The sequence below is a fragment of the Leiobunum rupestre genome, chromosome 4 (assembly GCF_980474605.1).
Source record: "Leiobunum rupestre chromosome 4, qqLeiRupe1.1.hap1, whole genome shotgun sequence".
Taxonomy (NCBI): Eukaryota; Metazoa; Arthropoda; class Arachnida; order Opiliones; family Sclerosomatidae; genus Leiobunum; species Leiobunum rupestre.
The window spans coordinates 70888446-70959471 of record NC_143387.1 but is presented as its reverse complement, the minus strand read 5'-3'; the positions used below and the strand labels follow the sequence as shown (position 1 = coordinate 70959471).

The 71026-nt window shown below is 38.6% G+C and overlaps 5 protein-coding genes across 7 annotated transcripts; 2 read left to right on the top strand and 3 right to left on the bottom strand.

The window, feature by feature from the left end:
- The first annotated feature begins 9617 nt into the window (after window positions 1–9617).
- LOC149948924 (bis(5'-adenosyl)-triphosphatase enpp4-like) lies at window positions 9618–12642 on the top strand. The gene is made up of 5 exons (XM_090174117.1): window positions 9618–10140; window positions 10198–10657; window positions 10716–10904; window positions 11575–11814; window positions 11877–12642. The coding sequence occupies exons 1-5, from the start codon at window positions 9742–9744 to the stop codon at window positions 12065–12067; spliced, it is 1479 nt and encodes a 492-aa protein (XP_090030243.1). The 5' UTR covers window positions 9618–9741; the 3' UTR covers window positions 12068–12642.
- LOC149948923 (AN1-type zinc finger protein 2A-like) lies at window positions 12352–14389 on the bottom strand. Its single transcript, XM_090174118.1, has 8 exons — window positions 14200–14389; window positions 14086–14128; window positions 13796–14024; window positions 13302–13420; window positions 13079–13235; window positions 12931–13004; window positions 12788–12860; window positions 12352–12714 (listed from the first exon to the last, which is right to left on the bottom strand). The coding sequence occupies exons 1-8, from the start codon at window positions 14252–14254 to the stop codon at window positions 12673–12675; spliced, it is 792 nt and encodes a 263-aa protein (XP_090030244.1). The 5' UTR covers window positions 14255–14389; the 3' UTR covers window positions 12352–12672.
- Window positions 14390–45786: 31397 nt separating this feature from the next.
- On the bottom strand, window positions 45787–50195 carry Sec15 (exocyst complex component Sec15). The gene is made up of 17 exons (XM_090174116.1): window positions 50112–50195; window positions 49915–50038; window positions 49547–49712; window positions 49292–49476; window positions 49023–49227; window positions 48741–48956; window positions 48582–48665; window positions 48350–48514; window positions 48213–48284; window positions 47948–48151; window positions 47660–47884; window positions 47469–47603; window positions 47324–47396; window positions 46869–46975; window positions 46671–46812; window positions 46398–46602; window positions 45787–46338 (listed from the first exon to the last, which is right to left on the bottom strand). The coding sequence occupies exons 2-17, from the start codon at window positions 50019–50021 to the stop codon at window positions 46182–46184; spliced, it is 2448 nt and encodes an 815-aa protein (XP_090030242.1). The 5' UTR covers window positions 50022–50038; window positions 50112–50195; the 3' UTR covers window positions 45787–46181.
- A 1310-nt stretch (window positions 50196–51505) lies between these two features.
- eEF1gamma (elongation factor 1-gamma) lies at window positions 51506–54036 on the top strand. The gene is made up of 8 exons (XM_090174115.1): window positions 51506–51666; window positions 51785–51946; window positions 52177–52240; window positions 52507–52649; window positions 52776–53049; window positions 53114–53330; window positions 53402–53696; window positions 53762–54036. The coding sequence occupies exons 1-8, from the start codon at window positions 51652–51654 to the stop codon at window positions 53912–53914; spliced, it is 1323 nt and encodes a 440-aa protein (XP_090030241.1). The 5' UTR covers window positions 51506–51651; the 3' UTR covers window positions 53915–54036.
- Window positions 54037–54667: 631 nt separating this feature from the next.
- On the bottom strand, window positions 54668–57660 carry LOC149948920 (nucleosome assembly protein 1-like 1-B). Of its 3 annotated transcripts, none has more exons than XM_090174112.1 (14): window positions 57545–57660; window positions 57067–57106; window positions 56923–57005; window positions 56759–56861; window positions 56547–56688; window positions 56401–56481; window positions 56202–56339; window positions 55934–56142; window positions 55714–55859; window positions 55620–55642; window positions 55433–55552; window positions 55333–55375; window positions 55227–55276; window positions 54668–55041 (listed from the first exon to the last, which is right to left on the bottom strand). In XM_090174112.1, the coding sequence occupies exons 2-14, from the start codon at window positions 57081–57083 to the stop codon at window positions 54985–54987; spliced, it is 1212 nt and encodes a 403-aa protein (XP_090030238.1). In that variant the 5' UTR covers window positions 57084–57106; window positions 57545–57660; the 3' UTR covers window positions 54668–54984. The 3 variants fall into 3 exon arrangements, with proteins under 3 accessions (XP_090030238.1, XP_090030240.1, XP_090030237.1); XM_090174114.1 differs by having other exon boundaries at window positions 55227–55264; XM_090174111.1 differs by having other exon boundaries at window positions 55225–55276; window positions 57490–57586.
- Between the last annotated feature and the right edge of the window lie 13366 nt (window positions 57661–71026).

Below are 71026 nucleotides of genomic sequence, written 5' to 3'. Positions count from 1 at the left end.
TGCGGTTTTTCTGCATACTTGAGTCACATCTGCGCGATGGTGAGTCACCTCCTTGTCAAGACAATTTGCACTGGTATGGTGTGAATCGTCAAGGTAAAGACAAAAAGGGCGGGGGTGTTGGAGTGCTGCTTGCGGCTTCAGAGCGTCTGTTGAGGTTCAAGGCATGTAGGGAACATTTTTGGTTTACCTTGGCTAGCCTACCGCGGGTCAGTTTTGTTGTGGTTTACTGCGCTACTGGAGAAGGTGTTCGGGTCTTAAATTGGAACAAGGAACTATATGATTGCCTCCAATGAAGAAGTGTCTACAGGAAATAGGGTGTGTATGGTAGGCGATTTCAATGGTCACATTGCGGAGTTCGGAGTGGAGAATGCGCGAGGTAAACAAATGAAGAAATTTGCCGAGAGAAATGTCTTGACTATAGCGAACTTGTCCGATAAGTGTCAGGGTCAATCTACCTGGCGTGGCCCGCGTTCCATATCTACTTTTGACTTTGTTCTACTCTCTGAGGACATCCTAGATAACTTCATTCGGATGGATGTTGACGAGTGCAATATGAAAGGTGTTAGTAGTGACCATAATGCTGTATTTTTGGAATTTGACTTTACTAAATCTTCGGCTAATAAGCCTGTGAAAATGCAGCCAGGCCCAGTGGAGCGGAAATTATTCTGGAATTTTGATGATGATATTGGTCTAGAAAATTTCACTAAAGCATTGGAAGTGAGGGCGGAGAGAGGTTTGCACACCTACGAGGAGTTTGTTTTGGCTGTTAATGAGGTGATGGAAATGACTATCTCAAAGAAAACAACGGCCATTTTTTTAAAGAATGGCTTTACTCCTAAACGCTGGTGGGACGATGAGGTAGCGAGGGTGATCTCTGATCGTAGGGAAGCTATTAAGTGGCATTGGCTATCCATCCGTGATAAGGAAGACGTTGTTATTGTTAAACAAAAGTGGTTGGCTTACCAGGAAGCTAAATTGAAAGCTAAAACGGTGATTGCCACGAAAATCAAAAACCATCACTCAAAAGTAGAGAAAGAAATTGAACGAGCAGCAAAACATAAGGGTCGTAAGTTTTGGAAGTACTTAAAGAAACTGAGACTGGCTGGAAAGCATGAAATCAAACGTCCCACGCGTATCTCTTCGAAATCTGGGGTTCTTCTGGACGTAAAATCTGCGATAGCGAGCCGAATAGTTGAATATATGCGTGATATAGAGGAAGAACTAACTGCCTCCATAGTAACAGACTGTGGTGACCATAGATATAGGAAACGTATATAAAGGTCTAGATAAAATATTTCAAAGGGAGTGAATACGGAGGTGACAGCTAGCAGAAACGCGTAATTTCTGCAGGCTATCCTTATAAGGCGCTATCTATCGGTAAGAAAGCTCGTGCTATCGTCGCGAGAGCCATTGTCTCCTGCTTAAAAATTATACTAAAAGTCACCAACAGATGGTGTCTAAAAACTAGGGCCTGCGGAAAGGTCAACCACTTAGTACTAAAATGCTAAGAAAGCTCGCGCTCTTGGTCACGTGCCTTCCTCGGTGTCTGCTAGGTGTCAATTCCGTATTTTATGTTAGGCTTAGACGCCCCGAAATTTATCTAGACCTTTATATACATTTCTTATTGGACGGTTACGCATTTGCGGTACCTGGTGATATGAGGTCTGACAAGTGCGCGGCTCCTAATGAACATGGTGGGGGAACTGCAACTCAAGTTTCAGCTACTGTTAGTGTGCTATCCGAGTTTTTCTACAAAGATGTGACCGACCTCATAGCTCGTTTGAAAACTGGACAATCTGCTGGCCTTGACGGGTTGTATGCTGAGGTTCTGAAGCGTCTTGGTCCAACTGCTAAAACGGCTCTCTGTAACATTTTCAACGCCATTCGGACTGATCAAGATATTCCGTGTGCGTGGCAAACGACTAGAGTCACCCTTCTGTATTAAGGCAAAGGAAAGAATGAACTGGAACTCGACTCTTTCCACCCAATTGCGGTGGCCTCAGTGATGTACAAGTTGCTCAAGGACATGCTTAGCGTATATGTCGAGGATTGCGGTCTTCTTAATGAGGAACAAGCAGGCTTTCGTCGGGATAGGAGGATAGCGGATCACCTTTTCGTTGTAACAAGTTTGATAGAGTTGTCGTTTAAGATCAATACACCCTTGGAAGTGTCATTTTTGGACTTAAAAAGGCGTATGACAACGTTGATAGGTCACTCCTTTGGAAAAGTCTGTTATCAAAAGGTCTCCCAGCTGAAATAGTGCGTGACATCTCTATATTGTATACCCACTGCAACTATACCTACAGAATGGACGGTATTACCACAGGAAGGGTCGAGAGTAATTTGGGCTTACGCCAGGGCTGCCCGCTCTCGCCTATGCTGTTTGTTCTTTATCTGGATGATCTTGCCATTGAAATCCGACAAGCGAACGTTGGAGCGGAAATTCATGGTCCTCACTCGAACTTTAAGCTGGGATGCTTACTCTACGCCGACGACGTGGTGCTTTTTGCGAATAATCATGCGGACATGTGCAGGCTACTGGACATTTGTTCAAGTTTTGCTTCCCGACGTGGCTTGACCTTTAGTATCGACAAGTCCAACTTTTTGAGTACAAGCCTGAAGTCCACCATCTCACCGGGATATCAGTTACAGGGCAAGCCTATGCAAAGAGTTACTAAATATACTTACCTCGGAGTTACTTTGATGGCCCAGGAAGCCTACCTTGCCCAAATGGAAAAAGACAAAATCGGGAAGTGTAATAAGCTACGTTGGATGGTAAGGAATTTGGCGGAATCGTCGTACAATAAATGTTCTGTTGGACGGACTCTTTGGAAGAGCGTGGCAGTCCCAGTGATTACATATGCCAACGAGGTCATTTGTTACTCCAAGCCAACTAATAAGATCTTTGAGTGCGTGCAGCGTGAGGTGGGGCGCACTGCACTCAATACAGGGCCAATGGCAGCAAACGTTGCGGTTCAGGGTGAAATGGGCTGGAGTTCTATGGAACAGAGGGAGGCCAAAAGCAAGCTGAAGTTCTTGGGACGGTTAAAGTTTATGCCAGAAGATCGAATCGCAAAAAGAATGATAGACTTTATCAGGTCCAACGGTTATACAACTAATGGACGTTGAGAGTGGCACAACTCGACGGCATTGGGACCCATCAGGGTACTGCTACCACGTATGACGAGTGGGTTACGACAGTTGTGAGGGAAGTCACTGCTGCGGGGCAGCAAAATTGGCGTGCTCTTGTTAAAGGAAAGAAAAGTCTGTCGGTGTACGCCTTAAAGAAACAGAAGCCAGTGAAGGAATCATGCTACGACGGTAGTTTCAGCGGTGGTTTGCTCTTCCAGGCACGTACAGGGTTGATTCTCGTTGGAACGAGGAGATATGAATTGGACGGTTCTTCCTCCGCTTGCCTCCTAGGTGGACATCCCAGTACTACCAGGTACTACCCAAGATGGATTATTTGAGGAGTGGAGGACGAAGAATCAGGCCCATAGCCTGGGGGTCGAGTTGGGGCTGGAGACCGGGAACTGGTGTCCCAGAGCGGTACAATCTATCCTGTCCTGTTGGAAGTCACAGACGTTAAAAGTTAAGAAGGAAGTTATCGATTCTACCAGTGCTTTCTCTTACTTGAGTTTGGTCCGATGATTACTATGATTTGTTCAGTGTGTTATTGTTGCATTCTAATTACTTGCTGTGCTTCATTTGGAGCCGCCCTGATTCTAAGGGGTGTACTCTGGTACGGCTTAAATAAACCTCTAAACCTCTATTACGTGGCGCCATCGACGGGTGGGGAAATGAAAGACATTATGCCTTTTTGAAAATCAACTGTCATTTGATGTAAACAAAGGAAGGATAGATGGCGTTGCAAATTCTGCCCATCTCCGCTTACATACATGCGCGGGGGGGGGGGGGTGAATTTTCCCGGTCAAAAACCGGGGTGCCTTAACGCGGTAATCTTCCCTCTATTTCTTTTCTATCTCTATGGTTTCTACCTAGGGCTGTGCGAACTTGGAGAATAGAACTTATATAAGTTGCGTATGATTTAGTAGGTTTTACCATAAGTAAAATAATAACAATAAGTATGACAATTATCTAGATTTACAACCAAACTGATTTTCATAGTTATTGCCTAATCAAGCTGTTTTTTCAGAACAGAGTCCTCTAGTGTCTAAAATATGCGAGACTTTCACTAAGCCGAAATATCTGGTTTCCGATAGATAGGCGGAATATTAGGCTAAAATGTTACAATTTATTATGTTACTTATGGCGTTACCAATAAAACACCTCGATTTTTCCCCACAAATAACCACACGACAGTAGCAGCTTACCTAGTACTCTAGTATCTACCAAAGATAATTTAAACCCGTACCCTAGATTCGAAATCAGTGTCTCGCGCGTTGCCGATAGCGTTTACCCACTTACCACTGGAACTCAGAAAAAATTCGCTCCATGGTTTGCGCCTTACCGCAACCGATGGAGCCGATTTTTCTGAGGTCACGTGCCGAAAAAGGGTAAACGCTTCGTAACAAAATCATCAATGGGAAAGCTCTCAGTATTCGAATCTAGGGTACGAGTTTAAATTATCTTTGTATCTACCAACTACCTAGTAGTAGCTGCCGTTTGAACTTTCTTCCCAAAATAGAACATTTATCTACATATATCCAGTAAAGAAAGAGGCTCACCCACCTCACCACAGTGTTCCAGAGAGCCCAAATTTTGGAATAAATTCCAGGAAAGATAATGTGGAAATATTTTTACATATTCTGGTTCAGTAAACTATACGATTTAATAAAATATAAGAACCGAAGCGCTGCGACCCCTGGCGGCGGAACTAGCTTCCGTGAAGGAGTATCGAAAAACCGCCAACGGAAATGGATAGTACACCATCAAATTAGTCAAATATAAAAATTTCAGCGTCGTAGGTATATTCAAACTCTCTCCGCAGACGAAACAGGACTGAAAAAACCCATTTTCGGCCATGTTCAGAGGGGTATTTCTAAAAAACGCGCAAGTGTCCATGGGAAATTTCTTCGAGAGTCCATAGAAAAAAACCCCAAATTTTAATTCCAATTACTAAAATTTGTTGATCTACACGCAAAATTAAAATATAGCTATTTAAAAACAGTAAAATGACTCTTAAAAACTCCCGCAAAACAAACAAATTTTGGGCTAGAAGTAGCAGAACCGCGCAGCTTTATTTTGGATATACTAGCTGGCATTTATTGGAAAACTATCACACTGTGAGAAAAACTCATTTATAGCCAGAAATATTACGAGATAAAGGTTACCGAGAAATAATGTAAATAGAGAGATTAATCAAACGCTCTAGAAGTTCCAACAAAACGTCTAGAGCCACGTGAAAAATTTGTGTTGCTTTTCTTTTAAGTTGTTCTCAGCGGTTAGTTAATATTTAAACCTCAAATATGAACTATACGCTAAAAATAAACGTGAAAGATAAATGTCAAAAATTTTCATGTGGCTCTTGACGTTTGTTTGGAACTTTTAGAGCGTTTGCTTAATCTCTCTATTATTAAAAATAAATAATATATTTTACAACCAATTCCGAAGAAAAATATTGTTTATCAAATTAATTTTGTTATATATGTCCTCGTTTAAGAAATCGGCCCGCTTTTGGATTCGCTTCGATTTTATCTTCGAACACCTATTAAATCGCTCTGATTATAGCTTTGTAGTTCAATAATTTGTTAGGTGTCAGGTTTTTCTTTCCTCGTTATTGTTGGCCTTTCTTCATTATACCGTGTTTTTATTACTTGAAAAGAGTTATTTTGACAGATGAATAGCGTCAATGAAGGTAGACGATTTGTTTCATTTAAAAAGTCTAAATTACAAGTTATTTTTCAAGATAACAAGACTGTCGATGCCTGTGTGGTTGCAGTTAGGAATTTGTTTGGAAACCAAATATTATCAAACCTCTCAGAATCGCAATTAAAACGGCTAAGGCAAAGGGTCGCCAAAAAAAATGTAATTATGTCCGTTGGTGGAAAGCCGCTGGTAGAAAGAAAGATAGATTTGAAAAACTTCACGGTGGTTGGCTAAAGTCGTCTTTTATTCTTTCCGGTGATTTTTTGGCAACTTCCAAACCTTCAACTTCCAAACCTTCAACTTCCGAACCTTCAACTTCCGAACCTTCAACTTCCGTACCTTCAACGTCCGAGCCTTCAACGTCCGAGCCTTCAACCTCTGAACTATTAACTTCCAAACTATTAACTTCCAAACCTTTAACTTCGGAACCTTCATCCTCCAAATGGCCAACTTACAAGCATTCAACGTCCAAATCGTCAACTTCCGAAACACCAATTACGGAAACAGCAACTTCTGAACTGACAACCTTAAAAAAAACCACTTCAATTTGCCTAGGAAGACCTCCGATGGAATTTTCGAACGCAAAGGAACGCTGTAAACGTAAACAAATAAATCGATTGGCCAATGATATAGATGGAGAACCTTTAACCAAATTGATCAAGTCTACGGAAGTGGTTGCGAAAAGGCGTGGTCATATAGATTTGGCTGTTGTGTTGGCAGAATTAATAAAAAGTTCGAACCGACCTTCTCTGATTAGGTCAAATATTTCCAGGGAAAAACCAACCACTTGCTCCGAAGAAGAAGCCTTGGCACTAATTATTGATTGCAACTTATCCGTCAACGCGTATAAAATGATTAGACAAACTTCAATATCCCATGGCGCTTACACATATCCATCGTACAATAAGGTCATTGAATCTAAAGAACTATGTAGACTTTTGGCAATCAACGTAACAGAAAGTATGGCGTTCGTGCCATTACAAAATCTGCTAGACCACACAGCAGGAAGAATAGTGAAATTGCAAAATGATTGTCTAATCACATACGCCCAGAAAGTAAATTTAAGTACGCTTCCAGTTATATTATCAGCTTCTTGGGGCTTCGATGGAAGCACAGGCCAGTCGCAATTTAAGCAACATTTTGATAATACTTGCGAAGCCACTGACGCGGCATTGTTTGTAACAACCGTTATTCCTCTTAATTTGCGATCGGATATTGGCCACACACTTTGGAATAATCTAGCCCCACAGTCAGTTCGTTTCTGTAGGCCATTACGATTGCAATTTGTAAAAGAATCTAAGGAAATAATTTTAGGTGGAAAGTCATGGGTGGACAATCAAATAAAAACATTGAAACCATTTACAATGGTAATTTCCGAAGTGACGATTTCCGTAACCTATCGTCTCCATTTGACGGTTATCGATGGCAAGGTTCTCAGTATTATTTCTGGAGCATCTTCTCAACAGTGTTGTCCTATATGCGGAGCTACACCGACACAGTTTAATGATATTGCACGACAAAACTTTCAACCAAAAGACGAAAGCACGTTGGAACACGGTGTGAGCCCCTTACACGCCTGGATACGTTTCCTAGAGTTCTGTCTCCATTTGGGTTATCGCAATGTAGACGGACTAAGAACGTGGAGAATAAAAGGAGGGGTTAAAAATCCAATTTTTATTGAACGAAAAAGGAAAATTCAAAGTTTACTGTGGGAGAAATTGGTTTTACGGGTTGATTTCCCTAATCCCGGTGGAGCAGGAACGAGTAACGATGGCAATACCGCGAGAAGATCGTTTTCGTTAAAAAATCAGTCTGTGTTCGCTGAAATTCTTGGCATTGAGAAATGGTTAATCGAAGGCCTACACATTATTTTGTGTCTAATTTCTTCAAGTCTGCCAATTGATTCTGAAAAGTTTGGGGTTTACTGCAAGAGTCTAGCCGAAAAATATATCGCTGAATACCATTAGTTTTATTTGCCGGTTACTATTCATAAAATTCTATTTCATGGCCACGAAATTATACGTAAGTCGACTTTACCCATGGGCATGCTGAGTGAGCAAGCGGGTGAGTCTCGAAATAAAATCTATCGCCGAGATCGAAAAATGCACGCGAGGAAATCTTCGAGGACTCACAATTTAACAGACATTTTCTGTAGAGCAATGGATTCCTCAGATCCGATTGTCTCTGACCTTTCGTTAAATAAGAGGTTAGAAAAAAGAAACACTCGTCCTTTACCTAAATCTGCCCTTGACCTTCTTAACGAGCCGGAAGAACCAACATTTCCAAACAGTTTTGACGACAATTATAATGATCTTCAAGACGACCGAAGAAACACCATTGAACACAACGAAAACATATCCATATTAAATAATCTATGTTTAGAAGTTATTTCGGAACCAGAAAATTAATATTATTAAAACCAAACTACTTTTGTAACAGCATAACAATAAAATTGGAATGAATTCGAGTTATGATTAAATAAAATAATTTTGCCATTTAGTGTAGCCCGAATATTTTTCTTCAAGCTTTTAATTTTATTCTACCCTTTTTAGCCACAATAGTGCGGTTCGGGCTATTATTTTTAAATTGTTCATAAGTTTTAAAATAAACTTTTTAAGAATATGCGTGTAGATCAACAAATTTTAGTAATTGGAATTAAAATTTGGGGTTTTTTCTATGGACTCTTGAAGAAATTTCCCATGGACACTTGCGCGTTTTTTAGAAATACCCCTCTGAACATGGCCGAAAATGGGTTTTTTCAGTCCTATTTCGTCTGCGGAGAGAGTTTGAATATACCTACGACGCTGAAATTTTTATATTTGACTAATTTGATGGTGTACTATCCATTTCCGTTGGCGGTTTTTCGATACTCCTTCACGGAAGCTAGTTCCGCCGCCAGGGGTCGCAGCGCTTCGGTTCTTATATTTTATTAAATCGTATAGTTTACTGAACCAGAATATGTAAAAATATTTCCAGATTATCTTTCCTGGAATTTATTCCAAAATTTGGGCTCTCTGGAACACTGTGGCAGCTCACTGGTCTAAATGCTGTATAATTATCTTGAGTTCCAACTAGTCTAGGTATTATGGAATCAACCCTCCCAAAATGGTTTCTTCCATTCTATAGTATACATCTACTTCATAGTTATCTTGTGCCCATATACCTATTTGCAAGTTTAAATTTTGTTTGCTTCGTCACTCGTGACCTTCGGTTTCGTCGCGCAGAAAAGAACGCTAGGTTTTTTGTTTACTAACTAAGTGCCCTCTGGTGGTAGAAATTTGATGCAAATACTAAATAATTTGATAAATTTGAATTGAAATCGACAAAATCAAATTAATTGTTTTCTAAATAGAAAAATCGGTTTTTCAAAGTTCACTATTTGGTATTCTAGAATTTTAAAAACTAGAATTCCATTTGTCTGTGCGTATACACTCTTTTTCGCGGTCTTTTCGACCCCTATTTTCGGCCACCCGCTAGTCGGCCATTACCTGGAACCACCGGTGGGGGGTCTAGGCTCGGGTCTTTGGTCCCAGGATATGGAGAATGGGGGTTAAGGGGGGTAAACTCAACATGGACGGGCCCAGTAAAAGTCCAAAAAAAAAGATTCTATAGTTTGGGCTAAAAATGACGAAATAATTTGGTCAAATCGAATAATGACGAATACTTTGCACAGCTCTATTTCTACCTCTTTGGTTTCGCGCTGAACGCATCCCTGGTGAAGGTTTCTATGGAAACTGGTTTTAACGTCACGGTCACGTGAAATTTTTCAGATGATGGCTGCTAGCTTCTTACGCCATGGCTATACAGTTTTTTAAACATTTATAAATGTTTATTATAAAATAATCAATTTTTTTTAATAAATAGTAGTTAAGTAGGAATGTTACGGAAAGTTAATTACCTACACTGGTTCCAATGTCACCCTCAAATTTCTTTTTTTTTTGGTTATTCTACTTCTCTATCCTGTATTTTGATTTAATTAGCGTAAGCAGCAATGCTTTAGGTTCGAAATCTGAATTACCAATCGTTATAATTATTTCATTTGACGGATTTCGGTATGACTATTTGGAAAAAGTCGGAAGACCCACACCTAACTTTGACAAATTCTTAAAAAATGGGGTACGAGCCAAATGGATGAAAAATGTTTTTGTGACAAAAACTTTTCCCAACCATTTTTCTATTGCAACTGGCTTATACGAAGAAACGCATGGAATTGTTGGCAATTACATGTTTGATCCAGTATTGAATGAAACGTTTTACATGAACAATTCCAGTCCTCGTTGGTGGGATAATGGTTTCAACATTCCAATATGGGTAAAACTATTAATAACATATATATCAGAGTTAGGTTTCAACTTTGATATTTCTTAGATTGCCAATGAATTGCAAGGAAATAATCGTCATAGTGGATCTGTGATGTGGACAGGCAGCAACGTCTCTTACAGGAACCACACTGCTTCCTACCACCTGAATTACAATTCATCTATGAGTTGGACTGCCAGGGTGGACAAAGCCATTGAATGGCTTACTTTGGAAAAAAACCCTGCAAACTTAGTTCTCATATACATAGAAGAACCAGACAGTGTAGGACACAAATACGGTCCTGAATCTGATCAAGTTAAAGATAAAATTATCGAGGCTGATACTCTAGTTGGACACTTAATGGCCGAATTGGATAAACAACACTTATCAGAGAAAGCCAATGTTATTATTTTAAGTGATCATGGAATGGCAGAAATTAAGGAAGAGATAGAAATGGATCTAATCTTAAACAGGAGTTCATATACTGTATACGGACGTACCCCAGTTTGGAATATTTTAGCCGCAAAAGGTAGTCTTAGACTTGTCTTAATGAGATGCATTATTTTAACTCGCATATATGATATTAGGAATGGAGGACTACGTGTATACCAAATTATTAGAAGGAAGCAAAATATATTCTTACACTCTCTACAAAAAAGAAAACATTCCGGAGGAATATCATTTTAAAAAGAACCGGAGAGTTTTAAACTTTTTGGTTGTGGCTAAAGAATCATACGATCTCGTCTTCACTAAAACAACGCATTTAAAAACAGTTTGTAAGGTTCATAATTAAACCAATCTGATAAGTAGCCTAATATATTAATAGCCATAAGTCTGACACTAAAGTTAATTTTTCATCTACTGCTTTTCAACAAAAGAAAAATATTGAAATAGCCCCACCCAGTATATACTTTGTTAATTATAGAGTAGAAGCACTCCGTAGCTTTGGCCATGGCCACCATTCTGGGCGCGAATTTTTTATGAATATGAAAAAGCATGGGTGACGTCGTGTGATGTTGCACTGCCATTACTCTATAATTCTGGGAATATAAACATCCTGATTCCCTTATTTATCATTTGAGTCTGGGACTTTTAAATTGAAAACAAACACTTTGCCAAAATAATGAATCGGAATGTAAAATTTATTATTACAAACGCACACTAAATAGTAATTGCCGAGAAGTTACATTTTTCAAATTTGAGGTTTGGATGGGTTTTGTGAGTTTATCAATGTCAACCTACTTTTTCTTGGGTATTCGGATTAGCTGCATTTGAATTTGGCTAACCCAGAGTATTTAATACGATTAAAATTACGAATTTTGTTAATCCTTCTACTAAGTTTTCTGTGGAGTAACATCAAAAACGAATGGGCAAGACTATAAGTGTCACACTCGTATGGTTATGTTACTTACAATCTGATGAAATAATACAAAATTATATCACCAGGGGGAAATCATGGCTACAACAACAGTTTCCCAACTATGCACCCGATATTCCTAGCAAAAGGACCTCTCTTCAAGAAAGGATTTGTGGCAGAACCATTCTCAAATTTGGATGTTTACCCACTCGTTTGTAACATATTAGGTATTAAAGCACCACCGAACAATGGATCATTTGAAAACATCAAACACATTCTGGAACCGCTTGGCTTTGTTGAAAATGTTTTCACTGGTTCCTGGGTTGTTGGTAAATATTCTTCAAAATTTATTAAGTTATTACAAAGAAAATTAACAATTTATTAATTCCAGGTTTTGTGTTCCTAATGTGCGTTTCTGTAAGTGTTGCTTTAGTTACGTCGATGATATCTACATTTTGCAAAACTAAGCCCCCAACTGTGGCTTACGTCACGTTGAGGCGGCAACAATTAAGTAAGGAGCGAGAGCTGTGTTCCATGGACGAGAAAGAACAATTGCTCGTGGAAGATGCCGCCATGGATTAAATTTGGTTAAAAAATTATTTTTTACTTGGACTTTAGCTAGTCAAACCTTTCTGGATACAATAGAGACCTACAGTGGCATTTTGTAGAAAATTTTTAATCTTTGAAATCACTTATTTCATTAAACAATTCAAACGCTGAATCAAACTATTTTTTTCAACTACCTGATTTCTTTTCACTTAAAGTTTTAAATACACCCTAAGCATCCGTAAAAAACCAGCCACTGAAGATCTCTAGCTAATCCAGAAATGTCAATTATGATATTTAAGAAACTGTGTGATCTGATGTTAAAAAGAAATTATGAAATATAATTTTTAAATTATTTTAAAAAAAAACCTATTTTAGTATTTTTCCAATTATTATTTTTAACTTACAATGTTAGTTTAGTGCCAAAACTTGATAAATTAAATACGAAAGGAATTATTTTATATGAACATATGTTTTATAAATATTAAACAGTTTAACAAAGTTAAAATTTAAAACAAAAGAAAAATGACTTAACAAGCTTTTTAAATGTGATAAAGTATTTCCATGGACAAAAACCGAAGGCACTCTAGGGATTTGGGGTAAGAGAAAAACACCTTCAAATAGCAGTTTCGTGTACAATGTTAAGAAATTGCACAATTATTTCCTGATCTTGGACGTTGGTTCTGAAAAATAATATACTATTATATAGTTTGTTGGTTTATGGTTCATTAATAAACTACTGGCATTAAAAAATACCTGATTTCTTTGAGCTCGTTCACTTTCAGCGAGAGCAAGCGCCAGTTGGCGATCTTCTTCTTCTTGTGTCAAACTGATAGGATAAAGGTCATTTAAAGCTTTTACTTTTTTGAGATTTGTTGAATTTAAAACAAGTAATATACCTTCCGGGTGAAATTGGTCTATTTGGTTCTGATAAAGATTTTTGAAGAGCCAAGGCTAACGCTTCATCTTCACTCTAAAAGATTAAAATATTTTCAAGAGCTTATTCAGACTCAACCAAAAAAAAATGATTTGAAACATTTGAATTACCAAATTCCCTTGAACTGAAGATACGATAGGTCTTGAAGGGGGAATAACAGGTCTGGAACAGGATACCCTGTTGCTTGAGGAATTGGAATTACTACTAGTTTTCTGACTTTTAGGGAATGATCCTCCCGTACTTTGTAATCTCGATAGAGCTGCCACGCTATATACCACGCCATACATTGATTTACACAAATGTGATGAATGAAAAGCTAATTTTTATTATTACCCAGCTTGGCTAATTGTCGGTTTTCCACCACTTTGGTTAGATTGACAGTTGTGATCCTGGGGATAACGATGTTTCAGACAAAAGTTTCTTCCACATTGAGAACAAGCAATTTTTATCATCTGTGAAAATTCAATAACTTTTGTTTAGCAAAATCTGTAAAAAATCTTATAGCGTTTTCCATTGGGAACCTCCGAGCACTCCCGGAGTGCTCCAAAATCAAAATCGTATTCCATTGGGAAAAAAGGGGCAACTCCGAGAGGGAGGATCGTCTTCCATTGACCAAGGTACTCCCTCCCGGATTACTCCCAGCTGCCCCATCTCAAGAGTCGGAGGGAACCAAAAAAGTGCTCCGAAAAAGTTTCGTATTTCATTGGGAGTTACCAGGGCGAATCCTCTGAGCGCCTCCTACAGAGAGCAGTGACGTCATTCAACAAATCCGGATCACACTCGGAGGTTCCCAATGGATAACGCTATTAAACCATAGGAATATTTACATCTTTGTGTTTGCATCCCTTTTGGTTACATTTATTAGTGTAGACTTTCCTTTTAGCTAAGGCTGGATCCGATTGGCAGTCTCTATCAATGTGTTCCCCAACTCTAATATCAGGAGCTTCTCCCCTTTTGCTAGGCACAGGTTGGTTACAAAGGGGGCATACAGGCACTTGAACATCACGCTGATATGAATTCGGACACTGATGAGCCAAGTACTGGAAATGATCTTTGCTAAATAAGAAGCAAATTTCATTAATACCACTCAATTATTTCCCAAGAAACATTAAAATACCAAAAAATCAGTTCGCACGCGTCACATTTCATAGGTAGAAAATCTGCAGAAACACAACATTAATTCAAATTAGTCCATGAATTAAGAAATTATAGGCCAAATCAAAAAGCTCACCTAATCTGTTGCAAGTTGAAGCAGAACATTGTTTCCCTAAGTCAGGAAATTCCATGTTTACAAATTTACGGAATATTTAAAAATTTAATATAATTTTGATAAAAAAGTTAAATAGGGTAATTATTTGATGTTCTGATTTTTGGGCAAGAGCTGAGCTTCTACCTAAAAACTAAGGCTTAATCACTAATCCAATATCTTAGATTTAATAGTCATCTGTACAGTAAGAAAAAAAATATTTTGTGTTTGTCTTTACGGACTACCTTGCTATTAAAGAAAACATTGTTCTTTCACGAATAATCTAGAATTTAATCAAAACAGCAAAGTCACTATGATAAGTAACAAATGGGGATGTCTGATTACTTTCTAATGAAAGGAACTTGGGTTATTGCGTCAATCTGACCCGTTGGGTAATTTGTTTTTTTTTGACATCCACACATCGGTGTCGACCCAAAGCCTTAAACACCAGCGCACAATAACTGATTAATCAGGGTGAGATATGTGTAACGGCCACGCCAACGGGGGGATACGTGGGGACACCCGTGGCGGAAGTATTCCGACCACCCGTTGGGGGATTGGTGGTCGTCCTCACACGGCCATCCACAAACTCTGCCTCCCGGACGCCTGGGATTACAGGAGTGAGCCATTACTCCCGGCCCCGTTGAGTAATTTAAGTTGAGAATATATAACTAGAGATACATATACGGCTTCCGAAATCACGGGACAAATTCTTCCCTGGTTGTAATCTTTATCATTCGGTGGTGGAGTCTTCTATCTTACCAAAAACTATCACGGCAGCTTTGACCAAGGACATTGTGGCGACTCACTCTACCCCATAGAAATCTTATACTCCTACCTAGAATGCTCCGGTCTACGGGAGAACCTGACGCCAGGACATTTTGTAGCAACGACTAATAATTATATAGTCTTTGTTTAAGCTTCAGCCAATCAGCGGCCATTCATGGATTACGGCAAGCAGCTAGCGCCATAACATGGCGGTTAAGAAATACTACATACGCCAGCATGGTGTCAACACGAGCTGGACCAGACGAATAGCTCGACTAGACCGTGAAAATGGTATCGGTACATCTAGGGGCCAGGCCACGACCTATAAGGAATGGAAACAAGTTGTGACAACTGAAGCGAATGATAAGGCTATCTCTAATGGACGCTATTTCCGGTCGGTCGGTTAAACGGTTAGAATGGCTAGCCAAAAAGTCAAATTTAAGCCGTGGAGACGCGTTTTTGCCCTCATGAGAATTTTGCGTCAGATAAGAAACGCGTCGGCAGAGTTCGGCTCACGCGTATAAGGAACATTTTAATGTTAATTTTCGATAATATATTTTAAGGTAAAATATATAATGTTACTAAAACTAAGTATAAGAAGATAATAATATTATTATTATCCTCTAATGGTATAAATAATTAAAATTATATGTAATATTTTTATAATACCAGGCAATTTTAAGAGTTCTCATGGAGGCATAGTTAATTCATTTAGTAAAAAATTATCTTTTGGAAAAAGATGAAAACTCATTCCTTTAGAACTAAACAAGTGTTTCCTTTTAACCAGGTAACTTTTTTGGCATATTAAGGCTTAGCAAAAAACCGATGATATACGTTCGAGAAAGTTTCCAGCTTTCTAATATTTCAACAAGCACTATATAAATAATAACTTATGAGTCCTGACTGTCGGAAATATTACTTCTTGGCAATTTCTGGGAAGATGTTTTATTTAAGCGCCTATTGGACGCTTCAATAAAAGATACTCGGTTTCTACTCCCCTCTCCAAATTCATCTGGGAAGGAGCTATTTCCGGTCGGTCGTTAAACGGTTAGAATGGCTAGCCAAAAAGCCAATTTAAGCCAATTGGAGACGCGTTTTTGCCCTCATGAGAATTTTGCGTCAGATAAGAAACGCGTCGGCTGAGTTCGGCTCACGCGTATAAGGAACATATTAATGTTAATTTTCTATAATATATTTTAAGGTAAAATATATAATGTTACTAAAACTAAGTATAAGAAGATAATAATATTATTATTATCCTCTAATGGTATAAATAATTAAAATTATATGTAATATTTTTATAATACCAGGCAATTTTAAGAGTTCTCATGGAGGCAGAGTTAATCTGGAGCCACGGCCTCGGCTCCAAGTGTTTTAAACCGGCTCCTGAGCCGGCTCCAATACTTTTATGGTAATTTCTTATGTCTAAGCTTTGGGAGCGTCCATAAATTACGTGAGGCATTTAGGGGAGGGAGGGCATCGAGCTGAATCTCACCCAATCTCACGTGGAGGAGAGGGGGGTTTCGGCAAATATCACGTAATTTTTTCTGCAAGAAACAGTGTAAAATTGCGATAAAACTGGGTTAAATTAAGTAATTCATCTCTTGCACACCTTCATCAGCATGCCCTATGACCTCTATTGCCCAAGTGTACGTGGTGTTCAGAAAAAGAGATGGTGCAATACATGGGGTATCTACTTTTCATCCCTCACAAGAGCTGCAGAGCACCAGCGTCCGGTCCACAGAGCACCACCTGCACCATCGCGCAAAGTGTGACCTTCACGGATTGTCAAGTAAAAATTTAAAAACCATTGAAATATATTTATTTTGATTACTTGTCAACATTCATATCTTGATAAAAATACATTTAAGTAGTCCGTTTTGCTAACCTTCTTATACGGTATAAATACTTAATTTCCATACAGTAGTTTGTTCTTTTTAACTCATTTTAAAATTATCTCGGGTATAAATGCATTCATGAATAAATATGTTAAAATTTGAACCATGCACTCACAAAAAAATGTCATCTTTCACTATTCTGATACATATTTGTTAATCTTTTTGATTTCCAGTGTACACGGAAAAATCAAGGGCTTTCAAAAGTTGTATAATAGGCACATGTGTTATTATGAATCGCTAAAGTTTTAAATAACTGAGCTCTTTTGCCCTCATCGAGAGATCTACGGTTTATTGGTCTTGGGTCGTACCGAATCTTGAGCGAGTTCTTTACTTTTGTAGGTTTTCTTGGCACACGTTTAGTTATAATTAAGTCTTTTATTGACTTGGGGTATGAAACTCTGTTCCCTCCAGGGTTTATCCATTTACAGAGCCTCCCAGTACAAGTTACGTCCTCAGGCAACTCCTTTAAGCTCATGTACTCTCTTAACGCATAGAAGGTGGCAACCGCATGATGGAATTTGCCTGTAATGTTGTAATAAATTTTGATTAATTTTAGTCTCACAAATTTAAGAAATGTTGTAATTGTCTTACCCCGCAGGACATTCGCAGTAGCTATGCAGCATTTGCCCTTTTGGCTTGGACAATCCGATTACAATATTGTAGTTGCCCTTCATCATTGACGGAAAGCAATTTAAACGAATTGCACATACCCTATTACTTTCTTTAAGAGGCTGGTCATTGTACTAGAGTTTTTGAATATAGCCTACTTCAAAGAACCTAAGCCCTTTAGCTTTTCTGTTTACATCGAATAATTTGCTAAAAGAATCTTCACAAGTTCCAGCAAAACGAGGAGGGAAACCGTTTAAAGGGAATATAACCTCAGGTATTTGGTGTGGAACACCAACGCTTGCAGCTCTGGCCGCTCTTGCCTTCGGCTTTAAAAATGTTTGGTGCCACTGTACAGGGACATTTGAAAAATTGAAGGGGTCTTCCGTAAAGATTGCTTTGCAGGTTATATTCCCTTTAAACATTTAACCCACGATTTATTCTTTTTATAATTGAAACCTGAAGTCCTCCATTTATTTGTGTCTAATACACAATCTGTAAAACTGGTACTCGCCATAGAAAAATAGGTTTAAACGAAACTTTAATTTCTTTAAATAACTAAGCCTTGGTCAAATTAAATTTTCTGAATTACTCTAGAGAGCAACACGCACAAATGATTGAAAAAATTTAATAGCAAATTCCCGTACTATAGCTTCACTTTATAGGTTATAGATGGCGCTCGTGTATTTTGCGCATGCGCAGAAGATATTTCCGAGTCGGTGTATTGTCAGTAGGTTTATTTTTTCAGATACGCTTTTTTACACACAATCCTAAGGATTTGTGTGTATTAGTATCACGTACTGTGTAGCCGTTGCCGCCGTGTCACGCATACCTCTTCAACGGTTATAACTAGAAGAGTCAATGATATCTCGTTCAAAAGTACATATATTACCATTGATAGCCTTTCATAAAGTTTTCAAATCGGAGCCCAAGAAGTTGGGAATTTGCCCAATTTACTATTTTCGGTGATTTCCTTTATGTGGTAGATATTTTGTTTAAAATTAAGTCCGATAACGTTAAAAAAAATATTATTGGATAGGTTAGGATTTAGCGGACCTACAACTTCGGTCATATCAGTAAATATTAAATTTAAGTATAGTTTTCAGGGTAATTTACGGGACCCCAATTTTCGTGGTTTTAAATTTCCGCCTAAAAATCTACATATTTAAGTCCGATTTTCATGAAAGTTATATTTTTGAATAGCTGTGGTTTACATATAACCTCGAATTGTAAAAACATTCCTTAAATTTAATTCTAAGTAAGGTTTTTGGGCAGCGTATACGGACCCCCGCAATTTCCAACATTGTAAATCCGCGTGTTTATAAAGGTCTACGCGCCCGTTTCCCTCTGGCGTTTTTCAAGGCCGTTCAGAGTGGGCCGCGCTTTCAACGTATGACCAGAAGTAACAATTAAGTATGACACTGATCTACCTAGTCTTCGGCGTATGACCAGAAGTAATAAGTGTGACACTCAACGTAACAAATAAGTGTGATCAGAAGTAACAAATAAGTATGAAACTAATCGAACTAGTCTTTGTCGTATAACCAGAAGAAATAAGTGTGACACTCAACGGCTGACTAGTAGTAACAAATAAGTGTTATCAGAAGTAAAAAATAAGAGTTACACTGATCGAAGGAATCTTCGATGCTTTCAAAGTATGACTAGAAGTAACAAATAGGTGTAAATTTGTATATATGTGTGACCGTGGATATATTTTGGTTGTGATAACGGCGCTGCAGGTTGCTGTGAATAGCTCAAACAAACTTAACACATTAGGAGGATTGTGTGTATTCTGACCGTCGTACGTCTTGTTTAATATAATATGTATCTGGGTTTTAGGCCAAGGAAGGGTCGTATGTTATTTTTACTGATCGAGATAATGTTGTTTTGGTCTATTCTTTGATCTTATATTTTTATCTAAATTTTTTTAGCTTATTTTTTTTCCCACGAAAACGTCCAGTTTTGGAGGAAACTTTATAGTGTGTACGTCGTGTTCTTTAGCTTATCCGGTTTCATTATAATAACGTCGAAATTTTTTGTTTGTTAATGGTAAGGTGTCGTACTTCTTGCTATAATTATATTTTCTATTGTTTGGTTTCTAAATTTTTGAAGGAATTGGTTGCTTGATTGCGTTATATTTTTTGTAATTTATTTCGTTTTTTCAGTCGTATATTTTTATCTATACATAGTTTGCATCCCTACGTCATCAATGACGCAGTTCGAAGTATAGATATAAGAACCAAGAATAAATATTTAATTTGAGCAAGAATGAACGATTCTTTGCCGCCCCTCAATTCGGTGCAAACTATGAATAGTGTGTTTAGCGTATTGGTTCATATGTTGGTCTGGTTTTTAACTGGGTCGTCATTACTTCGTAATTTATTTTAAACGTTTTCTCGACTGATTAAGATGTTTAATGCAGTTCATCAATTAAGTTCGTTTGTTTTTAATTATAAAAAGCCCTAACTATTCCGTCTACGTCTTTTATTGATATACGAGCTGTCGTTTCGTCAAGTGGCTTTTTGTGCTTTGTGATTGGTAAGTTTTTCGCTTCTTGTTTATACATTTTTTATTGGTGTGGATATTTGGATATCTACGATTCCCAGTGGCGTCGCCAGAATTTCCGTTTTGGGGGCGCTTAAGCGCCTGCTCAAGGGCTCACCAAACCGATGACTTTTTTAGAAATAATTTTTATCAAGAAAACTTCGGTAAAATTCAGATAACGTTGGAAAAGTTAGAGCTTCTCTGTCCTCTCCTCCCTTCACTCTCCCGAAACCAACCACCTAAATTAAAAGTATATAACGAAACGTTTTAAGAAAATAAACCATTTTATTTCCGAAATTGTCATAGAAACCCTTTTATTTCCCAAATTGTAATAGAACCCCTTTTATGAGTTTCATCAAAACAATGAAATCAATTTCGGGAATTTTAGGAGGCGCTTCAGAAAATTTTCAGGTGGCTCAAGCGCTACCTAAAACAGCCTAGCGACGCCACTGACGATTCCTAATGCAGTCATTGATTTCCTGGGTGTGCGAGTCATTATATGATATTGGAAATTGGACGGTATTGGTCTTTTTCACGCGGTATGTGTCACAACGTCAACAGGAAGTCTACGAGTCGTCCACTACCAGATGTCGAATATAGCTATTCTACGGTATCTTCATCAATGGCGAGTGTTGAAATAAAATGAGCGTTAAAGATTCGGCAAGTATTTCGTAAGCGACAAAAATACAAATAGCCTCTGTAAATATTTCTTTCATTAAAATTTGCTTCGTATTATATTTAACTGATAAACTTGTTCTGTAAATAGGGTTAAATTCAATTGTGCATTGTTTTAGTATGTCTAACTCGCTGTTGTAACTACTTAATTTATATTATTCTGAATAAACTGTTTCGTCTCAATTATTTTAATTAAAATTAAAATTCTATACCGGGCGGGATTTGTTTTTAATATAATATAATAATAATATATATTTTATTAAGAAAATCAATTGTTTCATTTACATTATAATGGCCAAGTCGAAAAACGACTTTTAGGCCGCCGCGCTGACAGAGTTATTCTAATTTAAATATTATACAAAGGTTTATTTTCACGTATTTATACATTATCTACTTGGTGGGACTCCTCTTGCGGGGCCAAAGCCAAGACTGTCCAAGCCGCTCGTAGAAAGGCCCAGCGTTCCGGGTTCTCTTTTGATCAGATTTCCTTCAAGAAAGAACGAGCTCTTTTTAAACGCCTCATCAAGGATAAAAAAAGGACAGTTGGAGACAGTACTGTGCCAGGCTTCACGCTCACACTCCTCCTTCACACTGGCGCTGACTTCCTTACGGACCAGAAGGAAGTCACGGAGTTTTTGGCTTTGACTGCCTGCTCTGACATTCATCCTCCTCCGGCGCTTTGTCCTGACCAGGAGTATGTCTCGGCTTCTTTCCTGGCTAGCCCACCTACTAGTTACAATGCTCCTTTCTTCGGAGAAGAACTCTATGGCGTTCTCTCCGGTCTACACAACACTTCCCCAGGGGTGGACAATGTATCTAATCTGATCATAAAAACTCTACTCCGGCCTATCGCGTGGCACTCTTGGCGCTCTACAACCGCGTCTGGGATGAAGGGGTGATGCCTTCGAGGTGGGAACACGCTATCTTACACCCGATCTTGAAGCCGGGGGAATCCGCTACGGACGCTACCTCTTACAGGGACATTGCTCTTCTCCCAAATATGGGGAAAATCTACCAGAAACTGGTACTTGGTCGGCTAGTCTGGTATCTAGAGCTCAACAAGGTGCTCCCTCCGGAACAATCGGGTTTCCGAAAAGGTCGTCGTGCCACTGACAATTCGTCTCACTTCTGCGGCCAGCTGCGCTCTGGCCTCCAATAAGCATTGCCTAGCGGTGTTCCTGGATGTCAAAGACGCATTCGGGAGTGTCCACCATCGCGCGCTCCTCTACAAACTCCAAAGTTTTGTCCTGGAGGGCAACCTGCTGCGGTGGGTTGAAAACTGCGTGGCGGGTCGCACTTCTCAAGTTCGCGTCAACGGTGAATTTTCGGCCACTTTCTCGGTCCAGAGAGGACTTCCTCAGGGCAGCGTCATTAGCCCTATCCTGTTCAGTGTCATGCTGGATGGGATTCCTCCGCTCTGCCCCAAGGCGGTCGATCATGGGGAGCACGCGGATGACATCGCCGTCTGGATCAGCGGTTTTGACTGGGGGAATCTTTTCAGGACTATGCAAGTCGCTCTTAACAGGATCACCGACTACGGCGCAAACTGGGGACTAAACTTTCAACCTCTCAAGTGCAATTTTATGACCTTCTCTCGCGACACCGACTTTCCGGTGGCCCTCACTCTCAAACTGGGCCATCAGCCCCTCACTAAGGTATCTGTAATATTCCGTACTTTTAATTCTCTGTTCTAATATACGTTTAAGCTTAATCTATTGAAAATTAAGGGAGAACGTGCACGAGTCCGCGCTAAAAAGAGAGGCACGTGTAAAAAGGCAGTTAGGAAACGGAACATTGGACGGAGTGGTGGATAATAAATTTCTTATACCTAAAACTTGCATAAATTATAAAACCAATAAGTTTAACTAGTATCAAATCCATATTGAAAAACGGAAGACACGATAGTATCCACCTACAGGTACCTAGGTGGCCTTTTCGATGACCGTCTCTCTTGGATTCCCCATATCGAGGACCTTTCCTCCTCTTCGATGAAGAGACTAAACCTCCTGCGAGCGGTTTCGGGTACCCAGTGGGGTGCAGGTCGTAAGGTTTTGCGGCTTCTGTATACACACCTGGTACGCTCCAGACTGGTCCCCTTTACACGTCGGCGCCCGCTTGTGCCCTCAAGAAACTAGATAAAATTCAAAATGCGGCCCTTCGAGTCATCCTCGGGACTCCACCGTCTTCTCCTATCAGTTTAATGGAGGCCATTCCACCCTTAAGCAACAGGAGAGACTATATGGATCTAATCACTCTTGCTCCATGTGGGGCGGCGGACACTCCGGACTTCTACCGCACTCTCCTGCGCCGGGACTTTGCTTCCTTGGAGATTTTGGAGCATCGCTTCCCAAAGAACAGGCCCCCTTTTCTACTTAGAGCTTGGCGCCTGGCTCAGGCCTACAATCTTGATTGGCTTTTCCACGTTACTAGTCGACACCTCGTCACTGCGGCGACCCCACCATGGACCCCTCCATCGGCGACCATCATCTCGCGTTGGCTCACCAGACCTAAGGATGACAATAACTCTTAGCAGTTACGGCATCTGTTTTTCGCAACTCTCGAACCTCACGCGGAGGACGCGATGGTTTTCTACATGGACGGTTCGGCTTCCCCCGATTCAGGGGTCGCGGGTGCTGCCTTCGCAATTCCCTCCCTCAACGTTGGTGCGGTTAATTTAGTGGAGTCCGGTCATCCAATTAATCGGGTTGAGCTATTTGCCATCCAGATGGCTCTCTCCTACGCGTCCACACATCGGCGTTCGCCGGTAGTTGTCTGTTCCGACTCTAAAAGCGCACTCACCCAACTGCTAAGTCGGTCTATGGATCCGGTGGCCATCTGTATCCAGGAGCTTTGAGATAAGTACCCGTATCCGGTTTCTCTTATCTGGTGTCCAGCACACGTGGGAGTTCCCGGAAACGAGACGGCCGATCGTCTCGCCTCGGTCACTGGGCTCCAGCGCCCTTCTAGAGTGGACTTCCTCCTCCCGTCTACTCTTGTAGAAATAAAGAGTGCGTGTCGTCGGGCTCTCTCAGCTGAGTGGAGTACGGACTGGCAGACCAGTAGGGTAGTGCGGCCTCTTCGTGAGGCTAAACCCTTTCCCGGCTCTAGTGCTATACTTAACTTGAAACTCTCGCGCAAGGGCGATACCCTTCTCTCGCGACTAGGATGTGGTCGCCTTCCCACAAACGCGACCCTACACCGGTTCAGCCTCAGTGTGACAGCCGCTTGCACTCACTGCGGAGCTATCGACGATGCTTACCACATCTTATTCACCTGCCCCTATCACACTGGGCATCGCCCAGCGCTGGCTTCAGCGCTCCAGAAGTGCAATCTTCCGAACACTCTCGTGGGGGTTCTTAAAGCAGTACATGGAGGTCATATGGACATTATTATTGCCACCTGTGCTATTCTGCGACGTGCGGTGCATTGACATTCTGATCAGTTTCCTTATTTTGTTTTCCCTTGTTTTTGGTCTAATTCTTCCATTTGTACAGTGTTCTTCGGGCTTTTTATTGTTTTTCTTTTTTGTTTTGTTTGTTTTTAAATTGCGCGCCTGGTGTGAAGGCCCCCGCTATATACACCAAAAACTTTTAAAACTTTATTCCGACCCCCCGTGTTTGTAATCTTTTACGTACCCGGCTGTAAGAGGTTAGCATCACCATTTTTTTCTATTTCACTTTCAAGATGACGTAATTTCTTTACATTAAATAAAAAAATATTTAGACTATTTTTACTGGTTTTAATTTTATGGAAACAAAACCTGTCTTGGAATGGCTTTTTGGGTGAGCCACCTTTTGCCTTTTACAATTTGTATATCCCGTTCTAAAAAGTTGATCACTACAAATGAAATCATGATTTAGAGGTGTCCAGTTTTCGCGGTTTACCGCAATTATCCATTGATAAAGTATTGAAGGTTTAGATAAGGGAAAGCTATAGTTATATAAAGATTTTAAATAAAAATGAATATTTATCTAAATAATATTATAATTTAATCTTACTTATGGAATGAAACATTTTCCGATATTGTTTTACTTGTTGAAAAGCTATTGCAATGCGTAAAAGCACAAATTTTAACCATTTTCACCAAATTTATTTATTTATTTATTTGCAATAAAAAACCACGAAGCTAGGATAGCTTAGTAGGTAGAAAATGCCGATTGAAAAACAGAGTGGCGCGTGGTGGCGCAGAGGGGCGCAGAGGGGCGCAGAGGTGGCGCAAAAGGTGGTGAAGCGTATCTAAAACAGTGGAGTAAGGACAGGGGACTGAACCCAATTGTTTACGTTATTCCATAAGAAGATAGAATTAATTATAATTTAAGAAATCAAGTACATTTTAAAATGTTAGTCAAATTAAAATATGAGCCCTTGATTGCCCCAATATTAGTTAATCAGATCCGGAAATTGAAAGTTCCGACCAACGTTAGCAGTTTAGAATATTGAATAGATATATTTAATCGGAAACCCCAATTTCCGTCCGTTTTTCTGCCCGAATCCCTTGGTTATCATTAGTGTCATAACGTCATTCAGTATGGCAATCCCGTCAGCGTTAGGAGTTAAATGGGGGCTATAAGAGATAAAAAATAAACAATATATATATATATATATATATATATATATATATATATTTTGTTTACCCTTTAAATTCTTACTCAAAATCCATGTGCTCGGAGACAATCCTACACATTGCGTTCGGTAATACCCGAAATCGTGGCCACGGGTCCAAAAAGCGCGTAATTTTCGTGTTATGTACCTTCCATCGCAGTTCTTGGTAGCCGTATATTGTTCTTCTACATCATCACCGCTAACGAAGATAGTAAATTCTATGAATAAAATTCAATAAATTAAAAATTAATAATAGTTATTAAAAAAGTAAATAAAAATTAATAATAGTTATTTAAAAAGTAAATAAAATTAATAATAGTTATTTAAAAAGTAAATAAAAAGTAAATAAAAATTAATAATAGTTATTTAAAAAGTAAATAAAAAGTAAATAAAAATTAATAATAGTTATTAAAAAAGTAAATTATAAGTAAATAAAAATTAATAATAGTGTTCTGGTAGCTACTATAGTAAGAAATACTCTTTCGGAAACAAGTATCTGTAACTTCTATAATAGTAAATTTATTCGGAAACAAGCAGTGGTAACTACTATAGTTGGAAATATTCAATCGGAAACAAGAACCGACATATTGATATTCCGCCGGATACAAACGGAAACGAGCTTCCGTCTATCCTATCTATATAAGGAGAAGACGATTGTCAACTTAGAGTATTCACTCTCCGAGTCTCCTCCGTTACCATGTTCGTTTGCAACGTTTGTTCTTCATCTTACACCAACCAATGGGGCCTTAATCGTCATTTCCAGCCCAAGCACGGTAATAATTCTTTTAAATGCTCAGTGTGTGACAAGTCTTTTACGCGAAAGGATAAATTAACCCGACATAAACGGACACATGTCCCCTCTGTATCACTACCACCCACGGTTATTCAAAGTCGACCCGCTGTTGCCGACCCATCGGGGAACTCACCCGTCGCTGATGCCAACCCATCGGGGATCACGCCCGTCGCGGATGCCGGTCTATCGAAGGATGTGCCAGGAATCAGTCATCCTACAGTTTTATCTAGGGTAACCAGCCAGCATCCTTCTGGTCAAGACGAACCTTTAGACCTCACTGTACGTCTCAAAAGATCAGCCTCTCCAATTCCTAATGAACCAAAAAGACTTCGTGCAAGTAAGATTTCTAAAATTTGATTTCTAGGATTTCGTAAGATTTTAATTAAATTAAAAAATATATATATTTGTAGACGGTGCTACTCGATGCGGCGAAGTCCCCGAGCTTCTTAGCGAAGATGACGAGGGAATATCCGACTATATGAAGACTCTAGAATTCACCGACCTCCAACAACTTATTCCAGTTCAACAACAACAACCCGTGTTACCTCAACAACCTGAACCAGACCAAGCGCAACCCATCGAAGGTGATAATCCGGGGGTACCACCTGAACCCGTAGACGAAGCGCAGCTCGAAGAAATACAAGCTCTAGGAGACGCTATCTCAGCTGTCCGAATTACAGCGCCTGATGGTGTTACGGATCCTACGTTATTCATTAACCAGCACCGTACAGACTTGGAAAACTTCCTCCGCAATAAACTGACGCAAAAAGCGGGCATAAAATGGTATTTGACCATTCAAGCGAGATACACTCGTCAACTGGCTAACTCTGTCACAGAAGTTGAATCTACCCCGTATTTTAGAGGGTAGACCCACGCTACTCTGATAGCTGACGTTATTCCCGGTCAAATAGATTTCAGTATAAATAAAATTGCCGAATCTATGGCCGAATATGAAAAAAGAGGTAGCGGCTGGATTTTAGATAGAATCCTGTATCTTCAAGTCAACATTATTCAGTACCTTCCCCTCGTGGGTGGAGCCATTTTATTCCTGTTGCCATACGGACTTGAAAAGAAAAGAGCTCTTGTGAACGTCCAGTCAACAGACAGTAAGTGTTTTTTATGGTCAATATTAGCCCGTCTACATCCTGTTAAAAATAATCCACAGCGTGTGAGACATTATTTAGAATTCGAGAGCGAAATTAACGTTTCGGGAATAACTTTTCCGTCTGAATTAAACTCCCACAAACTTAAAAGGTTTGAGGAGGTGAACAATTTATCGTTAAACGTATTCGCTTATGAAAAAGAAGTGTTCCCACGTTATGTGAGTGAGAATAGAGTACCAAAAGAACGCGAAATAGACTTGTTGTTGGTTACTAACGGGCGTGAAAAACATTACTGCTTGATCAACAGTTTAAGTCGCCTTCTAAGCAGTTTTTCAAAAGACGGACACAAATTTTTACTGTCGATACTGACTTCATCGATTTTCAGGAAAAAATGCGGAGAAAAATCATGCGGAGCATGTAAAAGAGTGTAGCAACCATGGTCCACAACGTATAGAAATGCCATTGGATGAACCTATATTATCGTTCAAGAAGTTTGGATGGCATCAAAAGGTATTTATTTAACATTTTTAGCCTGAATATATATTAAAATTTACGATTTTAGTGTCCCTACGTCAGGTTTCAACATGTCTACCCGATTAATCTTTATCTTTGTCCACCACACTCGCTTTACACGTCACTTGTGGATATTCCTACGTCGTCGTGGGTCCAACCGGTACGTTCACCCTCATTATGTATTTATGTTTTTAATAACTTTCTCTAATGTAGGGATTGCCGAGAAACCCGTAACGTACAGGGGGAAAGGGGCGGCATTGAAATTGCTTAGCGACCTCCAGATAGAGGAACAAAAAATAAAGGACAAACTTAAGGAAAGCCAGGAAATGATTTTGTCAGCCGCGGAGGAGGCAGCGTTTCGTGCCGCTACAAAATGTTACGTTTGCTCGGAACCGTTCTCCGCGGAAGACTATAAAGTGCGAGATCATTGCCACTATACGGGCACGTATAGGGGTCCGTGCCATAACTCATGTAACCTCAAGTTAAAACCACCAAAATATATTCCAGTTATTTTTCATAACCTCTCAAGGTAAAAGAAAATGTATTTAAATATTTAATCTTTTTACTAAACTCATTATGCATATAGGTACGATGCGCATTTGATGATGCAGACCATTGGAGTCATTAAAAACCAGGAGATTAAATGTATCCCGTCTAACGAAGAGACCTACATATCGTTCTCTCTAGGGAGCCTCCGATTCATTGACAGCGTTCGCTTCATGCCCGCTTCTTTGGAAACTCTCGTGACAAATCTGGCGAAAGGAGGACCTCAAATGTTCCCGTGTTTAAACTCTGTTTTCCAACCGAATTAAGTAAAGCTTTTGCTCCGCAAAGGCGTTTACTGTTACGATTACATCGACAGTGCAGACAAGTTTAAGGAGACGCGGCTTCCACTTAAAAGCGCCTTTCTCAACGTTATATATCGGACGCAGATTACAAACATGCTCAAAATGTTTGGCAAACATTCCAGATGCAAAACCTCGGTAAGACGTTTACAAATTTTTAATTTTTAAAAATGCTAGTACTAATTCGTTCTATTAAAGGGAACTACCTCGACATCTATGTTGAGTCGGATACACTTTTACTAGCCGATGTCTTTGAGAATTTTAGGACAATGTGCTTAAATTATTACAAACTAGACTGCGTGCATGCTTTCACGGGACCCGGTTTTGCGTGGGAATCCGCCTTATGCATGACCAAGGTCAAACTCGAGTTACTTCTAGATGTTGACATGCATCTTTTCATTGAAAAGGGGATCAGAGGAGGGGTTTCCATGATCAGTCATTGGTTTGCACGAGCGAATAATAAGTACCTGGAATCGTATGATACTTCAAAACCCAACAGTTACATTTGTTACCTGGGTAAGATTTGTTTTAATTATTTAATTATTTTTTTAATTATTAATTTTAATTATATTCAAGACATGAATAATTTATATGGTACAGTAATGTGCGATGCGTTACCGATGTCGAACTTCAGATGGATGAAACCGTGCGAAGATTTCGTTGAAAACATCATTCTGTGCCACCCCGATGACGAATCGGAAGGATTTATTCTCGAAGTCGACTTGGAATATCCGCAGACACTCCACGACGAGCATAACTGTTATCCTCTAGCGCCGGAGAAAATGTCCATCAAACCGGAAGACTTATCGGAGTTCTCCAAGGGACAGTTACAAAAGCTGAAAATCCCTATCAAGGGGAGTTTACCGAAACTCGTACCCAATTTGCGCAACAAAGAGAGATACGTAGTCCACTACAGAAACCTGAAATTTTACGTATCTAAAGGACTTAAAATCACCAAAGTCCACTGAATTTTACGGTTTGACCAAGGTCCTTGGTTGAAACCGTATATTGACTTCAATACAGAAAAGCGTAAAATGGCGTCGAATAGCTTTGAACGAGACTATATCAAATTAATGAACAACTCAGTTTTCGGTAAGTTCTTAAATTTAATGAAAATTAAATTAAATTTAATTAAATTAATTAATGTAGGAAAAACGATGGAGAACCTAAGACTCCGCATCGACTTTCACTTGGTTCAAACCCCTGAAAAGGCCGTAAAGAAAGCCAGTTCACCCGCTTTTGAGAGGATTACTGTTTTCGATAAGGATCTTGTTGGAATCCACATGTTGAAGAAAAAGCTGTTGTTAAACAGACCAATATACACAGGGTTTTCGATATTAGACTTCTCAAAGCTTCTAATGTACGAATTCCATTACGATGTGATTCAAACACAGTACAATGAAAAAGCTAAACTTCTTTTTACGGACACTGGTAAGACATTTAAAAAAAACACACACATTTTACGTTTAAACTAATATTTTTGTTAGCTCAACAAACTCAACGATTGAAAGAGCAGGTTTCTTCGTTGTTAAACGGAATCGTGACGTCACAGCACACGGGAAGGCTAGCTGCGGACGGAACAGCAGACGATATTTTATAAAAATTACAACAATCCTAAAAAAGCGTTCAGCAAAAGTCTCAACGGAATCAACGCAAACGTAAAACGGTATAAGACCGTTAAGCTTCACTGAACGTAGCCTTTGACAGAGCATTAATGTCTCGGGGACTTGCATGCGCGCGCAGTCTGGCGCGAGACGAGAATGCATTGTAGAAGGTAAATGATCTGGGAGGCAGAGTTTGTGGATGGCCGTGTGAGGACGACTACCAATCCCCCAACGGGTGGTCGGAATACTTCCGCCACGGGTGTCCCCACCCTGTCCCCACGTATCCCCCCGTTGGCGTGGCCGTTACACATATCTCGCCCTGATTAATCAGGTGGACGAGCGGACTGAATTTGTCCCACCCGTTACAATCCCGAATAAAAAAAAAGAAGGTAAATGATAAAGTTCCTTGATTTTCAGTTCCGTTGCCTCTAATGGTCTAGGGCTCTATATTATTATCAACTCAATTATACAATGAGGACAAACATAATTAAGAATAGGGAAAAAAGAAGAAACGTTGCAAAATAGGACAAAATAATATCAATTTACAATAAGGAAAATACCGTTAGACATTAAGGATAAAAATAAATGTAGAAAAAAAGAAGAAATGTTACAGGTTAAAAGAACCGAACGGGTTGATTACGTAAGAACTCATTAACATGTTTTCTGAAGATGAAGCGCGTGACACAGTCAAAGGCAGCCGAGGACAGCGAGTTCCATTGCTCGATGGCGTGTAACGCAAGGTGCCAACGGCGTACATTGTTTTGGAGCAGTGGCCTTGAGTCTTGCGGAGGCTAGGAAACAGGGGCAATAGCGGAATTCCCGGACCACATGTTCCAGATTTAAATTATGTCATTGACAGTATTTTCGTAACAAGCGGGCATGGATACCGAAACGTTTTTTCCGTTCCTCAGGGTAGGGTGTCGAGACCACTAGTCAGCTTAGTGAAACGGTTGTGATCCTTGGTTAGACGCGTTTTATCGCCAATCATCGACGGTGGGCTCCAGACCTCAGAGGCGGCGTTGATGTGTGGAAGCACCAAGGAATTGTACAGAGTACGAATGAGTTTCTGAGACCGAAAGAACAACATATCCTCGTCAAGCCAGTGATCGAATTAATCTTTTTAACCATTTAACAACTTTTGTTGTATGTTCACTAAAATTTAGGGAAGAATCGATCCATTTATACAAATCGCGAATGGGGACATCTGCAGACTTTGGGAGAGGGGAATTGTCGATGTGATAACACTCGCGAAGGTTGTTGGAGCCGACCTGGTTCACACCACTTTTCTTAACATTAAAGGATATACTGTGGGAAATCGGCCACGCCGACACGGCAGCAAGGTCTTTCTTCAACTAGGACCTCTCCAAGTCAGAAGCCACCGAATTCGCGAGCTTTGAGTCGTCGGCAAAGAGATAAATGCGCGAGAGTTTGACAACTCTTGGTAAAGAATTGATTAAAATAGAAAAAATAATTTGCCCCAGCACGCTACTCTGCGCCATTGAGAGGCGTAAGTGGAGGTGAGACTTGGCGTAATGCCTTGCTAAAGTCGAGGCAAATCACGACATGGCAAGTGTTGGAAATGGGCCTGAAGTTATTAGGATCGTTGCAGGCTCCCCCCTTGTGGATAGGGGTGATGAGAGCTTGCTTCCAGTCTCGTGGTATTATGCCAGACTCGAAACTTTTGGATATGATCATTGAAAGAGGGGATGCCAGAGTTGCCGCCAGGTGCTTGATCATGTAGCGGTGTAACCCATCCGGACCAGGAACTTGGAAGTGGTTCACGGCGAGGAGTTGCTTTAGGACTAGACTTGGGGTAGAGTGGAATTCCAACAAGGACGCACGTGAGCTGTCTTGAGATGGGGTGGGGGTTGGTGGTAGGGCTGCGTGTGCTGACAGGGCAACAAAGTGATGATTTAGGACAGCGGCCATATCAGTTAAGTTAAGGAGTCAACGTGAATTTGAATTTTTGGAAATTCTTAGTATGACTATTAGGGATGCAACGGTTAAACTTTTTTGGACTATCTAGGTTCCGGATCCGGTTTCGGTTCCTAAATTTTTGCTTTATCGGTTCCGGTTCCGGTTCTTAAAATTTTAATTTATCGGTTCCGGATCTCAAAATTTAGAACCGATCGGTTCCGGTTCCTAAACGGTTCCTATACGGTTCCAGTGTGTTTAGTATTAATTAAAGTTAAATACACAAGCAATTCAAATGAAGTTAAAGAGAAATAAAATCAACCACATTTATTAATTTAGAATATAAAATTTGTTTTTGATAAATTATATTTTAAAAATAGTAGCTTTCTCAGTGACGTAGCTATGGGTTCGGGGTCCTCCCGCGAAACTGTTTTTTGGGTCCCTTATAATCATTAAGGCCGAGTCGCGATGATTGCCATGTTGAGTTAGGGCTAACATGTATCGCCTTCTACAATTAGATTTACCACGTACTTGCATGTTAAATATATAAAACGCTTGAAAATGGCTTTAAGTCCTAAGTTAAACGATTGAGATAAATCACGGCAATCAGCATTAAAAACAAAGGTTCTGGTAGAACTTGGAAGTCTGGAGTTCAGACTCCCAAGTCCGACCAGAATCACGATCTAGATGACTTAATGTAAAAAAAAAAAAAAATTATTGCTACTATTCTCTCGTAGGGAACTCGTGTAAGCGCGTTATTTGCTTATTCAATAAAGTAGGGTAAAAATGAAATCTTCTGATTGAAAATTCCCACGGTTTCATCGTTTCAAGATGGAAGGGGGGGGGGGAATGATGTATTTTCAAGTTTTGGGGAGACATTTCCTTCCCTTCCGCTCCTCATTTCAGGGGCGTAGGAACGTTTTAGAAGTTGGAGGGGGCAAAGAGAAACGAAACGGGGGTTTAGGAGCTTAGCCCCCGTTGTTGAGTGAGTAATCGGTCGCGAATGTCATGAAAGGAGAACTGTCACCAAAACCAAAATTTACGAGGTTTTTTAACAGAAAGATAGAATTTCAGAAATCTCGGTTGAACCTACGTGCAGCGCCAAAAGAATGAAGCGGCAAAAATTTGAGAAAGGGCGGGGTGTAAGGCATATTAAAAACACGATTAACTACAATCTACCAATATAACTAGGTAAAAAAGCCAAGGAGAATGTCGTAGCCGACGACAGTTCCAACCGAAAAACGATAAAACCGAGGAAAATAATATTTCGTTCACGAGATGGCGCTGCAGGTAGGTTCAACCAAGTGGTTCTGAGATTCTCGAGTCGGGGGGGGGGGGGATAAAACACGAAATTTGGTTGCTTATAATAAATCAAATACTGGCAATATTAACATGAAATTTTTTGTATAACCATTTTCGGACGTCCTCTATCCATTTAAAAGGTTTTTAACCAATTTAAGGGTGGTGACAGTTCTCATTTAAGGCGTTAACAGTAACAACAGTTATCATACGAAGTGTATTTTAGTCTTAAGAGTCGTTTATGAATTTAAGATGCACAAATCCACAATAATCAAATGAGAATGTTTTTGAATTTTTAAAGGAGTGTAGCTTCACCGAATGCATGTTTTACTGTTTGACTACTATGTAAATTGGCGGGAAAAGACACAGTTGAGCTTCTATAAGATTTATATGCTTTTAAATTGAGAATTTGAGCTTTTGAAGATTTCAACTGACTTAAAAGTTGAAGGGGCAATAACATTAGTTGCCCCTCCCAGCAAAATTCTAGGGAGGGGCATTGCCCCCCTGGTTCCTACACCCCTGCCTCATTTCATTGAAAATTATAAAGACGGGATTTCTATGACTCGTTTTTTTTTCAGTTGAGTATCGTTCTAAATGGAGTCCATATTATTTCGTTCAATAAGCATTGCCATTTGTGAAATAAGCAAATGCGTAAGTTGAAATTTTAGATTTTCTAGACAAAAACTACCCAGGCCAGCGATTATATTACGCAAACGAATTAGCCTTACCTTAAAAACTTTAAATTCAGAAACACAACTTAGTTATTACTTTACAAGGTTTAACGATCTGCTATAAAACACGTGACTCGATACTTTTCAAACTTCAGTGTGTTACTTTCATTATGTACGTTGTTTGTATATTTATGCGACGGTTATTGTGGTTCTATTTATAAAGTTTTGGGCGCGCCTGTTGAAACATAAAGAAATATTTGAAGCAAGTAAAACCTTAACTTGAGCTGACAAGAGAAAAAACTAGAAGAGGCCTCGCGCGGTTGGACTGTACACAGTCCCATAGGCCATTTGGGGGCCCCTCGATGGAAGCCCCCTTCTGCATTGCCGGGGCGTTATTTACGCCACTGGCTTTTCCGCTGTTTCTCCTCTAGTCGGTTGCGAAGGGGATCAAAAATTACGCTTGCCCATTGCCAGGCTCCCCGCCAGCAATAGGCACAAGTAGGCACGTGCCTACGTTGAAAAAGTGTAGGCCTACTTTGGGGGCCTCTAAATTTTTGAAACGGAGCCTATTATAACCCTCAATATTTTATTTACTAGTTTGTAAAATAAGATTTGATATTTCCATTTTTAGCCTACTGAGAGTAATATAACAGATTGGAAACGAAGAAAATCGAAAGTTAATTTTATCGAAATGTACTATAATTAGAGTACGGTTGGCAACGCTGTCCGTGATTATAGATTTTCCCCTTGAAAAAACTTTTTCTTTTGAATTGACTGATAAGAGATGGTGACGCCGGGAGGGGGAAATACGTCATGCTAGGCCGCAAAGTGCAGGGACACCTGTCTTTTTGCCTCGGTGTCAGTGAGAAGCTACAATACACGCAACAAAGACATTTAGTTTCTTGGAATTTGACGACGTCAGTGAAGAGGACCGGAGGGGGGGATTGCCAAAACTGGATTTCTCTCTTTCTCGTCCCAGCAGAGGTAAAGCCCAAGCCTATTGCTTTGATAGGAAGGGGTTATTCTTTCAAATATTGAGGAATTTGGGTTTCCCCTTTTTCCCTCTTTTGCGAAGTCACGTGATTTCAGTGACCATCGAACGGGGTCCGTCAGTGATTAGGGCCTCGCGTTTCGTCAATCGTCATTTCGTTTTCGTCTCCTGAGCAAGATAGTTCTCAATTTCGAGTCTCTTTTGGCCAGAATTTAACTAGATTTAATAGTTGATTTTTCAACAGCCTTTTTCAAGGCTAATAAGCTATTGTAGCTTAATTTTCCAAACAGCCTTTTTCAAGGCTAATAAGCTATTTGTAGCTTAATTTTCCAAACAGCCTTTTTCAAGGCTAATAAGCTATTTGTAGCTTAATTTTCCAAACAGCCTTTTTCAAGGCTAATAAGCTATTTGTAGCTTAATTTTCCAAACAGCCTTTTTCAAGGCTAATAAGCTATTGTAGCTTAATTTTCCAAACAGCCTTTTTCAAGGCTAATAAGCTATTTTAGCTTAATTTTCCAAACAGCCTTTTTCAAGGCTAATAAGCTATTTGTAGCTGATTTTCCCACTGCCTTTTTGAAACCTAATTAGCTATTATATTTACATATACTATAGCTCGGCTTTATCCAAACAGTCTTTTCGAGACTACTAAGCTATTACAAGCTTCGATTAGAATAGGTTTTAAATTAAGTTTTAAAATATGAGCACCCGAAAGTTTTTATCTGGGGCCCAAAAACGCCAGAAGCGCAAGAGATAAGATGGTGTTGTTAGTAGTCAGAAAGGCGCAATGGAACGTTTTTTGAAATCGTCAGGTAAGAGTCATAATGATAGTCCCGGGGAATGCTTGGGAAATAAAGAGGGTTTAGAATTCGAAGGTGGTAATATTTCTGAGGTTCTTCCAAACGTCAGTTCTGCTTTAGACATTGCAGTAAGTAATGAAGCCGAAATTATTAGAAACCCTACTATATCTGCCGATGTTCAAGATTTAACTAATTTAACAGAAGTGCGCTTACACGAATTGGATATTAGTTTAGATAAAGATTGCCTTCCAGTTCAGCCTAAACTCAATCCTTTTCCTAAAACTTTAATGGGTGGTAAAAATCGTGGTTTCATTTCTTCTTGGTACGACAAACATCGAATGCTTGAGTATTCAGTTGCAAAAAATGCAGTTTACTGCTTTTGTTGCCGTCATTTTCTAGGCAGTAGAAATTCTGGATTTGTGAACGGATTTTCGGATTGGAAAAATATGGCGAAAAAATTCGAAGAACATTTCACTTCGAATAAATCTTCCCACCAACTAGCCTATAGCAGCGGTTCCCAAAAGGTGTTCCGCGGAACCCTGGGGTTCCGTAAAAGGGTCACAAGGGTTCCGAGAATTCGCAGCGTGGCCATCTTTGTTTGTGTCAAGAGTTTAAGATGAGTTAAAAAAATGAGTTGGGGTTCCGCCAGAATTAGGTGGATAATTTAGGGTTCCATAGCAAAAAAAATTGGGAACCGCTGGCCTATAGAATGTATTTAGACTACACTGAATTAAAATCTCGTGGATCAATAGCGTGTCAGGTTAATGGCCACCATAGACTTGACGTAATTAGAAATAGAGAGGTATTATCTGCACACGTGGAAGTCATAATTTTATGTTCTCAACAAGATTTAGCACTCCAGGGGAATACATCTGCCGATAAAATTGGAAACAGAGGAAATTTTATTGAAATTTTAGAACTTCTGAAAAGAAAATGTCCTGATTTGAAAGCCAAATGCGAGAGTATGCCCAATAATGCAAAATATATTCACAGCACTGTACAAAATGAAATAATTGACATTTGTGCAAATTTAGTAAGGAAACTGATTGTCGAAGAGGTCATCGAATCCGGTGGGTTTTACTTTGTAATTGCTGATGAAACCCGAGACAATGCAGGGGTGGAGCAGCTAAGCGTTTGTATTCGATATACTAGAATAGAAATAGGTGTCGTAGAAAGATTTCTAGGTTTCACTGATTTACATAAGTTCGATTCTGAGAATATCAGCTTGGCAATTATAAATCTTTTGACAGAGGGTGGTTTAAAACTGGAGAATTGCGTTGGACAGACATATGACGGGGCTAGTGTAATGAGCGGACACGTAAAAGGAGTGAGGGTGAAAGTAGAAGAGGCAGTAGGCGGACATTGTCCGTACGTGCATTGCTACGCGCACCGCTTAAATTTAGTTTTAGTTGACTGTTGCTCCAAAATATTGGCAGTTAGGGAACTACTTGGTTTGGTTCAGGCCATATACAATTTTCAAAGCAATTCGGTTATTAGAAGCGAATATTTTGAAAACTCCCAAAAAGATCTGGGCTATGAGATACTTAAAATGCCACAAAGCTGCGACACTCGGTGGTGGAGTAAAAAAAAAAGGTGTTAGTTATTTTAGAAATAGACTCGATTCCGTAGTTTTAACGTTAGAGAATCTAATTGAAAACGGAAAACCAGAGGAAGCTGCTGAGTGTCGTGGGTATATATCGCAATTACATAACTTTAACAACTTAATATTAATTGTCGCACTAGACGAAGTATTAGGCGTAACGAATTCCCTGTCGGAATACTTGCAAAGTTCGAAAGTTATTTTAACGGAAGCCGTTGCCATTTGCCAAGCTACCGTTAAGACCTTATAATGTAGGAACTCGGAACGTTTTGATTTAATTTGGGTAGAAGCTACTAAAATCGCAGAATCTGCTTTTATTGCAATACCTGATCGTAACAGCGAACCGATAGCTTTACGGAAATGTAAAATAATCCCTAACAAGAGATTAAAACATAGTGTGGTAACGAGTACAACGGGTAGCAGGGAAACGGAAGCAAAAACCCTGATTGACCAGTTAAGGTCCACCTATTTCGAATTAGTTGATAAATTTATTTCAGAAATGAAAATTCGACTATTGGAAAACTCTGGCTTATTCAAAGGTATAATTTCGTCTGACCCTAACTCGGAAAACTTTCTTAACGAAAACGATATCGTAACCCATTGTAACCCTTATAATCGGTTTCAATTCGACCTGAATTCGTTAAAAAGCCAAATGAAAATAGCCAGAAATTTAATTATCCCCAAGAAATTTACCAGCGTAATCGACTGCTTCCACTATTTAATTAAAATGGCAGATGGGTTCCCCGACCTAGTGAAATACTACAAAATTGTTTCTTGTATTCCTGTGGCAAATACCTCAGAAAGAAGTTTCAGTTCACTCAAAAGAATTGAAACACGTCTACGGACAACTATGGGAGAATTTAGGCTTTCAAATCTGGCTACACTGTCGATAAATCGTGATTTGTCGAATTGTTTAAAAGAAAACCCAAAGTTAGTAGTAGACGAATTTGATAAAAAAAACTAATCGAAGAGTGTCATTCCTTGATTAAAATGCCTTTAAAAAATTCAATGGGAAAATAGAAATCATGTCACAATTTAAAACATTTAAATAAAAAAAATCCTTGAAACTCAGGAATTTTTTAAATAAACATTATAGATGGGGCCTCTAATTCAGGCTGGGCCTACGTGCGTAAAATCCCTGGCGGGGCTACTGCCCATTGCCCCACTAAATAATTGCTCGGAAGGCACACTAGTAGCAGTAGACGACAAATATTTTTTGTGGCCTTTGCTACATTTTCAGTTTTCCGACTGAAGAAAATAAAACTAAAACAATCGCGGATTTCCGGCTTATGCCAGTTTTGAAAGCAAACATTTGGAGGACGAGCCCATTTTCAATAGGCGCTTAAATAAAACATCTTCCTAGAAATTGCCAAGAAGTAATATTTCCGACAGCCAGGACTCATAAGTTATTATTTATATTGTGCTTGTTGAAATATTAGAAAGCTGGAAACTTTCTCGAACGTAACATCGGTTTTTTACTAAGCCTTAACATGCCAAAACAATTACCAGGTTAAAAGGAAACACGGTAGTACTGCACATAGAAATCTCATAGGTAACTAGAATGCTGAATAAAGTAAAATCAAACCACTTTTGCATAGTAAAAATTAAAAGAACATTTTATTTAAAATGCTGGTCACGACTAGTTTCGCTTACCGTTCGGTAGCATCATCAGGTGTGTGAGTGAAAGCGAAACTCGGTTACAATTTCCACAAAGTGGCTAAAAAATTATTTGGACCTTCGTCACGATTAAAGATTAAGTTTGTTTTTTGTGGTCTAAAATTTCCAACGATTCCCTGAGATTAAGTTTTATATAGCTATAAATTTTACATATTATTTTGCTTTCATTAAACATAATGGAGTGGCTGAGGTTATTTTTTATATGTTCGGCGAGGGCGGAAGAATAGGTTTTATTATTTTTTACATCGTTTTTATGTTCGTTTAATCTAAATTTAAAGTTGCGTTTTGTTTGGCCAATATATATGCCTTTACATGAACAAGGAATTTTATAAATACCATAGTTTTCGGAAATTGGGATTTTATCTTTTTTGGGGGCCAACGTGTTAATTATTTTATTACATGGTTTGAAAACGGGTTTGATTTTATAGTTACTTAATGTATTGCCTAATTTTTCCGACACATTTTTTACATAAGGGATAACTGTATATATATATATATATTTTTTTTTCGTATGGGATGTTGGTGTTTATTCTTATTGAATGTCTGCTTTTAACTTTAGATAAGGTACGGTTTATTAGGGTTTCGTTATATCCTCGGTCTTTCCCGATAGCTCTTATGAAATTTATTTCATTTTCTAGAGAATCTTGGTCTGAGGAGATTTTGAAGGCTCTATATAAGTAGGAGTGAAAGGCTGTTGTTTTTTGACTTTGGGGATGGTTAGAGTTTGCATGAGGAGGTAAAGATACTGCGAATGGTTTTCTGTATACTGCTGTAGAGATTTGGATATTATTTTTTATGATTGAGACGTCTAGAAAAGAGATTTTGTTATTAGTTTCTAGTTCGTATGTGAATTGGATCGAGTGGTCTAAGCTATTAAGGTACTTTAAAACAAGTTGGCAAGCCAAAATATACCTCTCCTCGGAAGAATTGTCCCTAGTGGTATTAATTTCTCGAGATAACCCTTAAAGATATATCTCCGCAATTTAGAGTTATTTGTTAAAAATATTAACCCATTTCTATCCCGCCCGGTATAAAATTTTTATTATAATTAAAATAATTGAGACGAAACGACCAATTTTAATTTATTCGGAATATCATAAGTTAAGTAGTTACAACAGTAAGTTAGACGTACTATAACAATGCACAATTGAATTAAACCCTTTTACAGAACAAGTTTATCAGTTAAATATAATACGAAGCAAATTTTAATGAAAGAAATATCTACAGAGGCTTTTTGGAATTACTCGCTTACGAAATACTTGCCGCATCTTTAACGCTCATTTTATTTCAACACTCGCCCTTGATGAAGATACCGTAGATATCTGGTAGTGGACGACTCGTTCACTTCCTGTTGACGTTGTGACGCATACCACATGAAAAAGACCAATTCCGTCCAATTTCCAATATCATATAATGACTCGCACACCCAAGAAATCATTGACTGCGTTAGAAATCGTAGATATCCAAATATCCACACCAAATGTATTTACAAGAAGCAAAAACCTTACCATCAACAAAGCACAGAGAGCCACTTGACTAACCGCCAGCTTTTAAAGCAATTAACGTTAAATTGTCTCCTTTGAATTAACAGAACTATATATAGGTCGTTAAGAAAGTGGACCACCCACAGGGTCTACCCTTTAACCCTCTAATCTCGGCTGACTGCGCTAAAACAAGATTTAACCTTTAAAAAATATCAGATTAGGCCTTCATAAATTCATTAATAAAAAAAGACTTTATTACCTATTATGCTTACGATGCCTGTCTTAATTTCCGTGAATCTAAGCAGCTATCGGTGGTTCTGTGGTAGAGCGCTCGACTGCCAAGCCGAATGGTCTGGGTTCGAAACCTGGGTGGCGCGTTTGTTTTTAATCAATAGAGAAACGCTAAATTAGAATTTCTTCGATGCAATAATTTCAATTTCAATTCTATTTCAATTAAACCAAAATTTCCTACTCTATTAAATACGCTTCCGATAAAGCTGAAGGTCTAATTTTCAATAAGGCGTAACAAGTGTCGGTGGTTCTGTGGTAGAACGTCCGCCTGTCAATCAGGAGGTCTCGGGTTCAAATCCCGCCCGATGCGATCGCAAATTGATACTAAGACGAATACCGTGTACAACTGGTGGAAACCCTGCCATTGGACGTTGAGAGGTAGCATTACACTCAGCACTCGGTCCGTCCCAAAGTCATTAAGAAGAAGTTGGAGAGAAAACGCCCATATAAACACAACAGACTCAACATGCACAACCATCAGAACACAAACACAACAAATTCAACACTCACAACCTACGCATAAACATTACAAAAACGTAATACACCAAACCGTCACGACGGTGAGCGAAAAAACACCATCCAAACCAAACCGCAAATGCATCCGTTAACGCTCACCGTCACACGGTGGTTTTGCCAACCCTTTGAGAAACTGCGTACGCAGTGATTACACTTTGCACCGAAAATGCGAACGCGTTCGCAGTCCTGACAGACAGACAGACCCACCCACAGACCCACCCACAGACCCACAGACAGACACGGTCGTTGTAAAACCCCTCCCAGGGGACTTTGTCCCCTCGGAGAGGTAAAAATTATTAAGTTTTCTATTCCGTGTTTCCAGAGGGCTAAAATGTCATCTACGTATCTCTTCCAAATTTCTATGGTGAATGGGGAGTTTTTTAAGGCTATGTTTTCTAGTTTATCGATATACAGGGTCTTTTTTTTTGCTCGGAAAAGTGTTTTTTTTTCAAAAACTATTTATAGTACCTATTTCAAATTTGGAAGGTCAATTCTCTATACCGGGGGACATCAGTTTGAGAAATTTGAGCGTTTTCGGTAATGGTTTTCACCAATTTTGAAAAATTATTTTTCGACCACTAGGTGCGAGATAAAAAATTTCTATTATAAAGTTGTAGGCCGTCATCGAAAACCCTTAAAAATTGTTCACTCGACGAAAAACAATTTATTTATCAGTGAAAATTCGAGCTTGAAAAATTTACAAGTTGGTGAAGCCAAATTACGATTGTTTGAAACGATAATTGAAACCGAATTACCTAATCCAGTTGAAACTTTGGTTAAAAAAACGACCGGATTTAAAAAACACGAGGCTATAGGTCAATCCTAAACATTTAAAGGAAAACTTTGGGAGATTATTATCAGTGTTTGATAATATTTCGAACAATGCCTCGTTATTCAGTAGCTGAGCGTACCGAGATAGTTGCCATTTACTATGGAGAAGCAGCGCAAAACCTTAGAAGAGTGACTGAAATCTTCGCAGAAAGACATCCAAATGGAGCACCATCTGTAAATACAGTAAGACGAGCAATTCATGATTTCAATCAATTTGGTAACTTGCAACCTAGGTTTCGCGGATTGGGTCAACCGGATTTAGACTTCGAGAACAATGTACTCGCGTACTTTGTGGCATATCCTCGTCACAGTTGCGCTAACGCCGCTGCTGATTTGGGTTGTTCTGCAAATCGTGTGTGGAAAATTCTTCGTAAGAATCGCTATCACCCATACAGAGCTACGCTCCACCAAGGACTAATTGACGGAGACCATCAAAGACGTTATGAATTTAGCAACTGGTTACTAAATGCTGTCCAAGAAGATAGACAATTTTTGCGCCATGTTTTGTTCTCCGACGAAGCGTCATTTTCTAGAGATGGGCCCTTTAATCATCAAAACGGCCATCTTTGGTCTGACATCAACCCACATTGGGGTTTTGAATATCATCACCAGGTTCAATTTGAACGGGTCAATGTTTGGGTTGGACTTGTTGGAAACCGTTTGATTGGTCCCTTTTTCCTGCCGACGAACCTCAACGGCCAAAGGTATTTACATTTTCTACAGAACGAACTGAGTGACGCAATCGACGACCTTCCATTGGCTGAAAGACGTCAGTTGTGGTTTCAGCAAGATGGCGCCCCTCCGCATTTTTCCCGGCAAGTAACTGAGAACCTCAACAACGAGTTTCCTGAAAGGTGGATAGGGAGAAATGGTCCAGTGCATTGGCCAGCAAGGTCACCTGACCTAACACCGCTGGATTATTTTCTCTGGGGATTCGTTAAAGCATAGGTATACGCCACGCCCATTGAAACTAGGGAGGAACTCATTAGACGAATAATCAGTGCTTGCCGAGACGTCACACCAGAAATGGTAGAGAAAGCGTTTGAGAACTTAATTGTCCGCGCACAAACCTGTGTTGCAGCCAATGGTGATATTATTGAAAATGTTTTGTAAAAATTTATGTGAATAAAATATCTGCATTTAAAAACCAAACGTGTACATTTTTTCAAGTGTGAAAACTCTACTACGTTTGTATTAGACTTGTTCCCTTTTCAATTATCGTTTCAAACAATCGTAATTTGGCTTCACCAACTTGTAAATTTTTCAAGCTCGAATTTTCACTGATAAATAAGTTGTTTTTCGTCGAGTGAACAATTTTTAAGGGTTTTCGATGACGGCCTACAACTTTATAATAGAAATTTTTTATCTCGCACCTAGTGGTCGAAAAATAATTTTTCAAAATTGGTGAAAAACATTACAGAAAACGCTCAAATTTCTCAAACTGATGTCCCCCGGTATAGAGAATTGACCTTCCAAATTTGAAATCGGTACTATAAATAGTTTTTGAAAAAAATACACTTTTCCGAGCAAAAAAAAAGACCCTGTATAAGTCACATAGTAATGGGGAAAGAGAGGAACCCATTGCTAAGCCCTCTATCTGGGTATAGTAGTTGTCGTTAATTTTAAAGAAGGGTTGAATTATACATAATTTTACTAGGGTTAGAATTTCGTCGATTTCGATTGGGTTGTATTTATTGTCTAATAGTCTTTCTTCTAGTACCGTTAGGGCACCTTGAATCGGTACCTTAGTGAACAAGGACACAATATCAAAGGACACGAATAGGTCTTCGTTTTCTATTTTTAATTCTTGTAGGTTTGTTATCAGTTCTGTAGAATTCTTGATGGTGTGTTGAAAATTTGATTTAAGATGGGATAGTTTTTTAACGATGTATTTGGCGGTCGGTTGAGCAGATGAGTTGATATTGTCAACTATGGGGCGGAATTTGAGGACCGGTTTGTGTATTTTAGGTAGAATATAATAACCCCAGCCACTCCATTATGTTTAATGAAAGCAAAATAATATGTAAAATTGATAACTATATAAAACTTAATCTCAGGGAATCGTTGGAAATTTTAGACCACAAAAAAACAAACTTAATCTTTAATCGTGACGAAGGTCCAAATAATTTTTTTGCCACTTTGTGGAAATTGTAACCGAGTTTCGCTTTCACTCACACACCTGATGATGCTACCGAACGGTAAGCGAAACTAGTCGTGACCAGCATTTTAAATAAAATGTTCTTTTAATTTTTACTATGCAAAAGTGGTTTGATTTTACTTTATTCAGTATTTTAATGCATAGGGTTAGTTACACTATATTTAACTAGAATGCTGCCGTGTAACTGGCAAATGGGCCAAACGCCGTGGCAGACGATTGCCCGGTAATATAAAAATATTACATATAATTTTAATTATTTATACCATAAGAGGATGATAATAATAATAATATTATCTTCTTATACTTAGTTTTAGTAACATTATATATTTTACCTTAAAATATATTATCGAAAATTAACATTAGTGAGCCGACGCGTTTCTTATCTGACGCAAAATTCTCATGAGGGCAAAAACGCGTCTCCAATTGGCTTATATACGACTTTTTGGCTAGCCATTCTAACCGTTTAACCGACCGACCGGAAATAGCTCCTTCCCAGATTAATTTGGAGAGGGGAGTAGAAACAGAGTATCTTTTATTGAAGCGTCCATTGAGAATAGGGGTGTGTCAGTTGACAGTTGCGTAGAAACCCACATAGAGTTATCTGAGAAATTAGGAAGTTTAATTACTTAATTTCAACATGCGCTAAATGTTAGTAAATAAAGTTATAGAACCGTTTAAAACAATGAAAAACTCGGTTCCGGTTATCATTTATTTACAAATATCGGTTCCGGTTCCGGAGACGGTTATCAAAGTTGTATATTAACGGTTCCGGTTATCCATTGCATCCCTAATGACTATAGAAGGCTTTGGAGTTGGTGGAGATCTTTTCTGTGAGGTCATTTTCAAACTTTCGTTTGAAGTTGCGAGAGGCATTGATGGAGGCGTTGTGAGCCTTCTTATAGGTAGAATAGGCTTCTTCGATAGGAGGGTTGTAGAGTCAGCGTGCTTTGGCGCGAACATAACGTTTCCAGGCGACGGTCTTGTATCGAGTTGAGAAGTGAGCCGGGCGGGGCGGGCGCAACCGGCGGAAAGGAACAAATAAGTCTATGCCCTGATTCATGATGGCGCGAAAGTAAACCCAATAGTCTTCCACCATAGACAGTATATACTGTCTATGCTTCCACGCTCTGAAGACCCAGCTCGACCAATTGATCTTCAACGAGTAGTGTGCAAAATTTTCGTAGTCGCCATTGAAAAAGTCCTGACACTGACGGGTGCTGGAACGAATCGTGGTATAGCACGTTATGGTCACGTTTTTAAATTGCGCGCCTTTTATTCTGATAAAAAAACTGCATTTAAAATTTTTTATCCATCTTGAGCCACTAAAATTTTTTAACTTTACTTTAAAAAGGGAAAAATGTCAGTCAATTTATTAAACATTTTTTTACACTATAAAATAAATAACACTTTATTATATAAGATGGCCTTTTGTTAATAAGTAATAACAATATTTTTAAATGGAAAACAGGCAACCCTTACTTAAAAAGGGTCTTTGAAAAAAGCAAAAACAAATAATCGCTACTTAAATCTAATCCCTTTCATGTAAATAACCTTAGACATAGCATTTTTTATGAAGCGAATACTTCTGTTCTCTTATTCGCTAATATTATTATTCAGCACCTAATGTAGGTTGTAAACTATTTATATTTGTAATTAACGCCGGGCCATCTTCGCGGCTGCGTTGAACGTCCATTTTGGGAAAAAAAAGCACTCAAAACTTTTATATTTAATTGGGTGGGTTTCTTGAAAAACACGCGTGGAAAATTAAGCATTTTTCAACATTTAATTTATTCTTGATCTTTTTGTTTTTCATGATGGCCGTTCTTCATAGTTGTTAATTGCTGCAACTGCTTCAAAAACGTCTCGTACTTTTTCTTTTTGTCACGACTGTTCTTGTTAAACGTTGAAGAGAAAAAGTTCTTTTTCTTATCAGCTTCTCTGACCCTAATCAGAACAAAATAAGTTACCATCTTTTGTGAAAACGAAGTGTCATTCAAGCTTACTTTTCTAATAAATTAATAACTAATTGAGGGCTAACGCGACAGTTCTTGTTGTCCTTAGTGCCATATTCTCTGATGTAGCTTTGTATTTTATTCTCCCAATCTTGATCGAAAAGATCCATCAGTTGTCGCAGTTCACTGAAACAAATTTGCAGTTCTTCTCCGTCTTCGTCTCCTTTAGCCCACAAAGTTTGAGATGTAGCAAATTCTAGAAAAAATACAACACTTCTGAAGTATTTTGGGGTGTAATCGCAAATTTAGAAAAATTCAGCTTACGTTCACACTGAATTACATCCAGATTGAACTGCTCTATGGCCCCCATGGAAATGTACTTTAGATTTCTATCTAAAATCATTTTCATCAATTTGCTAGCCAAGTGCGCACACACTGACAAACAAGCAGAATAAGCCACCTTATCCTACGATAAGCGAAAGTTAGAAAAACATAATGCATATTTTGTTGTTCAGTATTTACATCTAAATTTGTGAATCCTTCAAAAGTAGTATTAAGAAATGAGACTAGATCGGTTAGAAATTCGCTGGCGTGTCCTTTCGTCTCTACTAAGAGCCAGTCATAGTCAGCTGATATAAAATAAAATAAAGTTAGTCAATTAAATAGAGTATTAGATAAATTGAACCAAATATATTTCTTATGAGACAGAAGTATCCATCTAAGCTATAAAAATGAAACATGTATCTACGCAGTAGTTTTAAAAGGGGTGAGATTTTCTCACCAAACGAAGGAAGTGTACGCAGCATCAGAGCAGAGAAATGTAAAAACTACTTTAGCTAGGGATTATTTACTTATTTATGAACTATTATTCCACTGTAAAAGTTTTATTGAATCAATATATAAATATTTAGGGAAATAAATACTTCTCTCTTAAGATATATATTCTATACTTCTCATTGAATTCTTTTGAGAAATACCTAAATCTAGGAATTCATCAATTTTCTTGTTTAGTTTGATGTATATTTTGTTCTCGGCAGCTTTTCTAGTAGCCTTTATTAACCGTTCAAATATAAGAATACCTTCAATTAGAACAAACAACATTTCAAATCCCCAAAAACTTACTTTAAACATAGATTGGGCTTGCAGTTTCCCAACATGTGAACTTTCACTTGTGGACCCAGTCACTTTAGAAATGTACTCTTCGAGGGAATTGCAAGCGTCTTCCAAATAATTGGTATTGATTGTCACTTGAATGAGCTAATGATAAATATTGTTAGATATTTTAATTATCAATCTGGTACAATCATTTTTACCTGTAACAAGCCCAAATTTGGTTTCTCAATTAGTCGGTTAAGGCAGTCGCTCAAGACATTTTTCAAGAGCTGATTAGTGGATTTTCGCACCATATCTTCAATCTCAGTCTGACTCAGATTCAAATCTTTGCAGAACTTCAAACACTCAGAAATGAATTCTTTGACTTTGGTAAAAACTTTTGGAACAAAACTTGAAAATGGAAGTTTCCTGGGATAGGAAGAAGTCTGAAAGAAAATGTTAATAAAAATTTGACGGATTATAATGACAGTTCTTAATTATGAACCCACTTTGTCTAAGGCAGCATCGTTGAAAGGAAAAACCCTGAGTAGGGCTTGATATTTCGCCTCCGATTCAACTTCAACCGGGCGATAATCATCTTCGTCAAAGATTTCCTCAAAAACTTTCACCCATTCTTTCATCAAAAACTCACTGTAACGATTGCGAATCTCCAACAATAGATCATTTAACCGACTGACTTGGTAGCCGTAGCTCTAAAAAAGACAATAATTAACATATACTTTCAAATTGGAGAAAATTAAGTTTGAAAAATACCTGTAACGTGTAACTGAATAAGGTGATTAACTTTTTGATGTCCAGCATCAAATCAGCATCTTCGCAATTGGCCTACAATTGAAACAAACATTTAATTTAAAAAAAAAAAACTAAAAAAATAGGCTTTTTATACAGACCAAGCTAGTTCTTAAGGAAATGTTTATTTCCGAGAGGGCTTTCTCCCAAACTTCATCTAAATAAGGCCGATTAACTAAGCCATCTGCCGTGTTTAAAATGTGATCCTCAACCACAAAAAATCCTATTATGCCACTAAAGAAATTCCTAAAATCTTCAATACTTTCCTGAAAAAAAAATAAAACTAAGATATGCAAAATGAAATGTATATTTAGTACATTAAGAACGTGGCACCATATTTGGAGGAGGAGCTAAAGCTAGTCTGGCTTGCTCTTCTCTCTGATTGCGATAATACGATTCAAACATATCCCGAGCACCCTGAAATTGGATGATCAATAAGCGTTCTCATGGTATAGTGTTAACTTTATAATAACTTAATAAGACTGATCATACCAAAACAGAATATATATGAAGGCAACGATATACAGGGGAAAAATCAACCAAGTCTTGAGCACTTCTTTCATCATCACTATCAATGTTGCTTAAGGCCGTCTCTCCACCCCAATTAGGGTCATCAATTTCCCCAGTGAAAGGATTGGGGGGTGGCGGAGCTTTTTTCTTCTTTTTCCGACGAATTTGACCCACTTCCAACCCTTGCTGTTCACTTGCCTAAAAATTGAGGTTTACTCACTTAGATTCAATAATTAAGTATAGAATTTATTAATGTTATGTTACGTGTCTCATGGCAACTTTTCCTATCATTGGCGAGCATTTCCTAATATTTTCCAAGAAATCTTTAAGATCTGACATGGAAGCCACCTTAATTTGATCACGTAACAAGGGTACAGAAGAACGCATTGTCTGAGCAAATCGATAGTGAGATACCCGAGGTAAATACGTATGTTCCAGCTGTTCTAATGTTTTTAAGGCTGGATAATACCTGAGAAAAATAAATTAATTAACCTTTTTTTCTCAACATGTTTAGGTACTTTAAATTTGTTTACCTTTTCTCTTTCATTTGTTTGCTCAGTTTTGCGTACATTTCTAAGACTGGTAAACAATGACTCAAGTTTTCTATGGCTCTTTCTATATTGTGCTGAATTTTTCTATGCTTCACCAAATCTTCAGCCATTTGTACCACTTTTTGACTGGTGTGTTGAAGGTCATCGTCAGTACTTTTAACTGTTCTCTATTGAATATTTGTTTGTAGAACTTTTTATTTTAATTTTAAACCAATTTACTACAATGTGGTATCTTACTCTTAATCTTTCAGCTTCTGTTCTAACAAGCAAAAGCTTTTGGATGGAATCTATGAACCCTTGATAATGAAAATTGCACATCCTCTCAATGTCTCGATCATGATTTTTAATCCTGGCATCAAGCCTTTCCATAAATTTTCTGTGTTCATCCCCATCATATATTGCTCTAGTAAAGGCAAAATCACTTTTTAAAACACCAAATCATTTATTTGAACTTTTAACTTGAGCGGCCCCATTCCCCAAAGGCGAAGTTGGGCGGATCTCATTTTTTAAGCCTTGTACCCAAGGTATGCGTTGCGTTATTCTCCTTATGCCATTCAATACGTTAGATTGATTAATATTTCAATAAGCAAAAGATGTTTACAAACCTTAGAACCAACCCAACGCTGCTTGTATCAGAAGTTTCTAATTCATAAAGCAAATGATCGTGCTCTGGATTTGATTGCGAGGATATGTCAGACGGATTTTCCGCCATGGTTTTTTAACAGCTACCTGTCAATTGTGATATGGGCGGAGCTAAATGATGGGGAGCAACAGGCTTAATTTCATTGGCTTTAGCACTTACGAAGCTTTCCTTTCAAACACGATAGTTGGATACTCTTCACTTGTTTGGAACTAGAAGCGTAGGGCTTAGACTATTCTAGAGGTTTACACCTTGACAATTTAAGTTTATTTTGGAATTAGAAGTATATACCTTTTACCGTTGCCTCCGTTATATCATCCACTAATCACTTGACCATTGTGTATTCCTGTAGTGAAACTAAAACTGTTGGTCAAGCCGCGGTGGTCAAGTACAGCAGCGGCCTTCGGGCTACTAGGGAATTTGGTAAAGCGAAAAGAACTGATAGTAGATATATAAATGACATCAGAGTGTAACCTACTGTTTTGATAAATAATTTGTAAAAGTGTTAATTTAGCCAACCCAATGTGAGTTGCAGACAAATATATATAGAGTGTTGTCGTCTGATACGATTTTGAAAACTTGTAACGTCACAGCTGTAGTGTTAATAGTGGCCGCCATGACAGTTACCGTTTTTTATCAATAGGCAAATTACAATGGTGACGTCGCAGGGTTTCAGACGACAACACTCTATAGCAGACTACAATTTTTTACAGGCTTTTTTATTTACACTAATTGCCACAACCATGAACTCAATAAAGCCTTATCCTCCCTGATAAGCTATCGTGTATTCGCGAAAACACGGTTTATAGAATTTACCTGTGTAAATTCTATAAACCGTGGCGAAAACTATCGCTACGCCCCCTTTGGTTCGCCATTGAAACCTAGATAGATTATCTTTGGTTAAAGCAGACGCTATTAGTTTTTCTTCATCTTTATTCGTAAATTTTACTTAATAAATAATTATACTTGCATTTTAATATAATTTTGGCATCGTTTATTATAGTTTGATGTTTATTTAAGAAAAAAGTAGAGCCCGACTATAGAAAAAACGTTCTTATATCTTTTTAATTTGTCTGTAGCAGACGCTAGATCATAGGCGCTACCTTTGACAAGCTAGCACCGTTACGCCACCTAGACTCGTTTCGGTTGTGAATAGACTTACAGCAATATGTATCTTACGAAGTAAACACGAATATCAAGTTATCAACGTCTATTCTTGACGTTAGTAAAAAAACCTCGAGCAGAGAAATGCAATTTCACGTTTACGTCATTTTCATTAATTACTGAAAGTCACTTATCACTTGATATAAAGAATTTTAGTATTATAATACACGGGCGTATTATGCAATGTCCGGTGAATTTTTTCGTCATGACTCGGGAATATTTTTAATATAATACAAATTTTATTTAAACTGTTATTAATTTATTTACACTGTGTTATTTTAGAAACTGAAATTAAACTTAGGACTCAAAATATTTGATTATATTTCGTATCTTTGACGGGAATAATGCTTTAGAAATATGAAAAAAAGTTATTGGACATAGCTTATCGGTCCCGGGATATATATATTCTTTGCTTATCTGGACTGCTAAGTTTCCTCCCTGCTAACAAGTTAGCTCGTCATTTTCGAGGATAAGAAACGAGAAAATCGGCTTCTCTTATCGTTCGGCCTCTTTTGCGACTTCACGTTACCGGATCAAGATGGTGACAGCTGGTGTGAGTAAATTAATCGTATTAATCGCTTAGTAATAGTAATTATTTATGTAAAATAACTTTAAATTTCGTTAATTAATTAAGTTTTACGAGTTAATTTTCCCCTAATTTTGGTTTTCAGACACTTTACACGTATTCAATTCCCGGTAACTTTAGAGCCCACAAAGTCCTAATCGCCGCGGAATATGGAAAAACGTCACTCAAAGTGGTTTCCGAACCCGAATTTGTTTTGGGAGAAACCAACAAATCTACTGAATTCCTAAAGAAATTTCCTCTTGGAAAGGTATAAAATCATTGTATTTTTAAGATATTTGAACCTCTACGCAAAGGCATCTTTGGTTATTATAACTTTTGGTGTAACACACGGAGGGAAATAAACATTTAAACAACCTGATTATTCAGACTTATTCCTGTTTAATCACTTTATTATGGTTTAATACCTAACCATATATATGGTTGTTTATAACAGAACAAAAATTAAAAACTGACTGTATATTCTTTCTTTCTCTTAAGGTTCCAGCGCTTCAGACTCCGGACAACCAATACATATATGAAAGCAATGCTATTGCTTTTTACGGTAAGAATTTAGTTTAAATAGTAGTAAATAAATGAGAGAACCTCGAAATACGGCACATACTACAATTTGGTTGTCATATGTGTAACCATGAGAGGAAAAGTATACAGGCTTGAAAAATTTCTAACCTTAATTAATCTTGTTTGGAGTGATATGCATCTTGCATGCATTAACCAAAAGCCTACATAACTTCCTGTTCTGAATTTCAGATTGTGTTTTTCAGTGTTCTGACATTTATGTATTTTAATTATGAGAACAAAAAATTTCAGTTGGTAGTGATCAGTTGCGAGGTAAAAACAAGCTAGACCAAGCTCATGTTGTCCAATGGCTTTCTTTTGCCGATAGTGAACTTCTTCCACCAATGGCTACTTGGGTGTTTCCTTGCCTTGGGATTATGCAATATAACAAACAGGTTAGTGTAGTGTTTCTTTCACTTGTGTGGAATTTGTAGGAATCCATTACTGCATTTAGTAATTGGATGGACTTCAGTTTCTAAGTGAATAACTACTATATAACAGCGTTCATTTACATTTTTCAGGCGACAGAGCGAGCAAGGTCTGACCTCAAAAGGGCCTTACAAGCTCTAAATGACCATCTTCAAACCAGAACATATTTAGTTGGAGAGCGTATTACCTTGGCTGATATTGCCACCAGCACAATTCTGGTTCCTCTTTATCAAAATGTCTTGGAACCATCTTTCAGAGATCAGTTCGCTAATGTTAACAGGTGGTTCACAACACTAATTAACCAACCAGAGTTTAAATCTGTCTTAGGAGAAGTGAAACTTTGCGACAAGGCTGCCCAGTTTGATGGTACAATTTTTGACTTTGTATGAAATGTTTTACCAAACTTCTCACCAATTTTTCTTAAACGCAGCCAAGAAATATGCTGAACTCCAGGGAGGTGGAGGTAAAGGTCGTGAAAAAAAAAGCAGTGAATCTGGCGGAAAAGGAGAACCCAAACCCAAAGCTGAGAAGAAAGAAAAAAATTCGAAGAAAGCTGAAAAGAAGGAAGAAGAGGAATTAGATGAAGCTGACTTGATCATCGCCAAAGAAGAGAAATCAAAGGACCCATTTGATAAATTCCCTCCTGGGTACTATTACTTGTGTAATATATTTGTATATGGACAATGAAATTACAACCAGATGGTTGCTATATTTTTAGTACGTTTAACATGGATGCCTTCAAGCGTTGCTACTCCAATAACGAGGTAGATGTGTCAATTCCTTACTTCTGGGAAAACTTGGACAAAGAAAATTACTCCATTTGGTTCTGTAACTACAAATACACGGAAGACTTAAGCATGGTGTTTATGACGTGTAACCTTGTTTCCGGAATGATGCAAAGGCTAGATAAAATGAGAAAGAACGCTTTTGGTAGCATGATTATCTTTGGAGAAGATAATAAAAATTCCATCTCTGGTGTATGGGTCTGGAGAGGTCATGAACTTGCTTTCGAAGTACGTTTTCTCTCTCATTAATTTGCCTGTTTGCTCTTGTAATCATTTTTGTAAATGTCTTACAGCTGTCACCCGATTGGCAAGTTGACTACGAATCTTACGACTGGAAAAAATTAGATCCATCGAAGGAAAGTGATAAGCTCATGGTTAAAGAGTACTTTTCCTGGGAGGGAAATTTTGATGGAAAGAAATTCAATCAAGGAAAGATCTTTAAATGAAATTCTCTAACATCCTAGGTCTAATAAAACGTAAACATTGTAAAACTAAAATGATTTGTTAATGGGTGGAAAATTGCCAAGCTTATCTTTTTAAGTTAATAAAAGTTGGTTACTGCCTTGTACTGGATTGTGGTATTTACTTTTTCAGACCTATTTGCAAATTGTTTCCCTATTTCATTACCCATGGTGGAAAACAAACGAAAGGGGAGAAAAAGTTATAGTGGGGAACTATGTTAGCTGTTTTCACAAAGACTCATTTTCGGCTCTAAAAGTAATTCTGGTGAAAACTGAGTGGCGTATATAATCCATTTCTAATTCAGTTATTATTGTGCTTATATAAATAAGCATTCATTTTGACTATGAAACTGGCCGGACTCGCTAGTAGTTGGCCCCACCGGCTATACAATCATTTTGGCCCCATTTCCCATTAGTGACAAATTTTTCCTCTTTGGCCCCGATCTGACCGGGGGTCGCCGGTTAGCCTGCTCTGAAATGGTTTTAAGACTTCTTTCTTTATCTATGAAGTTACTTAGTGGTGCACTCCAATTAATTGAAAGGGGAAGCCCAGTGGCAAGTTTATGGTCTTACCATACCCGAATTTTTATTTTACCATTCTTAATACATCAGTTTCATAATGCAATAAATATGATCCAGACTATAAGGAATTTGTCAAGAATGGTGTAGAAACATTTCCACCAAAAGAATAGTACTACTGCTAAATAGGATGTTAAGATGAAAAAAACTCAGGCAAGGTTTTGTGTAACTGCGTTTTTTATTGTTAGCCTTGTATTAAAATTTTTCAACATCAAAAAGTAAGACAAAAACATGTTCTTTTTTTCAAGTTAACCAATCTATATTAAAACCATTCTTGCGAGTTACATAAACTCAGGCTTCAGCTGGCAAGAAATTAGTTAAAAAAAAAAAGATGCACCATTATTACAAAGCTATATATTTGAAACCAGAAATAAGTTCAAGAGGGTGTTAAGTTCAAGCTGTTCATGTTTTTTTTAAAAGCTTTCTTCCAGCCATTCACTTGCAGTTTTAAATTTGAATAATAAATTTCCTATTTTCTACTGCTGCTTACATTCTGGGGGAGGTTGTTGGTTTTTTTTCCCAACTTTATCTGCCTATAAGAGAGAAAGAAAATATAGCAATCGTTTTGTATTAAGTTATAACGCTGCTTTATTTGTAATATAGAAGGTTGAAACAAATATTTTCAAATACGTATAGTTAAAAGTTATTATGCCTAGAAAGCTGATTTTATAAAAGGAAGAGAAGAACCAATAAATAAAAGTGGTAATTAAATTTACACCTGAGGAGTGAAGTCTGGATCATTCTCTTCATCAGCGTCTTTATCATCATCTAAATGGTTAGAGGTTTTAAGTTCCTTAGGGAAAAGTAAATTAATTTTGATTTACCATCATCATCATCTTCATCCTCGTCCTCCTCATCTTCATCATACTGCAAGCATTTTGTTCATAAATAAGAATTCATTGTTAATTTTACAAGAACACTTACATCATCTTCATCCGCTAACGCTTCTCCCGTGAAAAACAGCACAGCTCTAGGAATAATACGTTCCCTAATAAAATGCCCGATTTCAAAGTCAGCCGTTAATAACGTCTGCATATCTTCATCCTATATGAGAAATGGAAAAATTTAAGATTTTTAGGATCTTTGAAAAATCTAACATCTCGTTGCTTACAATTTGGTCTTCATCATCTGGAACTGAAAGAATGGAGTACTATTAGCTAAAATATGACTAAATTAAGTAAATTTCTAAAATTAGAAGAACTTACTCGCAGGTGGGTTGAAGAAGTTGAAAAATGAATCATTTTGAACAGTTTTAGTGATTGTTCGAACAGACCCCCGGCTCTTATGTTTTTGCTTCTTTTTGATGATTTTCTCAGTAACATTCTTTCCCTTCTTCCAGTCAATGGTGCATCTTAAATATTACGGGGTAAAATTTTAATACATAATGGAATGTTAAACATTATTAATTAGATTTTGGAAACATACCCTTTGCACTTGAAAATTTCTGGACCTTCGAACGAGAACGGATCATTTTCTTCAGGGACGCACTTCATTTCGTACTGTTTCGTCAACACAGTATTTGAGAAAAAGTCATTTGGTTCAAAGACAAACTCCAAAACGAAACCCATAGAATCTTTTTCAAGAAATTTAACCCTAATGTCAATTAGGTGCTTGAGAATTGGTTCATCATGTTCCTGTAAACAAATAAGACCAGCTACTCTCTGTTGGTAGAATATTAGGCAGTGCAACTAACCTGTATCAATTCAGCGAGCATATCTACATTCTTAAGAATAGTGAGCCAAAACTCTGGAACACCCTTAATATTTCCATCAGCTTCATCCTCGTTTTCCTTCTTAACTTTGTCATCTATTGTAATTTTCTTAACATCATCCTGAAATGGAAATAAGTTAATTACCAAATAAGTGATAAGGGTTCTAAGTAAGTTTTCTGACCGATAGCTCCCCCTCTGAATCCGATGGAAAATCACATTCCTCTTCTGTAGGTTCATTTTCTCCGCTCGTAACTTTGTGTCTCTATAATGTATCAACAGTAATTAGATTATTGCTTGTGATGAGGTAACAAAAGGTATGTAACGTACTTTTTCGTAATAGGGTTTATATAAAGCTTCGTATTTACATTCCAGGGTATGAATTTCTTCATAAAACTTTGCTTCTAATTTGGTACACTCTAGCTGAATTTTCTTTAGGGCTTTAATTCTCCGTTTTACAGATTTAGGCAAACTGTATTCAACAAAAAATATCACATTTAATGCTTAATTTTATCATAATCTTCCCATTGCCATTTTTATACCTTTCTATGTAGCCTGAAGGAGTGCCAACCATAGAACCTAGGCGAGACTGTAAAGCTGCTAGAACTTCAGGATTTTTCATCATTTCAGCAGTTAATTTTGAAGCTAAGTGAAATAAAATTTTTATTTATGTTTAATTTCAAAAAAACTATATAAAAAAATGTACTTTTGGCATCATCCTCAGCATCTTCCATATCTTCAACACCAGGGTCACTTTCTTCTGCTGCGTGTTCCAACGAGTCTAAAGCCCTAAAATAATAATTTAACTTTTAACTTATTTCTCCAGTAAAATAATATCCTAGTTTATTACTTTTCAGGGTCAGCCATTATAACAGGAACAAGTTTTAAACCTTTAACAATTAAATTAACGAGTTAAGACACATTGAAAACTAATGACTAATGTAAAACATGGCTTCAAGAATCTAATGATATAAAGTAGAAAGTTATAAGATAATCCAAGACCAGAAAATTATCATAAAAGAAACAATCGGCGAGTTAATTTGAAACTATGAAGATTAAGTTAATAGCGTAAATAGAAAAAACATGAAAACAAAGGACAGGCCTAGCCGAAACTGCGAAGTTTCTCTTGGTCACAATTCACAAAGCACATTTCTTAGGCCAAGGCTTACAGAATTTAATTCAATTACTTAATTTATTTTTAGTAAAAATTACTGATATACTTTGAAAATAGCGTAAACAAATCCTAAGAATATTGATATAAAATGAAGCTTACGATATCGGTAGATTTAAGCATTAAAAGTAATCTCTAAAAACTAAATGATAATTACAATTATTAGCCGACAAAGACTTGAATCCCACGAGGAGAGAGAATGAAAAGGTAATTTGCACCGATGACAGCGCAGATACGCGGGAATTTTACCACTACTAATTCAGCCAATCAACGTCGACACTGCCATTTTACAATTTCTTTTTTGGTAGGTTTTTGCAAAGAAAATATAGATATTTTCTTTGGTTTTTGTTTAGGTCAATAAATTAGTAAAATGTTATTTTTTTAAACGTAAGACTAACTCCAATACCTTTTAGTATTTACAATCGACCATATTCCTATTTACGCCAAGCGCTGAAAAGGGGGAAGCTCATCGGGGGACAATGGAGTTTTTGTGCGGGCCTAATAGATTCAGTGGGCTCTGACCGATTATTGAGTAGTCTCTGATCGTAGATTGTTAAAATGGCGGCGTAGTTACACTCGGCATTTGTTTTGACAGTTTTATCGACTGCTTCCATTACGAATGTTTGTCGTACGATAAAGATAAGTTATATATTTTATTCTTTTATACTTGCACTTTACTTGGAAAAAATTATAGAGTAAAATTCGATTTCTATCGTTTTTCCCCCCAAGCCTTTGCATATAATGCATGAAATAGAATTATTAAAGCCACTATAAAACCCTTTTCGTTTTATTCAAAATCGCACATCAAGTTTTTTTTAAACTAAGCTGTTTTGGGCTTAAGATCTTTGAAATATTTAAATCTTAAGATATTTTGCTGAATAGTTAAAAGTATGCTGTGTAACAAAATTATTAAATTTATTTAAGTTTCTAAGTGATGATGATGTTAGGATGAAATGGGCAAAAGCTGTTAAAAAACAGTCTTATGATATAAAGAACTACGAAATAGTTTGTTTGATACATTTTGAAGAAAACTCGTGTTTGAGATCATTTGGTGTTGGAAAGATACCCATTCTGAAACACTATGCTACGCTACCGATATTTCCCTGGTCAACTGAAAATACTGAAACTGAGCAACATTCAGACCACGCTTATTCTCTGGCAGCCGAACACTACAGCAAAGCTTTGAAAGAACATTCCTATGTTTATACTAGCATGACCGATAAGTATATTTTACAAACAGGCAGTAATGATGATCAGGAAACATTTCTATCAAGGACTTGGAAAATCCCATCCCACAAGCTGAAGAACCAATTATTGATTCCCAATATGCCATTAAGTAATATTGGATCTGACTATAGTACTATATCACTGGCAACTTAAAGTACCAATTTGTTTTTCAAACTGAGGCAAAAAGGGGAAATTGACTTAAAATAAATTTCTATGCAGCGATAAAACAATTACATTTTATACTGGATTTTTATCCTATGAAAAATTTTGTGCTTTCTACCAATTTTTGTTGCCCGAGGCAGCCTCCGTATCATACATTGGCCAGGAGGGTAAAACTAAAAAAGTGCTTGATGAGAACTCCTATGGAGGAATTTTTCATTGTAATAGTGCACATCTGTAAAGTTATTATTAAAGTAAATATACATTTGGAAAACTAAATATTTTATTTTGCTTCATTTTGTACATAGTATCACAATATTTGAAAATAGAAAAACAATCTAAACTTAAATTCTGATTTCTCAAAATATTTTAAATATCTCTCTACCACATTAGCTTTTTAATAAAATATGTATTGTGCAAAACACCAGTTGTTATATGGCTACATTATCAAGCTTCTGCTTATTTCATTCTAACATCTTCATCAGTTGGAAACTGAAAGAAATAATGATTTTGTGGACTGTTCCCTGGTGTCGCTATGACATCCTACCACACAGCATACTTTAACCATTCTGCAACATTGCAAAATACCTTAGACTTAAATATTAAAAGATGTTAAGTTTAAAAAAATCTAAGTTTGCAATTTTTAATAAGACAAAAAGGGTTTTATAATAATAGTAGTCCTATTATTAATCCAAGCTTAAATAACCCTATAGCTCATGCAATATTTGCCTAGGCTTAAGGAAAATACCTTTGGGGGAAAACGATAGAAATCGAATTTCACCCTAGAATCTTATTCCAAGTAAAGTGCAAGTATAAAAGAATAAAATAAATAACTTATCTTTATCGTACGACAAAAATTTGTAATGAAAACAGGCGAAAAAACTGTCAAAACAAACGTCGAGTGTAACTACGCCGCCATTTTAACAATCTACGATCAGAGACTACTCAATAATCGGTCAGAGCCCTCTGAACCTATTAGGCCCGCACAAAAACTCCATTGTCCCCCGATGAGCTTCCCCCTTTTCACCGCTTGGCGTAAATAGGAATATGGTCGATTATGGTTATATGATGTTTCCTGTTTCAAAAGAACCCATTGGTCTCTTGACATATTTAGCCATGTGCGGTACTTATATTAGACCCATTTTTTATCATACGATAATGAATTAATTAAATACCTTCGTTAATTTTCGAATACCTTTGACTATGCTGAGCAGTTTGCAGTCCATTTCTAGCTAGACATATGTTTTAGCATAAGTGTATAATATTGTTACAATATTATAGATTTATGGTTTTAGGAACTGAATGGAAAACGTTAGTTATAGTGTTGCTCTAGAGAGCGGGTGGCATTCATTTCCCCAACTTTCCATAAGCCCAACTGTCCATTTCACCAACTACTCATTACACCAACTGCCCATTACTCCAACAGTTGGAGTAAAGAGCAGTTGGGGTTGTGGGCTGTTGGCGTAAAGGTCTGTTCATAACCCCAACAAATTTCGGGATACAACAGATGTTGGCGAAATGGTCTACTCATAACCCCAACTAATTTTAGGGATACAACAGAGGTTGGCGAAATGGTCTACTCATAACCCCAACTAATTTCCGGGATACAACAGAGGTTGGCGAAATGGTCTACTCATAACCCCAACAAATTTCCGGGATACAACAGAGGTTGGCGAAATGGTCTACTCATAACCCCAACTAATTTTCGGGATACAATAGAGGTTGGCGAAATGGTCTACTCATAACCCCAACTAATTTCCGGGATACAACAGCTAGAGGTTGGCGAAATGGTCTACTCATAACCCCAACTAATTTCCGGGATACAACAGAGGTTGGCGAAATGGTCTACTCATAACCCCAACTAATTTCCGGGATACAACAGAGGTTGGCGAAATGGTCTACTCATAACCCCAACTAATTTCCGGGATACAACAGCTATAGAGGTTGGCGAAATGGTCTACTCCTAACCCCAACTAATTTCCGGGATACAACAGAGGTTGGCGAAATGGTCTACTCATAACCCCAACTAATTTCCGGGATACAACAAAGGTTGGCGAAATGGTCTATTCATAACCCCAACTACTAAATCATCCTTTAGTGTATCTACGATAGAGTTTAAACTCCTACATGTAGAGAGATCGGGAATAACTTATTATGGCGCGGGATTTTAAAAGGGAAAATCATGCAAACGTAGCTAATACAAGTCGGCCAAGGCCGTAATATTAGTTCCACATCGATGACATGGATATGTATTAATAATACGCAGTATTAATACATATCCATGTCGATGAGGTGAAATTTATTTTTCTCTAAGCCTTGGCGCGTGTCAAAAATGTTAAGCGTTTGCTTTAGCCGCTACTTATCTAGGTTTCAATGGCGAACCAAAGGGGGCGTAGGGATAGTTTTAGGTCGCGAATAAAAGTTCTCCTTACCTGTTTTTGGTATGAGGTTAACCTTTATATTAGCAACGTTTGCATGATTTTCCCTTTTAAAGTCCCGCGCCAAAATAAGTTATTCCCGATCGCTATATGCTACTGCCTCTGAATTACTTACCAAAACCCCGGATATCCAAGAAGAAATTTTCCTCCACTCGATTGGCGAAGATGCGCAAAAGGTCTATGATGATTTTATATTTGTACTTAATGATAATAGGACTGTACCTACACTGCCTACAGTGGCGTAGCTGAGAACTCAGAGGCCCCCCGCAAAAATCTCTATGAGGCTCCCCCTTTTTAAATTTTTTATGGTTAGCGGGGCCCCCCCGAAGCTCGAGGCCCCCCTTGAAGCTCGAGACCTCCCCGCACCGCGGGCCCTGCGGACCATCAGCTACGCCACTGTGTTGGATGAAATATATGCCAAATTTGATTCTTACTACGCACCATACAGTAATCCTGACTCACACCGATACAAATTCATACTAAACAAGGTCAGACGCAACCTTTTGATGACTATCTGACGGACATCAGGGGATGATCAGTGCCCAGGCAAAGAATTGCGATTTTGGTGACCGGACAGACTCTCTGTTACGCTATCAGGTTTTGGCTGGTATTCACAATTCTGAATTACGTAAGACTCTGTTTTCCTATCAAGGCTTAACTCTACTCAAAGCAATACAAATATGTCAAGCGGATGAGACTTCTTCCAGGCATGCTGCTCTAGTACACCAAATACCTGCTACTTTATCTACCTCCGCGCTTACTACTGTCCGGACACGTTCTGCATTTCGCCGGCCGGGCCATTCGGTGAGGCCTCGCCATCTCTCCTCCCGACCAAACCATCAACTCATACCCAGGTCTCAGGGTGCTTCCCACAACTCAAGCCACCTACAACCTGCTGCCCACCAGTACTATCATCGGAATCCGACTCCCCGCGGAAACCTTCGCTTCCCGTCTTTATCTGGACATCAAGCTTCTTGTACCAATTGTGGCTTGCTTCACAACCGGCAGGCCAGGTTCCAGCTGTGGCATCGACGTGTTATAATTGCCACCGCATAGGTCACTGGGCAAGCCTTTGCCAGTCCACTCAAACGGAACATCGTACTTTATCTACATTACATGTACAACCCACTGACTATTCGACTATGGACTGTTCCGACGCTGCCTACCTCACGGACGCCCACGACTCGCAATTCCGAGTTCCGGATGAGTATCTATATACTGATGCTTTTCCCTTTCCTCACTTCCAGTCAGCTCAACCTGAATATCATGAGGGCTACTTCTTTGAACCAGGGGCTTCGACCAGTAGTGTGGACTCCTTGGACTTCTCTCTAAACTCTTTAACGATCCTCGACAGTGTCACTGGTCTGGCTAGGTACCCCTCCCTGGACGATGAATGGTATGAAAACATTTATATCGATAATACTCCTATATCGTTCAAGCTCGATACGGGCTCACAAGTAAATGTTTTGCCTCAACACATCTACGAGATCTTATTGGTTAAACCACCACTTGGTCCCCCTGCCCGCAAGATTGTGGCATATACCGGTCACTACGTTCCTATACTTGGTGTCGTACACTTTCATGGTAAATCCTTGGATTTACCAAAGTTGGAATTCTACATCACTAAAGCCTATCCACACCTATATTGGACCTTCAAGCATCTGTTGATCTAGTATTAATACTCCGGACATGGAGAGACAAACAACAACCACACCTCCAGACATCTGCCCTGAGCCTCCAGCCTTCAGAAGACCCCGCGACCATAATACAACACTTCTCGGACATCTTCAATTGCGTCTGAAAACTACCTATCAAATATAATATTGACTTAAAACCAAACGTGATTCCGTATATTTCAGTTGCACACAAGCTTCCGCATGCTCTCCATCAACCAGTATATGAAGAACTCCAACAGATGCTCGAGAATGGAATCGTAGCTCCAGTTCATGGTCCGACGGAATGGGTACATCCCATGGTTGTGGAAAGGAAGCCTGGTGGAGGTTTGCGAATTTGCCTGGATCCTCGAAAATTGAACCCGGCGATAAAACGGAAACACTTTGCATTACCAACTGCGCAAGAGATATTCTTGAACTTACACGGTTGTAAAATATTATCTGTGCTAGATGCCAAGAGTGCCTTTTGGCAGGTGCAATTGACTGACTATAGAATACGCGTCAACGACTTTCAACCAGACTCAGAGGCGGTATGCCCAAATTGAACGTGAGTTACTTGGTATAGTTTACGCATGCGAAAAGTTTTCATTACTACATTGTGGGTATGCACATTAACATTGAAACGGACCATAAACCGTTAACCGCAATAGTTCACAAACCAATGCATCTACTTTCACCTCGTTTACAGAGAATGGTTATGCGTTTACTACGGTACCACTTTACTTTGAATTAGGTTCCAGGCACCAAATTGAAAATTGCGGATGCCCTATCTAGAGCACCGATGTCTCACACAACTCTTGACACTTCAGAGATGGAGGGTCCATATGCTGCAGTCCATACCGTTACCTTGATCTCTGATGGGAAACGTAAAGCTCTCCAGGAAGCAATACAGACTGATTCCACCTACCAAACACTACTGACTTACATTTACGAAGGTTGGCCAACGTCCAAAAAACGCATTCCTGCCGATATCAAGCCATACTGGCCATACCAAGAGGAACTACATGAGGCCGATGATAATACTCCCAAGTATGCGCACTGACGTGATGAGCCAGTTACATTCTGTTCACCAAGGCATTACTGCTTGTCTTGCAAAACCTAAAATACACGTTTTCTAGCCCCAGATCACGATGGACATTACCAATTACATAAGGAGCTGTAAGATATGCAGATCTCGAGACCTACAGAACCTGAGGATGCCTCTTCACCCACATCAGATTCCATCTCTTCCATGGGAGACCGTAGCCACAGACCTATTTCAGGTAGTTCAGTCCAAAATGATAATCTTAGTTGATTACTTTTCTAAGTTTATAGAGGCCCAGGAATTACGAAATACAACTGCTGAATGTGTCATAAATTTCTTAAAACCGCATTTTGCACGCTATAGCCCTCCCCAACGTCTGGTGTCTGACAATGGCCCACCATTTAGCTCATTCAGAAAAAACCAGAATTCATTTAAAATCATATCCTACAGAACTGGCCACCTCCTTTCAAGAAACTCTGGATAAAACAACTTTACCAAATCGTACTCGGTCCTCGGGTTTTTACGAGTGGCCCGACACAGAAAGAACATGGTTCAGCGTATCACCTACCTATGAAAGGGAGGGGAGGAGACAGGAAGAAACATAGGAAATGAAGATCAACCAAGACAACTACAACCTCAGACCGACAGCGCAGAGTTGGAACGACCCAAACAGCTGGAGTCCCAGACAGACCAGGAGAAGGAACACCGACCAACACAACCGGAACCTTGGATAGATGACACGATTAAACAGAATCGACTAAGGCCGCAGCCGACAATAACCTCAAACATACAACAGCCACAGAATCAATTACACCAATCCACTTCTCCAAGGCCAGTTGTGGTACATCTAAAGCCACAGTCTGGATGCTTAAACATCGTATCTCCAGCACGGGCCCAAGTTCCTCCATCACCATTTCCATCAAAGTGTCCTCCGTTTCCACGACAACTTCAAGCCCAGAGAACTGAAAATTCAACAGCGATCCAGACCAAAAACATCGAAGAGGTTATTACGCGCTCGGGCCGTGTGATCAAGAAACCACGGCTTTTTAACATTTGAATTTAATTTAGGTTCGAAAAAAAAAGTTGTAATATTGGTTAACTCTCTAAAATCTTTCGATTTAAATTACGCGCCATATGTATGGTCAAGTAGCTAGATGGCGCTATTTATGTCACGTGAGCTATACTAGATCCTAAATGTGTATGTAAACAAGTGACCCAAAAGGGAAGACTCACAATCCTGTAAATAACTGTTTCATTAAAGTACTTTTATTGATAACCAAATAGTTGTCTCTCTAGAACTTTATAACACTGATATCGAAACCATTAAACTTAAACACTTAAAAAATATTATTATTAAACATTTTTTTTACCCAACCTAGTCTAACATGCAACTTGTGAACTTTTCTCAAACATTTCAGTACAAAATGAGATTGATAAGAAAGGTCTACTACTCGTTTGTCGATCAAATGATCACGCTTAAAAAACGTTTTGATAAAATTTACTTCACTTTCGATCAAAAGGACCCACTCTCGATCGTTTGGAATTCGATGAAATGTGTCTATACCGGCTACGCGACACAATGGTGTTGGGATAATAGCAGTGGCGTAGCTAAGACCCGCGTTGCCCCCCCCCCCCCCCCCCGCAAAACAATATTCGGAATTTTATCCGGTATCTAGTATATACTTTGATATGAAATTAGGGGGCCCCTAAAGCTCCGGGGGCCCCCCGCACTGCGGGGTCTGCGGGGGCCTTATCTACGCCACTGGATAATAGTATTTGGCGGAAAAGTTGAGTGTGCGTATTTTTTATAGAACACTATAATACTACGAAATAAAGATTTTTTACTTGCCATCGTAATTCATCCCCTGAAAGCAAAACCCACGTAACTCGACTTACGTTGTTTTTTCTTTGAATAGTAATTTAAATTGTACGATGATTTCTGATACCAGAAATGAAAACTATAATTCTTTATCACATTTATTTGCGACAATATATTTTTTTTTCAAAAATCGCGTGCTTTAATTATCCCCTACCTTTTCAAATATTTAAATCGATATTTCTCAAAATGCCCACCAAAAGGTTACGTGGTTTTTGCTTTCAGGCGACGAATAGTTCTGTTTATAAAGAAACGTGGCTCTTGCACCACAATTAAGACCCAGCTTTTTTAGTGTATTTTTCGCACGAGCGATTGGCGCGCGCGCTAGAAAAAGTTATATTCCTCGCTCGTAGACTTCTGAAAGTAAGATACTGTGACGTAAGACCAACTTTTAAACAATAAGGCCACGTTAATTACTACTTAACGATTACAGCGGTTATAGACTATTTACAGCGATTACCTAACGTTTAGAGCGGTTACAAAAAGAACTATTACGATGGCATGTAAATAAAATTCTTTAAAGAAGCGTGTATAATTCTAAAACACGCCACAGATGGCGATAGTGCATTGCAAAAACCCAATGCTCTTTTTTTTTGTTTTATCTTTTGAATAAAGAGCTAATAACTTCACATTTTTTTGTATGCCGACTGATTACGGTGATTACAAACCTTACGAAAGTGATTACAATAATTAAACCGTTACGAAAATAGTTGCAGTGATTACAGACACAACGATTGCACGAACGAGTTTGGAAACTATGAACCTATAAAGGATCGCTTACAGGGTTGTTCTAGCGATAATTTGTCGATTACAGCGTTTACGGAAGATTTACAGCGATTACGACGATTACCTAACGATTACAGGGGTTACGGAAGATTTACAGTGATTACAACGATTACCTAACGACTGCAGCGGTTACGACGACTATATTTATCAATTACAGCGGTTATAGACTATTTACAGTGATAACGACGATTACCTAACGATTACAACGATTACTGAAGATTTACAGTGGTTACGGAAGATTTACCGCGATTACGACGACTACAGCGTTTATAGATTATTTACAGCGATTACGACGATTACCTAACGACTAAAGCGGTTACGACGACTTCTTAACGATTACAGCGGTTACAGACTATTTATAGCGATTACGCCGACAACCTAACGATTACAGCGGTAATAGACTATTTACAGCGATTACGACGACTACCTAACGATTACAGAGGTTATAGACTATTTACAGCGATTACGTAACGATTAGAGCGGTCACAGACGATTACTTAATGATTTCAGCGTTTGTAGACTATTTTCAGCGATTACGACGATTACCTAACGACTAAAGCGGTTACGACGACTTCTTAACGATTACAGCGGTTACAGACTATTTACAGTGATTACGATTATTACCTAACCATTGAAGCGATTGCGGTACGATTATAACGATATTAGAACGATTACCGCGATAACGGAATGATTAAAGCGATTACTGAACGATTATAACGATATTAGAATGATTACAGCGATTACTGAACGATTGAAGAGGTTACTGAATAATTGAAGTGTTAACTAAATTATTACCACAATTACGGAATAATTACAGCAATAGCCGAAGATATAACGATTATCGTGCCGATTCCAGAGGCGACGGAAATTTCACGGAGAATACCGAACGATTATACCGATTACAGAGCTATTTTAAAATTGTTACGGAATGATTTTGGCGTGTGTTAAAGGGGAACGGTCAAGCTTTAACCAGTTAGATAGCCCTATAGCCCATTAAAAACTAAAATTTATGGCGAAAACCGTATCAAAAAATATTGAGTGGTTAATTTTTAATAAAATAAAGAAATTTCCGGAAATCGAATAGCGCGCGTCCGCCGCGACACCTGGTGAGAAGTCGGTGAGACAGAAAAACAACGTAAAAGCGCGCGCTGCTGAAGGCGCAAAAAATTTGTTTTGCACTCGCAGCGCGTTCCAGTTATAAGAGACTTAAGCCTAAATTGCGCGATTTTAAAAGTTAGGATAGTTCGCAAATCGCTCATACGGGGTTAGGGGGGCTGGCGGCAGCCCCTAAGATGGCGGCGACAATTCAAACCCCGACACTTGGCGTTATTTTTCGTTTCAACTTTTTGGAACAAAAGCTATTTTTTCAAGAGTACTTTTTCTTTTTAGCAATTAATTTTATGGCACTTTTTAATATCAATTCTACTTCACATTTCTTTGCATCAGCATACAATATAATAGCATATTCTTATTAAAGTATTATATATTATTCTAAGTGTGTCATTGTTTAGATAGTATTGCAATGGTTTTAATAACCATATTCAAGTTTTCAACTTTTTCACAGTATTTTGAATGTGCGTACTCCGCTTTAGCTCCTCATCGAACCAGAGACCTAAATATTTTATACTGTCTATTCTTTCAATCGTTCCATTATCTATAGTTTTCACATTTTTTGTTTCATTCTTTCTGGAATTAAAATTTTAAAGAACATTTTGAACTTTTAAGTGTTTGAATAATTAGGGATTTTAGATGTCTGTAAATATATTAACTTAATTCTATCATTTCTATTTGAAATGATAATGTTATTGGTTAATAATAGTTAAAGTTTTGAAGTTTTTGTTATGATATAAGAAAATTTTGAACCTGAAAGTAGAATGATTAGTGATTTTAGATGAGAAAATGTCTCTAAATCTATCAACTTAATTCCGTGAATTAAGTTGATAAAACTGATATCAGAGTTTTAAAGTCTTTGTTCCATTAGCCACGGTATGACATAAGGACATTTTGAGCCTGTAGGGCGAGTACGGAGGGGGACCTACTCCGTGCCAACTATAACTCTGGGATTTTTGGGGAACTAATGAGGTGGTGATGGAAAGAAAACGCGCGTGGATGGGCTCGGATCCGTGCTAGGACCCGAGCCAGAGAGAGAGGACCAGAAATTAGGGGCGTTGTATGGCCGATCACGGAAGGTGTCCGTGATCCTAGCCGCCTTTCGCGCAAAGCGCCTGACATCATTAGTTCCTTCTGACAAAGCCAATTATTTTCTCCACGCTCGCCCGACGCCGACAGCGGATATTTGGCACACTCGCTTTCACCCCAACTAAAGGCCAGAAAGTTAAATTTTAATGGTTTGCTAACTAGTCTATTCTATTCTTTATAGTTTCTAAGTTAGTTTAGTCGAAGAAAAAAAGTCCACGCTAAGAAACTGCGATTAATTTGTTGGCAGAATGACTACCAGCATAAGTATATAAGATTGTTACATAAGTGTGACGCTTCCTATTCTTCACACGCAAAAGTTTTACTGAGAGCTATTCGCGAGACAGACTGCATTACGGGCTTCGTCACCGTTTGGCATCCGATCGCTAACGCGTCACACGTAGCCTTTGACGGCGCCTCGCTAGGGGGAGATTTTCCTCTTGTGATGACGTCACCCCGTTACTAGCTCTCAGTAAAATATTTCCCAAAGTGACAAACTTTTGAAACAATATTATAGACTTACGCTACCAGGCTACATTGATGGCGATGAATAACTGTGAACACGCGTTTTTTATCTAAAATTACAAATACGCACCTTCAACAAACGAAGCTAATGTTTGTAATAGATAATTTTACTTTTAGATCCAATAATTAGTCACTATTTCTCCAAAGTAAGCGTCATTTTTCACGATGAAAGCGTTCTAATTTTCAAAAGGCCTCGCGGTCTCGAGCAAAAATTAGCTGGCGAAGGAGATTTCTCGTCATCGTTACTTGGAAGTTACACACAGCGCCAAGTTTGTGTAGGTGTGAGCTTAGTAATCAGATCAATAATAATTTTAACTACGTATGCGTGCGCGCTCGAAATTCGCTTGTGAGCTTTATGTGAGCCGGCTTTAGTTGTCAACGAGGCTTACAGGGCCTTTAAGTGGGAAGATAACTCTAACGATTGTATAGTAATATAATGTTTTTGCTTTTATACAGGGTGTTTCAAAAGGTTATGCAAAAATTTGAAGAAGTTGTAGGGGGTGAGTTGAGAAGTATGCCTGTTTTTCCCCCATTTTCCTACGATGAGTTAAAAGAGCACCAGAGAGCTTCAAAGTGTGGCCTACTAGCCGCTGGAAGTAGGCTGCAACAAGCGCAAAACTAAGCAGCGGGGGAATGCGAACATTAAGGTTTGGGTTCATGTGATAGGTAAAAAAGGACTTTGTAAACAAATTGAGGTAACCAGCGTAAAAAAGTAAACTTAAACGGTATTTAAAGTCCATGCTGCTTGGTTTCGCGCTTGTTGCAGCCTACGTCCGGGGGCCACACTTTGAGGCTATCCGGCGCTCTTTTAACTCAATGGGAAAAAACAGGCATACTTCTCAACTCACCCCCTACAACTCCTTCAAATTTTTGCTTAACCTCAGGGGCGGCTCAAGGGCCGGGCAACCCGGGCAATTGCCCGGGGCGCCGGTTCGAGAGGGGCGCCGAAATTGAGTTGTGCGCCTTTTTGGTTTACCAAGAATTGGATTTGTTTATAATTTTTTTAATGAAAGCGTAACATAATTTGAAAATCTTTAGCTAATTAGAAATACAAATCGTTTTCCCAACCAAAATGTCCAACATCGTCGATGAACGTTTTTTTGCTACTAATTTATTTTGCAATTCTGACGGATGAAGCATTTTTCTGGTATTAACATTATAAACCAGGGTATATAATAATAATAAGAAGAAAAAGTGGTTGGGCGATACTACAAGAATAGAAGTGTGCCAGAATTTTTAGCCCGGTGTACCTAGTAACAGGGGCCATACCTCCAGAGGCCTATCATCATAGTGCTCAACGCCAGCGTCCCAAAGCCCGGACAGGTGACAAATCCAGCATGGGTAGTAGTACCCTACTAATGATGGTCACACCTTTGATGCAAACCACTCAACCCAGCTAAAGGTGCGGCAATGGGTTGACCAATTCTCACTTCGCACACAGTGGTGGGATTAAGAGTGGATGCTATAGCAACAACTCCAGCTGACAACCTACCTACGTAGAGAGAGCTCCTAAAGGGGAACGACGGGAACACAGCAGTCCACATAACCCGGCACAGCTGGCACCGTAGATCCCGGTGTGCTCCAAAAGGCCAGGAAACAGGACCACCGTGCCCTCATATGGAGGCCCGCCACCCCACAGCAGGCTACCCAATCCGCCGAGGTGGCCAGTTTGCACCGACCATCTCCGTTAGGGTGGCCCGAAGCTCAGTTTCCAGCCCAAACCTGACCGAAGTCG

What these genes read in the sequence shown, in the direction of transcription:
- Sec15 (XM_090174116.1), bottom strand. Translation starts at nt 50,021, where the DNA reads ATGGCGGAAAATCCGTCTGACATATCCTCGCAATCAAATCCAGAGCAC. An exon ending in TTTCCTTAAGAACTAGCTTG is followed by an intron (nt 48,285 to 48,349) that starts GTCTGTATAAAA and finishes TTTCAATTGTAG; the next exon opens with GCCAATTGCGAAGATGCTGA. An exon ending in GTTATTAATTTATTAGAAAA is followed by an intron (nt 46,339 to 46,397) that starts GTAAGCTTGAAT and finishes TGTTCTGATTAG; the next exon opens with GGTCAGAGAAGCTGATAAGA.
- LOC149948923 (XM_090174118.1), bottom strand. Translation starts at nt 14,254, where the DNA reads ATGGAATTTCCTGACTTAGGGAAACAATGTTCTGCTTCAACTTGCAAC. An exon ending in AGGGATGCAAACACAAAGAT is followed by an intron (nt 13,421 to 13,795) that starts GTAAATATTCCT and finishes GAATTTTCACAG; the next exon opens with ATGATAAAAATTGCTTGTTC. An exon ending in CTTCAGTTCAAGGGAATTTG is followed by an intron (nt 13,005 to 13,078) that starts GTAATTCAAATG and finishes TTAATCTTTTAG; the next exon opens with AGTGAAGATGAAGCGTTAGC.
- LOC149948924 (XM_090174117.1), top strand. Translation starts at nt 9,742, where the DNA reads ATGTCACCCTCAAATTTCTTTTTTTTTTGGTTATTCTACTTCTCTATC. An exon ending in GTTTCAACATTCCAATATGG is followed by an intron (nt 10,141 to 10,197) that starts GTAAAACTATTA and finishes GATATTTCTTAG; the next exon opens with ATTGCCAATGAATTGCAAGG. An exon ending in AACGCATTTAAAAACAGTTT is followed by an intron (nt 10,905 to 11,574) that starts GTAAGGTTCATA and finishes TTATATCACCAG; the next exon opens with GGGGAAATCATGGCTACAAC.
- LOC149948920 (XM_090174111.1), bottom strand. An exon ending in CTTCTTCAACCCACCTGCGA is followed by an intron (nt 55,643 to 55,713) that starts GTAAGTTCTTCT and finishes CCATTCTTTCAG; the next exon opens with TTCCAGATGATGAAGACCAA. An exon ending in GGATGAAGATGATGATGATG is followed by an intron (nt 55,277 to 55,332) that starts GTAAATCAAAAT and finishes CTAACCATTTAG; the next exon opens with ATGATGATAAAGACGCTGAT.
- eEF1gamma (XM_090174115.1), top strand. An exon ending in CAATGCTATTGCTTTTTACG is followed by an intron (nt 52,241 to 52,506) that starts GTAAGAATTTAG and finishes AAAAAATTTCAG; the next exon opens with TTGGTAGTGATCAGTTGCGA. An exon ending in GTCATGAACTTGCTTTCGAA is followed by an intron (nt 53,697 to 53,761) that starts GTACGTTTTCTC and finishes AATGTCTTACAG; the next exon opens with CTGTCACCCGATTGGCAAGT.